This window comes from Pseudophryne corroboree, chromosome 9 (assembly GCF_028390025.1).
Source record: "Pseudophryne corroboree isolate aPseCor3 chromosome 9, aPseCor3.hap2, whole genome shotgun sequence".
Taxonomy (NCBI): domain Eukaryota; kingdom Metazoa; phylum Chordata; class Amphibia; order Anura; family Myobatrachidae; genus Pseudophryne; species Pseudophryne corroboree.
In genome coordinates, this window is record NC_086452.1 from 85619654 (window position 1) to 85691742 (window position 72089).

Sequence of the window (72089 nt, forward strand, 5' to 3'; positions counted from 1 at the left end):
GCTGCACTGCTTGTTGCGGTAGCCCGCTGGTGCAGTCGTGGGCAGCTGCTCCTCACAGACAGCTTTTTCGATTTGGCACTTCGTCAGTGAGACTTTCGGTGCGTAGCCCAAGACTAACTCCTACAGTGCAATACAAACAGGCTGTTTGGGGGGCGGAGCAGACGTCACACAACCGCCCTGGGAACGCCTGTACGTTTCCTGGCGCTAACTGAAAACGACCAGTTACCACCCACAAATGTCCTCTTCCTATCAAACACCTTGCAATCAAAATTTTCGCACCATCCTGTTCCTGTTTGCTGACGCACCTGCGCATTGCAGTGCATATGCATGCACAGTCATTCAACAATCGGCCGCTGTGCGAAGTCCGACATCAGCGATCAGGTCTAAATCGGCCCCCCAGAGAGAATCCAAGTGTGCAGGAGCGGATCGGCCATAGGGTTCGCAGGGAAGAGTCCCAGTGGGCTGGCGTGTCCGGGAGGCCTGTTTTGTTTGACATGGCCCTGCCTTCCACATGACAAACAGCCCACTGGCACTCATTATACTCACACACTGCATTGTTCCAATTCATTCTGTTATTCCATCTCTGTGTGTTGTCTACAGTGTAGCAACTCTACCATCCACAACAGCGTATATACTGCATCTGTATATCATTATTTAGCCACTTAGGCTTTGTGAATGTGGATGATCTAGGCCGGGATGTATTAAGATACATCGCCGCCCCTCACCGCGCATCACAGCGATGTTAATCGCAAATGCACTAACATATGCGATCAATATCGCAATGTGGTGACGCAGGCCCCCCGCGATACCTGTGAGGTGGTCTGCGGGGGGTCTCCGTCACCTCCCAGGGGTCTCCACAGTGCCCGCACGCTGGGAAGCAGCATCAGGCTGTCCCCGGCGCCTCCTCCACCCCCCACCCCCCCTGCACCCGGAAGGACCTCCGGCTTCGTTGCTAGGGGGAGGAGGAGATTACCTTCCGGGTCCAGGGCTGCCTTGAGGAAGGTATGCAGGGGGGGGGAGGGGGGGGCACCAGCGGCGGGTTGCGGCCGTCGGCGATAAGAAGCCCATAGGCTACTATAGGGTGTCGCCACCCAGAGATGGCGATACCATGGACGGCGAAAAACCGGCGGAGGGGTCTTGGCACATTTCGGGAGTTTTACTGCATTTTTCCTTTAGTACATCCCGCCCCTAGTGTTGGCTGACGTACAGTAGGATTGAGTGATTGGTGATAGGCATTCAGTGGGTGTTAAACGCAAAAAAAAATTTCTAAACAATTATATAGTCTGCCTAATCCTAATAGTGTTTGATATCATGTGCCCCTATTGTTTATTTATTTTCATCCCCCTTGTTGCTTGACGTTGCACACTCCAGCAAATCTCAGGGGCAGGGGGTTGCTGCTGCCATGGCTACCCAGTACGTAACGCTATGCTACACCTATGGTGCTGTATGGGTGAGGCCACTTTTACACATTTTTCCAGGGCCACTTTTCGTTCCCAATCCGCCCCTGATGGTTGGGTAGGGCCTGCTATTTTGGTAGTCTCTGGAGTCCGTCAGGGGTGCCTGATGAGTCCTCTTCTTTACGTATTTGCGATCAATCCTTTCATCAGGAGGACTGAGAACGGCATGTGGGAGGGGTGCAGTTGGGTTCAGAGATGCCATTAAGAGTAGTAGCCTTTGCTGATGATGTCACGCAGGAAAAATAAGGAATTACCCTAGGGTATACCTACTCAGGCGCTAGTTATGGTGGTTATGTCATCTGTAGCAGAGGTACATGAGGTGGACCAACAAATTTGGGGGGCTTCGGGCTCCGTGGTAAATCAGAACAAGTGTGAAGCTATCTGGGTGGGGGAAGGGGGTAAAGAATTTTGTCTCTCGGACAGCCTCCCCAGGGTCAGCTAACAAATAATTAGTCTAGGGATCCTATTCGACAATGGCAATTACGCCAGTGCAAACTGGGATAGAAAGCGGGAGGATGCAACCAGGAAGGAAAAAGAGCTGGGCAGGATGGAAATTCTCTCTAAAGGAAAGGGTTGACTTGTGTAAAACTTATTTGATCCCAATGTTTTTGTACGTTAGTTATGTGTGTTTTTTGCCTCAATCTTTGTGGTCAAAAATAGGTTCTTTGTTCTTTCTGCTATTGTGGGGCAACATATGGAATATGGCAGAGGGGGGAGGGGGGGCTAGATAGGGTGAATGCCGTAGTGTCTTTGTAATAACTTTTTTTTATAGATGAATATAGCAGTCTACTTTTAAAGACACCCCTCACCCCCCCACCCTCCTCTCAGTGGGCAAATGGTTTCAGGGAATTGGTGAACCCTTTCTTTGGAACATGGCTAGATGGAGGCTGAGTAAGAAGTCTCTAGGCTAGGAGAGGCTACCTCCCGATCTACGTGGTCCAGTGCCTGAGGGTGATAGGACGATGGTGCTTGAAGTGGTGATGGGGGGAGGATAAGAGATCTTGGAAATAAGGAGTTGGGGAAGAGGGTCTTGCAAAACCACCTCCATGTTCCATTGGCACTGAGGGATTGCCCGGGTGATGTGTGCTCGAAAGGAATTTGCCTGATTTTCCTGATCAATTCTCAGGGGATTCTGTTAAAACTTAGAGACATACTGTAGCCTGGCTCTCCTTTCAAGGGAAACTCTATGTTCGAGGGAACCTGAAGTTTAGACTTCCCAATGATTGTGATTGTTCACGTGGGGAGTGTCTGGGCAAAGAGGAGTCTGTGGACCACTTCTTTCTGCAGTGTCCCTTTAACATAGGCATTTACAAAACAGAATCAAGAGCTTTGGGTATCCCCTGCCTTTTTGGGCTGAGTTAACAGGAATGGGCCTACGGGACATTCAAACGATATGATGATTCTGAGTTGAGCACTATTTTTTAGTTAGCTTAGCAGTTAGATATCACGTATGGAATGTCAGGTTTCTCTTTGAGGTAAAGTCCTTTCCAGCAGAGAGGTGGTGATCTTGATTCTGTATGACGTGATACAAATGATGGATTTGTAGGAGGGGAAGTTAGATGCTGTCAGCTGGTCCAGATTGTGGCGCCAGTTGAAGCCCCTTTAGTGGGTGGCGGACAGGGCTTAAAGTGGTCTTTGAGAGGTGGTGGAACTCATTTGCCCCACCACCAAACCCCTCCCCCCCCTTCCCCACACACACACACACCTCCCATAAGGCGGAGCCAGGGAATTCAGCATCCCCCTGCAAACTATAAAATTGTGCATTACCTGTTATACTTTATAAATGGACAGTGGTCATACAATAGTACCCACAAATCTAATTACACCCACAGTATACCACAGTCTTATTCCCATTACACCGCATGTAGTGCCCTGATTCATATTACATCACATAGTAGTGCCTCTTATTCACGATACGACACACAGCAGTGCCCCTTATTCACATTTCGTCACTTAGTAGTACCCTTTATTCACGTCATGATACACAGTGGTGCTGTTTATAAATTATATGGAAATACTGTGCAAGGCCATCATGTAGGTGGAATTAGTTCCACCTACAGTTACAGGTGGCGGAACTCAGTTCCACCTTGTTTCCCCTCACTTTAACCTCTGGTGGCGGATGACTTCCCTTTCTCCAAACATTTGTGACTGTTTTTCTACTTTCTTTCTGTCACTTAGGTTTTTGATTGTTTAAAGTTTTTTTTCGAAAATTGGTTTGCATATGTCCTATGGGCTATAAGTATCCTCTGTTTATGTCTTGTTTATATTGATTAGTCCTGTATGAAAGAAGGAAGTATGGGGATGAAGGCGTTAGAGAATGAGGAAGAATGCGGGTTGAGCGATGGTGAAGGGGAAAGAATGGGAGAGTGAGTGAAAGTATGAGAGTTGGCTCGCAATTTGGATGTAGGATATAGGGACGGGAGGAGAACAATAGTAAAGTATTTTGGAGAATACTTTCATATCACATATAACATGTCAAAGTTGAGTTCTTATGTTTTCTTTTTTTTGTGATAAAAAAAAAAAAATATATATATATTTTTTAATGTTACAAAGAGTTTAAGAGAATGTAAATATCTATCTATTTTTTATTATTCCTTATGTTAATTATGTAAATATGTGTTATGCAAACATTTTTATGTAAAAAGGTGTCAATTTTCAATAAAAAAACATTGCCAGTTGCGTGATTCATGGGGTCACGCAAGCCGGCTGCTGCAGGACCTACAAATCTCCTTCCTCTGACGGATATCCTGGCCTCATATCTCCCCCACAACGGCGGTGACAGGAAATCTCCTTCCTCTGACTGATATCCTGGCCTCATATCTCCCCCACAATGGCGGTGACAGTAAATCTCCTTCCTCTGACGGATATCCTGGCCTCATATCTCCCCCACAACGACGGTGACAGTAAGTCTCCTTCCTCTGACTGATATCCTGGCCTCATATCTCCCCCACAACGGCGGTGACAGTAATTCTCCTTCCTCTGACGGATATCCTGACCTCATATCTCCCCCACAACGGCGGTGACAGTAAATCTCCTTCCTCTGACTGATATCCTGACCTCATATCTCCCCCACAACGGCGGTGACAGTAAATCTCCTTCCTCTGACGGATATCCTGGCCTCATATCTCCCCCACAATGGTGGTGACAGTAAATCTCCTTCCTCTGACTGATATCCTGGCCTCATATCTCCCCCACAACGGCGGTGACAGTAAATCTCCTTCCTCTGACGGATATCCTGACCTCATATCTCCCCCACAACGGCGGTGACAGTAAATCTCCTTCCTCTGACGGATATCCTGACCTCATATCTCCCCCACAACGGCGGTGACAGTAAATCTCCTTCCTCTGACTGATATCCTGACCTCATATCTCCCCCACAACGGCGGTGACAGTAAATCTCCTTCCTCTGACGGATATCCTGACCTCATATCTCCCCCACAACGGCGGTGACAGTAAATCTCCTTCCTCTGACAGATATCCTGACCTCATATCTCCCCCACAACGGCGGTGACAGTAAATCTCCTTCCTCTGACGGATATCCTGACCTCATATCTCCCCCACAACGGCGGTGACAGTAAATCTCCTTCCTCTGACGGATATCCTGACCTCATATCTCCCCCACAATGGTGGTGACAGTAAATCTCCTTCCTCTGACTGATATCCTGGCCTCATATCTCCCCCACAACGGCGGTGACAGTAAATCTCCTTCCTCTGACGGATATCCTGGCCTCATATCTCCCCCACAATGGCGGTGACAGTAAATCTCCTTCCTCTGACGGATATCCTGACCTCATATCTCCCCCACAACGGCGGTGACAGTAAATCTCCTTCCTCTGACTGATATCCTGACCTCATATCTCCCCCACAACGGCGGTGACAGTAAATCTCCTTCCTCTGACGGATATCCTGACCTCATATCTCCCCCACAACGGCGGTGACAGTAAATCTCCTTCCTCTGACTGATATCCTGACCTCATATCTCCCCCACAACGGCGGTGACAGTAAATCTCCTTCCTCTGACTGATATCCTGACCTCATATCTCCCCCACAACGGCGGTGACAGTAAATCTCCTTCCTCTGACGGATATCCTGACCTCATATCTCCCCCACAACGGCGGTGACAGTAAATCTCCTTCCTCTGACTGATATCCTGACCTCATATCTCCCCCACAAAGGCAGTGACAGTAATTCTCCTTCCTCTGACTGATATCCTGACCTCATATCTCCCCCACAACGGCGGTGACAGTAATTCTCCTTCCTCTGACTGATATCCTGACCTCATATCTCCCCCACAACGGCGGTGACATGCCTCCGTTTTGAGAAATGGAGGCCCTTCCCGCCCTTAAACAGTATCAGACTGTCAGTCACTGACAGTCTGATGCTGTCCTGCATCCGCCATCACAGGACCATTACACATGTGCAGCACGGGTCCGGCGCATGCCCAAAGTACAGAACATAGTTATTTTGTAGCATGTGCGGCACTAGCATTGGGACCTGATTCAGGCCTTATATCTGGTGGTATAACATTATAGGATAATGCTATGGTATGTCAATTGCTACAGAGAAATCTATAGAAATTAATACAAAATGCGATAATGTTACAATGGCTTTCGAGACACACCCAAGGGGTGGTGCTAGATACCCACTGGGGGTATTTTTTGCAAAAATATTATTAAATATGTCTTGAAAAAGGAATTATTTAACTGTTGAATTCATAAAATATTCTCAATTTCGGAGACATTTTTTTAACAAAATATTCACCACTTATGGGGTAAGTGCAGTGAAACAATCTACTGTTTCAAAGATGTGTTAACTCAACTCAAGCCAAGTGCAGAGTTATACGGGAAACAATCCAATGGCTGGAGTCCAGGAGCATAACAGTAATGGAAGTTATGGACTCAGTTACAGGGTGAAAGGTCAGCAGCACAGTTCTGCAGATCCAAGGGGTCATAACCGGGAGGGAAGCAATACAGGTTAGGCAGACATAAGAGCAAAGTCAGAGACAGGCCAGAGCCGCTACCTGAAATAGCAGGAACTACTTGATCAGGATCAGGTATGAACTATGAAATCAGTATTAGGAAGCAGGTCAGAAATGCTTTGAGAAGTAGGAATATTGGCATAGTAGGAATAAGTAGGAATATTGGCATACAGCTCAATAATCTGGCAAGATGTCAGTGGCCATAGTAAAAAGCCTTTGGACCTACATTTTGGGTGAGAGTCACAATGTGAGCACCTCATAACTCCTATTTATAAAGGAACAGTCCAGCCATTACTCCAGGCAAAATAGTGTGACTGAATGGACTGGGAGTGTAGACTGGTCAGATCAGTGGCTTGGTCTAATGTTTCCAGATTTTACAAGAGGAATACAGTATATGGGGGGTAATTCAGACCTGATCGTAGCAGCAAATTTGTTAGCAGTTGGGCAAAACAATGGGGGTAATTCCAAGTTGATCGCAGCAGGACATTTTTTAGCAGTTGGGCAAAACCATGTGCACTGCAGGGGGGCAGATATAACATTTGCAGAGAGAGTTAGATTTGAGTGGGTTATATTGTTTCTGTGCAGGGTAAATACTGGCTGCTTTATTTTTACACTGCAATTTAGATTTCAGTTAGAACACACCCCAACCAAATCTAACTCTCTCTGCACATGTTACATCTGCCCCACCAGCAGTGCACATGGAGCCTAATTCAGACCTGATCGTAGATGTGCTAAATTTAGCACATCTACGATCAGTCACACAGACATGTATGCCCAGCATGTCAGGCCCGACACCCCCGCACAAGTACAAAAGTATCGCACAGCAGCGATGCTTTTGTACTTGAAAAGTAGCTCCCCCCTAACGCAGCTCCTGTGCGCTTGCAGAAGCTACTCGTCGCTGTGAGGGTTGCAGCGGCTGCATGTGACGCCACGCAGCCGCCGCGGCACGCCCTCGCAATGGTCCGGGCATGCCTGCGCTACCCAGACCGCACCCCCTAAATGGCGTCCAAACCCCGCTGGCCCGCCCCCTCTTGCCCAGCGACCGCCTCTGCCTTTCAATCAGGCAGAGGCGATCGCAGGGCTGAGACAGCCACCGGCTGCGCAGTTCAGACCTGATCGGCTGCTGTGCGAAAACGCACAGCAGCAATCAGGTCTGAATAAGGCCCAAGGTTTTGCACAACTGCTAACAAATTTGCAGCTCCGATCAGATCTGAATTAGGCCCTTGGTGGCATGCTTATGGTGGTCATTCCGAGTTGATCGCTCGCTAGCAGTTTTTAGCAGCCGTGCAAACGTTATGCCGCCTCCGACTGGGAGTGTATTTTAGCTTAGTAGAAGTGCAACCGAAAGGATCGCAGAGCGGCTACAAAATAATTATGTGCAGTTTTAGAGTAGCTCCAGACCTACTCAGCGCTTGCGAAGACTTCAGACTGTTCAGTTCCTGTTTTGACGTCACTAACACGCCCTGCGTTCGCCCAGCCACGTCTGCGTTTTTCCTGGCACGCTTGTGTTTTTTCAAACACTCCCTGAAAACAGTCAGTTGACACCCAGAAACGCCCACTTCATGTCAATCACTCTGCGGCCAGCAGTGCGACTGAAAAGCTTCGCTAGACCTTGTGTGAAACTACATCGTTCGTTGTAATAGTACGTTGCACGTGCGCATTGCACCGCATACGCATGCGCAGAAATGCCATTTTTTTGCCTCATTGCTGCACAGCGAACGAATGCAGCAAGCGATTAACTCGGAATGACCACCCACGTGTATTTATTATCACAGTGGATCGAGAGATGCCAGCAGAAAACATCAAAGTACAGTAAGTCATAAAAGATCAAGCACAAAAAGGTTTCAGATCTACTGTATAAAATCGTAACGTATTCACTTGCAATTATGCTAATCAAGTAGACGTTGGCCACTTTGGCAGTGTCCTCGAGTCTTGAGTAATGCTGTGTGCATGCCTTTGATGCAGAATTGAGGGATTTTTGCAAGTATATATAATTTGGGGGCCTATAGCAGAAAATCACATAGAACACATGTGACCAATATACACACATATGCACCCTGTATCTTAGTGCCATACCTCTTACATAAACAGCAGGAGCATACACCTACTCAGTATCCCTATAACTTCATATTGATACTAAATGTATTTATTTAGTAACATGTACTTATATAGCGACAGCATATTCCATTGCCAGGTGGCATTGATCCTTGCTCTATATGGGGCAGAGCAGCTGGTTCTGCTACTTATCTGAGGGAACTTATTACTACACTATTTGCTTCAATTTTATTGTATGTAGCACTGACTCTATAATACCACTGGTGTATTTTTATTATGCTTATATGTGTGGCACAAAACCAGTGCCCCAGCTGAGCTGTCTGTCCCCTTCTATCCCATCTGATTTGAAAGAAAGAATAATACTTACTGCAACATTTTAATTATGCCAAAACATGGTTAAGGTTTATTCATGGGGGACTCTCTAAGGCCCATATCAAATTGGGCGCAAGGTTTTACCCGCAAAAACTTGTGCGGACCCCGCAACCTATCTTAGATTACCGTGGGTATGCACCCCCCTGTTACCCCCAGTATCCAGTTTAAAAAAACTGGTTGCAGATGGCTGCCGATGCTGTGTGTGAGGAGCAGGTGCAGTGTAGTGTGTGAGCGGAGAGCAGGCGCAGGGTTAGGGGTAGTACAGTGTAGTGTAATGTGTGAGCGGAGAGCAGGCGCAGGGTTAGGGGTAGTGCAGTGCAGTGTAGTGTGTGAGCAGAGAGCAGGCGCAGGGTTAGGGGTAGTGCAGTGCAGTGTAGTGTGTGAGCGGAGAGCAGGTGCAGGGTTAGGGGTAGTGCAGTGTAGTGTAATGTGTGAGCGGACAGCAGGCGCAGGGTTAGGGGTAGTACAGTGTAGTGTAATGTGTGAGCGGAGAGCAGGCGCAGGGTTAGGGGTAGTGCAGTGCAGTGTAGTGTGTGAGCGGAGAGCAGGTGCAGGGTTAAGGGTAGTGCAGTGTAGTGTAATGTGTGAGCGGAGAGCAGGCGCAGGGTTAGGGGTAGTGCAGTGTAATGTGTGAGCGGAGAGCAGGCGCAGGGTTAGGGGTAGTGCAGTGCAGTGTAATGTGTGAGCGGAGAGCAGGCGCAGGGTTAGGGGTAGTGCAGTGCAGTGTAGTGTGTGAGCGGAGAGCAGGCGCAGGGTTAGGGGTAGTGCAGTGCAGTGTAGTGTGTGAGCGGAGAGCAGGTGCAGGGTTAGGGGTAGTGCAGTGTAGTGTAATGTGTGAGCGGACAGCAGGCGCAGGGTTAGGGGTAGTACAGTGTAGTGTAATGTGTGAGCGGAGAGCAGACGCAGGGTTAGGGGTAGTGCAGTGTAGTGTGTGAGCGGAGAGCAGGTGCAGGGTTAAGGGTAGTGCAGTGTAGTGTAATGTGTGAGCGGAGAGCAGGCGCAGGGTTAGGGGTAGTGCAGTGTAATGTGTGAGCGGAGAGCAGGCGCAGGGTTAGGGGTAGTGCAGTGCAGTGCAGTGTGTGAGCGGAGAGCAGGTGCAGGGTTAGGGGTAGTGCAGTGTAGTGTAATGTGTGAGCGGATAGCAGGCGCAGGGTTAGGGGTAGCGCAGTGTAGTGTAATGTGTGAGCGGACAGCGGGTGCAGGGTTATGGGTAGTACAGTGTAGTGTAATGTGTGAGCGGATAGCAGGCGCAGGGTTAGGGGTAGCGCAGTGTAGTGTAATGTGTGAGCGGACAGCAGGCGCAGGGTTAGGGGTAGTGCAGTGCAGTGTAATGTGTGAGCGGAGAGCAGGCGCAGGGTTAGGGGTAGTACAGTGTAGTGTAATGTGTGAGCGGAGAGCAGGCGCAGGGTTAGGGGTAGTGCAGTGCAGTGTAGTGTGTGAGCGGAGAGCAGGTGCAGGGTTAGGGGTAGTGCAGTGTAGTGTAATGTGTGAGCGGACAGCAGGCGCAGGGTTAGGGGTAGTACAGTGTAGTGTAATGTGTGAGCGGAGAGCAGGCACAGGGTTAGGGGTAGTGCAGTGCAGTGTAGTGTGTGAGCGGAGAGCAGGTGCAGGGTTAAGGGTAGTGCAGTGTAGTGTAATGTGTGAGCGGAGAGCAGACGCAGGGTTAGGGGTAGTGCAGTGCAGTGTAATGTGTGAGCGGAGAGCAGGCGCAGGGTTAGGGGTAGTGCAGTGCAGTGTAATGTGTGAGCGGAGAGCAGGTGCAGGGTTAGGGGTAGTGCAGTGTAGTGTAATGTGTAAGCGGATAGCAGGCGCAGGGTTAGGGGTAGCGCAGTGTAGTGTAGTGTGTGAGCGGTTGCGGGGTTATGGGTAGTGCAGTGTAGTGTAGTGTGTGTGGGGAGTGAATTCAGGGTTAGCTGTAGTGTAGAATAGTGTAGTGTGTGCAGAGCCGTAACTAGACTTTTTGATGCCGTGCCAGAAAGATAATTAGAGCCCACATTAATGCACTTAACTTGAGAGCACATTATTATTAAGTTACAATACCTTTTATTAAATAACACATTCAATATACTGCCATACCCAGGATTCAAACCCATAACCTGTTGCATTCCAGCCAAACACCCTACACATTTAGCTATTTTGTAAAAAAAAAAAAAACTAATCAGCATTGCAATTGAGCAGACCCATAGACGTTTCACATGAGCCCCTAGAGCCGGTGAGCCCACAACGCACACACTCGCATCCATAGTGTATGCTTACCCCTCCAGTGTCCCTTGGCAGCGGCCCTGGGGTGTGACAGCAGTTCCAGACCGTTTTTCCTAAAAATATGTATCTTAGGAAAAGTGGGCCGTGCTCTGGTGCTGCAAGAAAAAAAATTGCCCGCCTCTTAAAAAGCCGGCAGCGTGATCAGCTATGTGTGTCTGATGGACACACATAGCTGATCACCTTTAAAAAAAAAAAGTTTTGTTTTTTTTACAAAATCTTACTTATCTGTCCAGGAGCCAGTGATCGGTACTCCAATGAGCGCTGCTGGGAACCGGGACCTCCTGCTGCTGTGCTGTGACCCCTGTACAGTGAAGTGATGCTGCAAACTGGGTGTCAAAACACAGCCTCAGGATCCAGCACCCGCCAGCCTCCTGGAAGCAGCGGTCTCCGGCCATGGAATGGTACAGTAAGTGTAATTAGTTACCGGTGGTGGTGGGGGATGCTCAGTGTGGCGCGCAGGGGGGGTGGGTAGTCATGACCGGGGAGGGGGGGGGGGAATCTGGTGCATTGGCGATGCAGCAAGACATTGGGGGTACTTTTTTTTTGCAAGGACAGAGAATTCTCACAAGCTCTGTTCCTACATTTGATAATTGATACATCCGTGCGATGTACTCAAATATTGCATTGCAAGTTTGGCCGATATTGTCACAGCACATCTGTATTAGAGGATACAGATGGTGATAAATAGGCCTCCTACAGTATGTCTTTACAGTCTCAGGGTTGGCAGGTTCATCGATCCTAATTTCAGTTCCATCGTCCTGGCTTTTTAAAGTAGATTTTCCAATGTGACATCAGCTCTGCTCTCACGTTGTTCAGTCTGACATACTTCAGTTGTTGGGCTCCCAATGTGATGCTGCTAAGCCTGCTAATAATATCAGTACAGGTTGAGTATCCCATATCCATATATTCCGAAATACGGAATATTCCGAAATACGGACTTTTTTGAGTGAGAGTGAGATAGTGAAACCTTTGTTTTTTGATGTCTCAATGTACACAAACTTTGTTTAATACACAAAGTTATTACAAATATTGTATTAAATGACCTTCAGGCTGTGTGCATAAGGTATATATGAAACATAAATGAATTGTGTGAATGTAGACACACTTTGTTTAATGCACAAAGTTATAAAAAATATTGGCTAAAATGACCTTCAGGCTGTGTGTATAAGGTGTATATGTATCATAAATGCATTCTGTGCTTAGATTTAGGTCCCATCACCATGATATCTCACTATGGTATGCAATTATTCCAAAATACGGAAAAATCCCATATCCAAAATACCTCTGGTCCCAAGCATTTTGGATAAGGGAGACTCAACCTGTATAAGTATGTTCTGATAGTATCATACTTTAGGAAAATGTGTGTCTCTCTTAATAAGTAATAATGCATCCCCAGTTTATATTGTTGCAAATTAATAGATATCACTTCGGCTGGGCTATGAAACATATTCCTTGCAGACTAGAGTTACTTAAAATTCTTAGAAACTAGTTCTTAAACTGGTTCCAAAATAATTAGGGTTACATTTGAAGAAGGCAAACAGGTCGAACATGTGTTGACCTTACATGGCTACATTGTGTGGAATTGCTACAGTGATTTAAGATGCAGTAATGACTGTTTGAACTACAAAAAATGCAGGTGGCATTTTATTATTTATTTTATTTGAATATCTTTTACCAGTGAGCTGTGAACATCAAACATGAACTTTAAGTTGCCATTTCAGAGTTGTATGCATGTCACTCGTGTTGCGTTTATGGAACTAATGGGGTTATTCAGGTTTATTAGCAAACCAAAAAGTTAGCAATTGGACAAAACCATGTAGCACTGCAGGTGGGGCAGATGTAACGTGCAGAGAAAGTTAGATTTGGGTGAGTTATTTTGTTTCTGTGCAGGGTAAATACTGGTTGCTTAATTTCTACACTGCAATTTAGATTTCAATTTGAACACACCCCACCCAAATCTAACTCTCCAGGGGGGTCATCCGAGTTAATCGCTCACTAGCAGTTTTTAGCAGCCGTGCAGACGCATAGTTACTGCCCATGGGGGAGTGTATTTTCGCTTTGCAGGAGTGCGAAGAGCCTGTGCAGCAGAGCGCCTGCAAACACATTTTGTGCAAAACAAGACCAGCCCTGTAGTTACTTATCCTGTGCGATGATTGCTGCGACGAGTGACACGGTAATGACGTCAGATACCCGCCCAGCAAACACCCGGCCACGCCTGCGTTTTTCCAAACACTCCCAGAAAACGGTCAGTTGACACCCACAAACGCCCTCTTCCTGTCAATCTCCTTGCGATCGGCTGTGTGACTGAAAGCATCGCTAGAACCTGTGCAAGACCACGATGCTCTCTGTACCCGTATGCCGCGCGTGCGCACTGCGGTGCATACACATGCACAGTTTTGCCATTTGCCCGAAAAACGGCAGTGAGCGATCAACTTGGAATGACCCCCTATGCACATTACATCTGCCCCACTTCCAGTGCAAGGTTTTGCCCAATTGTTAACTTTTTTGGTTTGCTAACAAACCTGAATAAAGCCCTAAATGTGGCTAATCGTCTATATTGTCACAGACGGCACTTGCCTCACTTACCATAGCTGCGGAAGCGCCATGGTGCTGCCTTCAGGTATGGCCACACAGGAGGATTCCAGACAGCTGCCTCCTGTCCCGATGGTCTTCCTGGTTCAAGCAGCAGGGTCCTCGGTGTACGGTGCTACCTGCAACCACCATTCGGCCCCAGTTGCCTATTTAAGGGAAGTCCACCCATCTTCCTGTGTTTGATTAGAGAAGCCTGCATGCTGTGTGGATGTGCCAGCTACTCTCTGCTTGTTACCGTTAAGCCTTGTACCATGATTAACCAGTCTTGCTGCCTCCCCAACTGATTAACGCTACATGTTAGGGATGTCCATCTACCATCAATGATTCAAAATCATAGATGGTTTATGGCCGATGTAACCCTAACACTCCCTGGTGGTGCCTAAAGCTAACCTTCCCTCCCCGCAGCTTCCTAACCCTAACCCTCCCTGTTGGTCAATCAGGTAGAGTAGTTCGCAGCCAATGCAACGCAAATGCCTGATAGGCAAGTTGCGGTAGCGATGCGACCTGCATAAGGCCTATTGTACTTTAGTCATTTACCCCTTAGTATTAAGAAGGTCTGAGAGCCTTTATTACCTGCTAAAATGCACCCCCCTTCATAGACATTCAAAAATGTGCCCCCCCCCCCCCCATAGACATTAAACAAACCTATTTTGCATGCTCCCGGTGAGGGGGTGTGCCTCGTTAAAATGAGTGTGTCCTCACTAAAATAAGCGTGGCCTCATAGCAAAGACTACCTTACACCCAAGTTTTAGTCCCTGCAACAACAGACCTCGGCCACCACAGGAAAAAAACATTCCACCACATTAAACCCCACACAGTAATGACCCTTGCACCATATTATGCCATACACCACAATGCCCGTGATACATTATGCCCTACAGTAAAGCTTATATTTACTTTTAAATTGCCTGCTCGTTGCCAGGGGTTTCATGCACTGGGTGTCATGCTTGTTGCCAGGGGTTTCATGCACTGGGTGTCATCCTCGTTGCCAGGGGTTTCATGCTCTGGAATCCATGTTTGTTGCCAAAGGTAATGCTCATTGCCAAGGGTAATGATCGTTGCCATGGGGGTGTATATTTGTGCCTGCCAGCACTGATATTCCTCTCCCCCTCCTCCCTTTAGTACTCCACTCATGGGGCGAAGTTTTGCAGAATGACGTATTTGCGTCCTGATGTCACAATGCAACCGCGTCATTCTTTTAAACTTCCCACCGAGTGGAGTACTAGGGCAGAGGAAGGAGCAGAATGGAGCCACAAAGTGCCGAAGCGGGCGTCCCGTGCGATCACATGGCTCGTCCGCCGCTAGAAGCAGCACTGATTTTAATTAATGAGTGTATTGCTATCTTTATTACTTAGGGCACTTAATGGGCTTGAAGCTTTGTCTTGGACGGAGCGTGACTATAACAGACAGTGTCATAATGTCAGAAATGTAACTGAGACAAGTAGCAGGTCACATACTGAGAGTTAGATGGTGAAAGGAGCAGGGTCCTCTAAAAGCGCTCCTTTGGTGAGGCACTTGTTAAACCAACTGTAGGGTCACACCTACTATACGACTGTTTTTGAAAAAAAGTTTCAAAGGTGTTTTAGAGATGATACCTATTTCTTCGTAAAGTTACCTGTGCTTCAGTTTTTTTTAAACTTTCCCAACACTTATAGATGATTAATGAGACCAAGAGAATGCAGTGATCAGTAGCTGAAGTTTTTAGTTCTTAGTGGACTATGCTGGAAAATAAAGTTCTGTGGTTTTCCTTAAATCAGCAGTAACTAGGAAACTATTTAAGATGGCAAATATATGACGTTACTCTTTTTCATAAGGGAGCAGACAAAGCTTTAGTCAAAACAAACATTGCCTCCAATAGATCTTTAAAGGCTTATTATGTGTTTACACATTCATAAGAATTGGCCTATGTTTAGTTATTATTCTTGGGCAAAGTTCTCCCCTCCAGGCTTCGTTTTGTAAGGGAACAGATCGGACATGTAGATTTCAGGTCTATAAGGTAGTGCGCCTTCGTATAAAATAAACATAACAGTGAATTTACAAGTTACGAAAGTAAACATCCTACTGATAAGGATTTATTAATTTCAAACTATGTCCTTGCTAACACCGCACAGGAAAAGCAAATGAGTGTAACAAGAATGTTCATGAGAATGAAACACAAATGTTAGCAAGTTTTAACCTTGTCTTAGAACATTTTGCAGACTGACTGTATGTGCTATGCTAAGAAAAGGCCAGAGATAGGGCGTTGTTCTATCAAAGGGTCACCGGCAAAAAGATATATTGCACCTCATGGGGAAGAATATTTAACAAGCACTGCCGAGGTGCAAGTACCGCCGCTATCCTTCTCCTGCTACCGCCATCTCAACATGGTGATAGAAGCAATTCAATACAGTAGTTCTATTACACATGCGTGAACTGTCTATCCAGATCACGCATACACATAACTACTGTGTATGGCTCTGCAAAGCTCTATGTCACAATCCTGCAAAACTAAAAGCAAATGTAGTCTGCGGAACTTTTAGTGAATTCAGGAACAGTTCCGTTACATACATTGCTGTTTATATAGACTCCCGTTCAGAAATATTTAACCATCATGGATATGACTGCTCCACACCCTCTTCCTGTCTGCAGCCAATCCCCTGCAACCTGAGGGTATATAAGGTTGTAAAAAAGCATTTCCAATGTCTGATAATTGTGCTTGTTCTGTAGTCCAGCTGTTCCTAGTGCTGCTGTTTTTCCAGAGGTACAAGAATTTTTTAAATCGGCCCTGGGGAACTGGAGATATCCGACTTCAAAGCAGAGGTCCCCATCTGAGCCTGTTAATTGCTCTTCCCAGTCAGGTATCTCAGATTCTGTCTGACTTAGAGTTTTTCTAAGAGTATACTACAAAAGGCGGGACTCTCCCCTTTCGGTGGACACTGACAGCTTGTCTCTGATATGCCCAGAATCAGTCTTCCAGCAGCTGGTCCCTGCTCCATCTCCACACGCCTGGTATGCAGTTTTTTATTTTCGTCGGTGGGTTTGCTCTGGCTCCTGAATTCTGGTCTCCAAATCCCCAATACTTCCTGAAAGGTGAGATTTCAGCTGAGCTAAGAAATCTATTTCCAGGAACTGGAGATATCTGAAGTCAAGAAAGCTGCCATCCCACCGGAAAATTATGAATATTAAGCCCACTCCACTATCCACCCCTACCCTGCATATTAAACACCCCTACTACCCTGGAAGTCATGTACCGGGGCCCCTTCATACAGCCCAATGTAGTTTAGTGTTCTCCTTTCTGTCCCATCTGTTCAGTAATTAGCAGAAATTACTGCTCCAGGTTCTATATGCTAAGCGGAAGATAGAATACCCCTACAGCCCACAGGACATTAAAGCTGCCTCTTATAGCACCCCCCCTTCACCCCTACCACTGAAGGATGGGTAGGGGCCCTAGTGCATTGCTTTGCCCAGGGGCTTACACTGCTGTTAAAACGGCACTGCCCTGGGTCAGCCCACGATTCTTACCTGTGTACGGAACATTGTATCAGTTATCCTTCTAGGGAATATGGCGATACTGTATGTGGTCTATGATAAGCATTGGTAAGAAAACCAGCCTTATCACTGGATGCAGCGCTGCAAGTATGGCGGTACGGCGCGGTACGGTGTACCGGTAAGAAATTCGCAGCTGGTACGCCGTTCCACCGGGCCATCCACCATACTGCATCCCGCTGGCTTCTGTGTGAGGGGAGGACAGCGTAGCACAGCGCCTCTCCTGCCCCTCAATTCTCTGTGATGCCCGGTCTCACCGTCTCACTCTCCAGCAGCGGCGGCGGGGTCAATCTCAATAAGTCACTGGTTTGCTAGCCAATCAGAGCTCATAGACCGGCAGCTGCGACTCTTAATTGGCTGCCGGTCCACAAGCTCTGATTGGCTAACGAACCGGCGCCTCATTTGAGATACCCGCCGCCGGAGATCTCACCGGACTTCTGGAGCATTGAGGGGCAGGAGAGGCGCTGCGCTATCCTCCCCTCACATAGCAGCAATAGAGGCAGCAGCAAACAGGGGGGGGCAGGCCCAGTGGGGCAATGTACTGTTTATCTGGCACAGTGGGGCAATGTACTGTATGTGTGGCACAGTGGGGCAAAGTATATCTGGCACAGTGGGGCATTGTATATCTGGCACAGTGGGGCAATGTATATCTGGCACAATGGGGCAATGTATATCCGGCTCTGTGAGGCAATGTATATCTGGCACAGTGGGGAATTGTATATCTGACACAGTGGGGCAATGTATATCTGGCTCAGAATCGACTTTATTGGCCATGTATACTCACATATACTAGGAATTGTTTGCGGTTTACAATGCTTCGCCAAATAACGTAAAAGGAAAATGCATAACAAAACACACATACACACATAACATCAATTAGTATAAAACACAGTTCATTGCACCAGACTTGTTAGGCATAATTTAGTAAGTGGACAGCTAGTGGAAAGAAGCTTTTTTTTGGTTCTGGTCGACTTGGCGAGAATGGACCTATAACGCCTGCCTGATGGAAGTGTTTCAAACAGGACGTGGCTTGTCTGCCACAATTTTCCCTGAACGCTTCTTGACTCTGGACAGGTAGAGGTCCTGAACAGAGGGGAGAACGGATCCGACAATCTTTTCTGCGGTCCTCACCACCCTCTGTAGCCTCCATCTGTCACACTCATTGGCAGCTCCATACCAGAATGTGATTGAAGAGCATAAAACAGACTCCACAATGGCTGTATAGAAGATAATCAGCAGTTTCTGTGAAATATTGAATTCCCTGAGTGGCCTTCTGTAAGCAGCCTCATCTCCGTCTTTGATTAATCCAATGATGGTAGTATCATCTGCAAATTTTATGATTTTTACCGATTGCTCAGCCGAAATACAGTCATTGGTGTATAAAGAGAAAAGCACGGGAGAGAGAACACATCCTTGGGGGCCCCTGCGCTGATCGAACACATACTGGATGAAAACTTCCCTGCTTTTACCACCTGTGTCCTTGCTGTCAAAAATTTTGCAATCCAGGAGCATGTTGATACAGGAACCCCTAAGGTGAGAAGTTTGGACTGCAGGACACTGGGGATGATTGTATTAAATGCTGAGCTAAAGTCAACAAATAAAACCCTCGCATAGGTGCTTGGTCGATCCAAGTGCTGTAAGATATAATGCAACCCCAGATTGACTGCATCCTCAACACTCCTGTTTGCACGGTATGCGAACTGCAAAGGATCCAAGTGAGTGTTAGTCGCTGTCACTGACCTGGTTTGGGAGTGTTGTGGACTCGGGGCTTCTTCCGATGACCGGGAAGAGGAACCGCCACTGGGTCGTAGTAGAGATGGCCGGATGTAGGTTTTCCTCATGCAGGACTAAGACGGCAGGCGGGAGGCCCAGAGGAATTCTTGAAGGTCTCCTGTAAGACAAGACTAGTAGAAATACTGAAGGCTGGGGTACTGAGATATTGGAGACACTGTGGTATTGGAGGCACTGAGGTGCTGGGAGTACAGGGAGTGCAGGGAGGCCCTTGGGGGCACGGAGGTGCTTGGAGGCACGGAGGTGCTTGGGGCACGGAGGTGTTTGGAGACACCGAGGTGTTTGGAGGGATGAGGTGCTTGGAGGCACGAGGTGCTTGGAGACACGGAGGTAACTGGAGGCACGGAGGTGCTTGGAGGCACGGAGGTGTTTGGAGACACCGAGGTGTTTGGAGGGATGAGGTGCTTGGAGGCACGAGGTGCTTGGAGACACGGAGGTAACTGGAGGCACGGAGGTGCTTGGAGGCACAGAGGTGCTTGGAGGCACAGAGGTGCTTGGAGGCACGGAGGTGTTTGGAGACACCGAGGTGTTTGGAGGGATGAGGTGCTTGGAGGCACGAGGTGCTTGGAGACACAGAGGCGCTTGGAGGCACGAGGTGCTTGTAGGCACAGAGATAATTGGAGGCACGGGGATAATTGGAGGCACGGAGGTAACTGGAGGCACGGAGGTGCTTGGAGGCACAGAGGTGCTTGGAGGCACAGAGGTGCTTGGAGGCACGAGGTGCTTGTAGGCACGGAGATAATTGGAGGCACGGAGATAATTGGAGGCACGGAGGTAACTGGAGGCACGGGATGCTTGGAGGCACAGGATACTTGCAGGGACGAGGGAGCTCTGGAATCACAGCTTCCGCAGGAGAAACGAAGATACTCAGGCACCGGATCTCTGCCTGGTATCCGATTTTAAATTCCCCGCCCTAGCCTGATTGGCGGAGCAGGCAGGTGACGTCAGACCTGCTCCGCCTCCTTGCCCTCGCTTGTGATGGCGGCGTCCTTGCTTCCGGGAAGCCGCCGGAGAGCAGTGCCGACCCGCCGCTGAAGCCGGAGACCGTCAGGGAAAGAGAGGCGCCGGGCAGACCAGGCCACCCGCAGGGACAAGCGCGGTCGCCGCTGCCCGAGGTTCGTGACAGTACCCCCTCCTCCAGGAGTGGCCCCTGGACACTTCCCGGGCTTAGTCGGATGTCTGGAGTGGAAGATCCGAATCAGACGAGGAGCCGTTACTTCAGTAGCCCCAATCCAACTTCTCTCCTCAGGACCATAACCCTTCCAGTCCACCAAGTACTGTAATTTTTTATGAAGATAACGAGAGTCAAGAATAGCTTTGATTTCAAACTCCGCTCCAGCTTCTGCCACTACGGACGTTGGCCTAGGGAGTGCTGAGTGGAACCGATTCAGAATGAGGGGACGGAGTAGAGAAACATGAAAGGCGTTAGGTATTCGAAGATGGGCAGGCAAACCCAGTTTACAGACCACAGGATTTAAGACTTGTAGCACAGGGTAAGGACCGATGAACCTTGGAGCGAATTTCATGGTGGGTACCTTCAACCGGAGATTCCGTGTGGACAGCCATACCCTGTCCCCAACTTTATATTGAGGTGCGGCTTGCCGTTTCTTATCTGCGAAGAACTTGTACCGAACAGAAACCTGCTTAAGATTAGCATGAACCTTTCTCCAAATTTGTCCAAAGTGTCGTAGAGTGGACACTACAGCAGGAACCTCTATTATCGGAAGGCTTGGAAATTCCGGAACACGGGGATGGAACCCGTAGTTGACGAAAAATGGTGATTCCCCAGTGGAAGAATGAAACAAATGGTTATGGGCAAACTCCGCCCAAGGCAACAACTCCACCCAGTTGTCCTGTGAAGGAGAGAGATACAAACGAAGAAAAGTCTCTAGATCTTGATTGACTCGTTCCGTTTGCCCATTAGTTTGGGGATGATAAGCAGACGAAAACTTAAGTTTAATGTGTAGAGTTGAACAAAGGGCTTTCCAAAACCTGGCGGTGAACTGTACTCCACGGTCAGAAACAATCTCTTGTGGCAACCCATGCAAACGAAAATGTTCTCGGATAAACAATAGAGCCAGTTTCGGTGCTGTCGGGAGACCAGTCAAGGGCACAAAGTGTGCCATCTTCGAAAAACGGTCAACGATAACCCAAACGGTGTTGCAACCCTTGGAACAGGGCAAGTCAGTGATGAAGTCCATGGAAATGTGAGTCCAGGGTCTCACAGGGATAGGCAGAGGACGAAGTAACCCTGCAGGAGGCAGACGAGGAGATTTATGTTGTGTACATTGGGGACACGAATTAACGCAATCTTGTACATCCTTCCTCATGGTGTTCCACCAGTAAGACCTTTGCAGAAACTTGTACATCTTCTGAGCGCCGGGATGACCGGAAAACTTGGAGTTATGGGCCCACAGTAGTATTCCTGGGCGGAATCTAGCTGGCACGGACATTCTTCCAGGAGGAGGAGCTGGAGTAGTTAAAGCAGCAGAGACAGAAACTGGATTCAGAATTAAACCCCGCTCCGGAGGTTCATCCTCGTCTGTGGGAACTTGTGAACGAGAAAGCGCATCTGCTTTAATATTGAGAGTCCCGGCCCGGTACTTGATAATGAACGAGAATCGGGAAAAGAAAAGTGCCCATCTCGCCTGGCGAGGATTCAAGCATTGTGCGGATTTGATGTACAGCAAGTTCTTGTGATCCGTGTAGATGGTAAACACATGTTTAGCCCCTTCTAGAAGATATCTCCATTCTTCCAAGGCAGATTTGATTGCCAAGAGTTCCTGGTCTCCAATAGTGTAATTTCGTTCGGCTGGAGAGAATTTACGAGAATGGAAGCCACACGGATGTAATTTTTTATCAGAGGAATACTGGGAGAGAACAGCCCCAACCCCGACTGAAGATGCATCAACTTCTAAGAAGAAGGGTTCCTCGAAATTTGGTTGTTGGAGAACTGGAGCCGTCATGAAAGCTAACTTTAAGCGAGAAAAAGCTACAATGGCTTCCGGAGGCCACAAACTAGGATTAGAACCCTTCCTCGTCAGGGCAGTAATGGGCGCAACAATGGTGGAGAAACCCTTAATGAATTTCCTGTAGTAGTTCGCAAAGCCCAGGAACCTTTGTATTGCTTTCAGGGAAAGAGGCTGAGTCCAGTCACGAATGGCCGACAACTTTTCCGGATCCATGCGAAGCTCCGTCCCCGAGATGACATAACCGAGGAACGGAATAGATGTTACTTCAAAGGTACATTTGGAAAGCTTGGCGTAGAGATGATTCTCTCGTAAACGGTGTAGCACCTCTTTGACTTGAGTCCTGTGTTCGACAAGATTCTTGGAAAAAATCAGTATGTCGTCCAGGTATACCACAACGCTCTGATACAGCATATCACGAAAGATTTCGTTGACGAACCCCTGGAAAACCGCGGGAGCATTACTAAGACCAAACGGCATCACCAAGTATTCGTAATGCCCATCTCGGGTATTAAAGGCAGTCTTCCATTCATCCCCCTCTCGGATGCGTATAAGATTGTAAGCTCCTCTCAAGTCGAGTTTTGAAAAAATGCGGGCACCACGAACCCTATCAAATAACTCTGTGATTAGTGGCAAGGGGTATTTATTCTTAATAGTAATGTCGTTTAGGCCGCGGTAGTCGATGCATGGTCTCAACCCCCCGTCCTTTTTCTTCACGAAAAAGAAGCCTGCACCGGCAGGGGAGGAAGAGGGGCGAATGAATCCCTTGAGCATATTGGACTTAATATACTCCGACATGGCTTGAGTCTCGGGAAGAGACAGAGGATATGTGCGACCACGAGGTGGCGTCTTCCCTGGGACAAGGTCAATAGGGCAGTCCCAAGGCCTGTGAGGTGGTAACAGGTCAGCAGCTTGTTCCGAAAATACGTCCTTGTACCCTTGATATGCCTCCGGAATGTGCTCTTCATCCGTTTTGGAGGTAACACGGAGCGGACAAACAGGAGTAAGACAATTAATGTGACAAAAGGGACTCCAGGACAGAATTTGTGACGACTTCCAGTCGATGTGGGGATTATGACTTTTCAGCCAAGGCATTCCAAGAACCAGATCATGAGGCATTTCTGGGATTACCAAGAGTTCCAAATCTTCCTGATGTAGAGCCCCGACCTGCAGCTTAACTGGCCCCGTGCGCCACATTATAAGACCTTTGGAAATTCTAGTCCCGTTGATAGCCGTCAGTGAAATTGGCCGCTCGATAGGCCGTAACTTTAAACCCAAACTTTGGGCACAGAAAGAAGAAACGAAGTTCCCTGCAGCTCCGGAATCCAATAGGGCTTCACAAGACCTGGAGACTGAATTGGAGACTAGAGTTACTGGAAGCAAGCAGTCCGAAGTTGGAGAAGCTTTTGTCGTAACTCCCAGCTTGACTCCTCCGGAACAAGCTAGGCCTGCCCGTTTCCCGGACGGGCTTTACAAGATTTAAGAAAATGATCTGCGGCTCCACAGTAAAGGCAGAGTTTACCCTCACGACGACGCTGTCGTTCTTCCGGAGACAGTCGGGAGCGGTTAATTTGCATGGGCTCATCTGAGCTGGGTGAGGCCACCGGCCTAGGAGTAGGATTCCGGAACCTGGAACGATCCGAACGGCTACGTTCTCTTCCACGCTCCTGCATCCGAAGATCCACCTTGACGCAAAGGGAAATCAAATCTTCTAATGGATCCGGCAGATCTCTAGTAACCAGCTCATCTTTCAGCCGGTCGGAAAGACCGTTCCAGAAGGCAGCTCTCAGGGCGTCATTATTCCAGCGTAGTTCGGAAGCAATGGTCTGGAAATGAACCACGTACTGGCCCACGGAACGGGCGCCCTGCCGAACACGGAGCAAATCGGAAGAAGCAGTGGTCATTCTGCCGGGCTCGTCGAAAATCCTTCGAAAGGACGAGATGAAGTTGGTGTAGTTGGAAACCATGGGATCAGATCGTTCCCATAATGGAGACACCCAATCCAAAGCAGAACCTTCCAACAGAGAAATAATATATGCTACCTTGGACCGGTCTGTAGGAAAGTTGTGTGCAAGTAGCTCGAAATGTACCTCGCATTGGTTCAAGAAACCACGACAATTTTTGGGATTCCCATTATAGCGGGACGGAGTAGGCAACTGAAGGCGTGGAGTGACACCGGCCGATGGTTGAACATTGCTGGCAACGGCAACTGGTGCGACTACTGGAACAGGTGCCGGAATTACTGAGGCCAGAGACGCCTGAATCTGATCCAGACGCCCGGACAACTGCTGGAGGTACTGCATCACCTGGCCTTGCGCTGCTTCCTGACTTTGCACTCGAGAAGCCAGGTTCTGAATGGCACTCGAGTCCGTGTTCCGATTCCCCGAGTCCATGGGGCCTGAGTATACTGTCACTGACCTGGTTTGGGAGTGTTGTGGACTCGGGGCTTCTTCCGATGACCGGGAAGAGGAACCGCCACTGGGTCGTAGTAGAGATGGCCGGATGTAGGTTTTCCTCATGCAGGACTAAGACGGCAGGCGGGAGGCCCAGAGGAATTCTTGAAGGTCTCCTGTAAGACAAGACTAGTAGAAATACTGAAGGCTGGGGTACTGAGATATTGGAGACACTGTGGTATTGGAGGCACTGAGGTGCTGGGAGTACAGGGAGTGCAGGGAGGCCCTTGGGGGCACGGAGGTGCTTGGAGGCACGGAGGTGCTTGGGGCACGGAGGTGTTTGGAGACACCGAGGTGTTTGGAGGGATGAGGTGCTTGGAGGCACGAGGTGCTTGGAGACACGGAGGTAACTGGAGGCACGGAGGTGCTTGGAGGCACGGAGGTGCTTGGAGGCACGGAGGTGCTTGGAGACACGGAGGTGTTTGGAGACACCGAGGTGTTTGGAGGGATGAGGTGCTTGGAGGCACGAGGTGCTTGGAGACACGGAGGTAACTGGAGGCACGGAGGTGCTTGGAGGCACAGAGGTGCTTGGAGGCACGGAGGTGTTTGGAGACACCGAGGTGTTTGGAGGGATGAGGTGCTTGGAGGCACGAGGTGCTTGGAGACACAGAGGTGCTTGGAGGCACGAGGTGCTTGTAGGCACGGAGATAATTGGAGGCACGGGGATAATTGGAGGCACGGAGGTAACTGGAGGCACGGAGGTGCTTGGAGGCACAGAGGTGCTTGGAGGCACAGAGGTGCTTGGAGGCACGAGGTGCTTGTAGGCACGGAGATAATTGGAGGCACGGAGATAATTGGAGGCACGGAGATAATTGGAGGCACGGAGGTAACTGGAGGCACGGGATGCTTGGAGGCACAGGATGCTTGCAGGGACGAGGGAGCTCTGGAATCACAGCTTCCGCAGGAGAAACGAAGATACTCAGGCACCGGATCTCTGCCTGGTATCCGATTTTAAATTCCCCGCCCTAGCCTGATTGGCGGAGCAGGCAGGTGACGTCAGACCTGCTCCGCCTCCTTGCCCTCGCTTGTGATGGCGGCGTCCTTGCTTCCGGGAAGCCGCCGGAGAGCAGTGCCGACCCGCCGCTGAAGCCGGAGACCGTCAGGGAAAGAGAGGCGCCGGGCAGACCAGGCCACCCGCAGGGACAAGCGCGGTCGCCGCTGCCCGAGGTTCGTGACAGTCGCCTCTTTCATGTGGTTCAGCACCAGCCGCTCAAACACTTTCATGGCCACCGATGTTAATGCATTTGGCCTGTAATCGTTCAGATCTTTTATGGTTGAGTTCTTGGGAACCGGAACAATTAATGAGCGTTTAAAGCAGGAGGGAACCTTACATATCTCCAGTGAGGAATTAAAGATCATGGTAAAAATAGGAGCAACCTGAACAGCACAGATCTTCAGGGCAGATGGTGACACACCGTCCGGACCTGTCGCTTTCCTATGTTTGACCCTTTTAAACATGTCTTCCACCTCTCCTGGACCCACCCTCAATGCCTGGAAGGGGGTATCTTTACCCAAGTCAGGGGTAAGACTAAAACTGGGGGTTTCCCTTTCAAATCTGCAATAAAAGCTGTTCAGCTCATCTGCCAGTTCCTGACGCATGACAGTGGGGTTAGGAGGTTTCTTATAACAGGTCATAACTTGCATGCTTCTCCAAACTGACGCAGGATCGTTAGCTGAAAGATTGTTTGTCAGCCTGTTGGAGAACTGCTTTTTTGCCAGCCTAATTTGACGAGTCAGGGAGTTTCTGTACAGTTTATACCGGTCCCTATCCCCACTGCTATAGGCCTGCTCCTTGGCCCGGCGGAGCTTCCTCAGCTGAGCACTGAACCACGGCTTGTTGATGTTAAAAGTGCGAGATGTTTTAATTGGCACACACAAGTCCTCGCAAAAACTGATGTAAAATGTCACTACATCAGCCAGTTCGTCTAAATCAGAAGCAGAAGTTTCAAAAACCCTCCAATCCATGCAGTCAATACAGGCCTAAAGCTTCAACTTAGCATTGCTTGTCCACAGGATTTGCCCATCTCAACTTCTGAATGTAAATTGGAAGAAGGTGGACTAGGCAGTGGTCAGAAAGGCCTAATGCTGCGTGAGGGATAGCCCGGTAGGCAGCCTTGATGGTAGTATAACAGTGATCCAGAATATGCCCTTCCTTTGTTGGGCATTTAACTTGCTGCTTAAACTTCAGTAGCTCCTGGCTCAAAGTTGCGCTGTTGAAATCACCCAGCACAATAAGCGGTGAATCCGGATATTTAAGTTCCACGTCTATAATCCTGGCGGTCAGTTGTTGTAAAGCTTCATTCACACTTGATTGAGGTGGAATATACACCCCCACCAAGACTATTGAGGCAAATTCCCTGGGGCAGTAAAACGGTTTGCAATTGATAATGAGCATCTCCAATTGCGGGCTACATGATTTACTTAGGACCGTGACATTGGTGCACCACCCTTTATTTATGTAGATGCAAATACCTCCGCCTTTAGTTTTTCCGGAGAGATCCTTGTCATGATCAGCCCTGTAAAGGCTAAAACCCAGCAGGGACACTGAGGAGTCGGCAAGTAGGTCATCCAGCCATGACTCAGTGAAGCAAAGGATAGACAATTAAGCAATGCCTGACCTTGCGTCACTTATGAGCATGGACAGCTCATCCATCTTGTCCGCAAGATATCGAGCATTGGAGAGTAAAACTGCTGGGTGCGCCAACCAATGGCCTCTTCGTCTCCACTTTACCAGGACACCAGCACGGCAGCCACTCCTGTGCCTCTTATAGGCACCGCTGATCGTTCCTCCACCTCCGGGGTCGCAGCAGGTACACCACCAGGCCGGAGATCATCAGCCTCTCTCGCACAGGTGTCGCTCATAGGGCTACCACATGATCTCTGGGGTGTCAGCCACGCACTCCCTGCTGGTAAACCTCCTCGCCAAAGGCAGCTATTCAGTCGCAACGGGGGAGCCTCCATGCGTCCGGCTGATCTATCCCCTCACAGGGCTGCACGGGCAGCAGGAGCCACTGATCTGGCCAGGAGTCTGGCTGATCTATCCCGCTTATCACTGCACTGGGCAGCACGGGCAGCAGGAGGCACTGATCCGGCCAGTAGTCCGGCTGATTCATCCCCCCTACCCCCACACAGGGCAGCGCCGGAAACAGGAGAGCCGGCCAGGAACCCGCCAGTCACTCCTCCTCCTCCGGAGGCCGAAGCCGTGGAGCCGCCAAGTCGGGGGATCACCGCGTCCTACCTGTGCCGCTTGATTTCCGAGGGGTCAGCCACCTGCTCCCCGCTGACAAGCCTCCTCGCCGAAGTTAGCCGCTTAGTCGCAGCGGGGGTGCTGCCATGCCTCCGGCTGTTCCATCTCCCTTGTCCTTGCATAGGGCAGCTGAAGCCACTGATCCAGCCAGGAGTCCCAGTGTGCTCGGCCAGGAGGTGAGATCCGAGCAACTTATAAGTTTCTCTCTACTTTGCCTTGTTACTGCACATACAGGGGGCACACATAACATAAAAAAGAAAATTGTTTGGCTAAGCAGCACAGTGGGGCAATGTATATCTGGCACAGTGGGGCAATGTATATCTGGCACAGTGGGGCAATGTACTGTATATCTGGCACAGTGGGGCAATGTGTATCTGGCACTGTGGGGCAATGTATATCTGGCACAGTGGGGCAACGTATATCTGGCACAGTGGGGCAATGTACTGTATATCTGGCACAGTGGGGCAATGTATATCTGGCACTGTGGGGCAATGTGTATCTGGCTCAGTGGGGGCATTTGTGTATCTGGCACAGTGGGGGCATTTGTGTATCTGTACAGTAGGGGCATTTGTGTATCTGGCACAGTGGGGGCATTTGTGTATCTGGCACAGTGGGGGCATTTGTGTATCTGGCACTGTGGGGGCATTTATGTATCTGGCACTGTGGGGGCATTTGTGTATCTGGCACTATGGGGGCAATGTATATCTGGCACTGTTGGGTAATGTATATCTGGCACTGTGGGGCAACGTGTATCTGGCACTATTGGGGTCATATGTGTATCTGGCCCACCATATGTATATCACGCCCCCATTTTCAGCGGCCATGCCCCATGTGACCACGCCCATTTTTTGGCACGCACAACTTCAGCACGCACACACAGTTCCTATAAGACATTTTTTCTACTTGCACCACTGACTGGATGTTAACTAATAGGTCCATAAATCTGTTATTAACACAGGGTCTATTTGCTATTACTCATTATATTATAATACGGGTACGGAATGCATTGATACTATATTATTAGCAATTTACTATGCATAAAGTTGCAATTTACTCTGTTCTGTACATGTTTGTCTGAGTATTGGACGCTCGCTTCTAATTTCAAGGGTGTTCTATTTTGTTTTTTGTTTTCAAACATGATGGGAAGCCTCTTCATAAATCTGGCCTGAGGACTTTTTTGGGTACTCATTTAATTTGAAAGTGCACGTGCAATTCTGTAGAGGAAGGAGCTTGGTAATATACTGTATCTATAAGTCTTTGTAGCAGATTGACTTGCTGAGGGAAAATTTGAAAAACGTTGAGGGGTTTGTGTCTACTCTGTAATTACACAACTTTTGAACAGGGTCTTCGGCATTGGGTCTTCTGTAGCAGCGGTGAGGTTGCCGACTTTCTGGCTGCTCCCTCCAGGAGAGGGCAGCCAGCTCGGCACAGCAGGGGGCGGGGAGGGAGGGCGTGACGTTCCATGGGGGTGTGGTGGGGAGTGTCTATGTAGCCGAGGCTGCACAGGGGGCGTGGAGCTTGTAGCCACTTCCCCGCTATGCAGTGCAGATATTACAGGCACTGTACAGTGGGGGGTGGGGCTACGATGATGCAATTCAGCAGGAATTGTGTCATCGAGTCCCCTTGGACTGCCCACGTGCTCTGCAAGTAGGCGGCCGAGGGGGGTTGCGGGGATGCGGGAGACTTGCCCACCTATCCGGGGGGCTGGGAGGGGCGCCCAATTTTCAGGAGCCTCCCGGCCTTTCCGAGAGGGTAGGCAAGTATGGGTGAGAATGTGAGGTGTGTGAGTGTTTGCAAGTGTGTGTGATCTCCCCATAGTTGCCTACCCTCCCTCATTCTGCAGGAGACTCCCTGAAATAGCAGCAATCTCCCTGCCTCCCTGAATAGTCCAGCACTCTCCCTCATTGTACCTTACCCCCATTATGTAGCTGTTACATTCTTGGGGGGAACAATAAATCAGAGATATAGCCATTCAAATGGGATGATCAGTGCCATTTCCCTGTATTGGTTATAAGGCACAATGATCCCTATGGCTACATGCATTTTAAATAAGGTTTTTCATGGCCACTTGCAGTATATGTGCATACAGTATACTAACTTTGGGGCTCATTTACGTTTGGATGTAAGCAATTTTCATGACACGCCTCTCAGATGTAGCAGTACGCGTCCGCACTGATAGGTGTTACTTTCACAATCTCCATGAAATGTTTTTTTCAAAAGTAGGCAAGTATGGATCTCCCTATGTGTGACATCACCTCCCAGGAGCCAGACACTGGGAAAACTACATCTCCCAGCAGCCCTTGCACCTGCTCAGCAGCCCTGGAGCTTCTCTGCAACCCCCTCCTCAGTCAGAAGATGGAGGGGAGACCACTGGCAGCTGCATGCACCACCAGACACCCCCGGTGGGATTTTCAGTGCTGAAAACCTTGCAACCATTTTTTAAAAATTGGATACTGTAGGTATTGGGAATGCGTAATCCAAAAATGGGCGCGAGGTGACCAAGGTTGTATACCTCTCTAAACCTCATTACAAATACCCCTTTTCCACTAGCTCCTTAAAACACAGGTAAATGCGCGGTGGCGCGCATTTACCCGTGTTTTTCCCTAGTGGAAACGGGTCCCCCGGCAAATTCCCGGATCAAGTGATCCGGGAATCCTACCCGGGTAGCTAGCCGGGTTGAACACGTGTTCAGCCCGGCTACCTGTCTAGTGTGAACGGGAGCCGTGTCGAGGCGACACGGCTCCCGTTCACAGTGTATGGGAGGGCGGCGCTGGGAGATCATGTTTTTTTTTTTTTCTGTATATTTATTTCATTAATTTGGAAAAATTCCGTTTTTTTTTTTATGATAAAGACAAACAAACAGCGCTACTAAACCCTGAACTCATCAAAAAATAAACAGTGAAAAGCGGAAACCCTAAATATAATGCATTATTTTATTCCAGGCCTGGCTAGACTGCACTGCTGTTACATAAACACTATAGACAAATAACTTTTTATGTTGCTGAAGAACTCTTAGCGAATACTTCTTCCTTAGTATAAACTGGCATATTTTCTACGTTTTCTTTTACTTTGTGGTTGCTGGTTTCTTATTTTACTGATGAGTAAATATGCTGTGGTACCTTTCTGAGCCTAAAATGTACTGTTTTCATTCCTTAAGTTGATGTGGAATGAAGGACTTTGTGCCCAAAGCATCACTGTCTGCATTACTGGCAATGATGAAAGTCCATGACTTTTATACCATGCCAGAAAACTGTTATACGTCCAGCACTCTGTCCAACACTTCTAATAACAGACATTTTCACTGCAAGAAAATAATTCAGTCCGCGGAGATATAATTTTATATAGAACTAGATGTAGATCAATATATCTATCTATCTATCTATCGATCTATATATATATATATATTAGAGATGAGCGGGTTCGGTTTCTCGGAAACCGAACCCCCCCGAACTTCAGCCTTTTTACACGGGTCCGAGGCAGACTCGGATCTTCCCGCCTTGCTCGGCTAACCCGAGCGCGCCCGAACGTCATCATCCCGCTGTCGGATTCTCGCGAGGCTCGTATTCTATCGCGAGACTCGGATTCTATATAAGGAGCCGCGCGTCGCCGCCATTTTCACACGTGCATTGAGATTGATAGGGAGAGGACGTGGCTGGCGTCCTCTCCGTTTAGAGTAGACTAGAGAGTAGAGAGTAGAGACACTTGATTTACTAATTTTGAGGAGCATATTAGGACGGAGTACTACTTGCTGATAGTGTGACCAGTGACCACCAGTTTAATTAATCCGTTCTCTGCCTGAAAAAAAACGATACACAGTGTGACACAGTCACATACCATATCTGTGCTCAGCCTCAGTGTGCCCTCAGTGTGCTGCATCATCTATGTAATACTGTATATCTGACTGTGCTGAGTGCTCACTGCTCACACAGCTTAATTGTGGGGGAGACTGGGGAGCAGTTATAGCAGGAGTACATATTTTAACAGTGCACACTTTTGCTGCCAGAGTGCCACTGCCAGTGCCAGTGTGACTGACCAGTGACCACTACTACTTGCTGATAGTGTGACCAGTGACCACCAGTTTAATTAATCCGTTCTCTGCCTGAAAAAAAAACGATACACAGTGTGACACAGTCACATACCATATCTGTGCTCAGCCTCAGTGTGCCCTCAGTGTGCTGCATCATCTATGTAATACTGTATATCTGACTGTGCTGAGTGCTCACTGCTCACACAGCTTAATTGTGGGGGAGACTGGGGAGCAGTTATAGCAGGAGTACATATTTTAACAGTGCACACTTTTGCTGCCAGAGTGCCACTGCCAGTGCCAGTGTGACTGACCAATGACCACTGACCACCAGTATATTGTGATTGTCTTCCTGAAAAAGTTAAACACTCGTCGTGTGGTGTTTTTATTCTATAAACGCATTCTGCTGACAGTGTCCAGCAGGTCCGTCATTATATAATATATACCTGTCCGGCTGCAGTAGTGATATATATATATTTTATATCATTATCATCCAGTCTATATTAGCAGCAGACGCAGTACGGTAGTCCACGGCTGTAGCTACCTCTGTGTCGGCAGTCGCTAGTCCATCCATAATTGTATACCAACTACCTGTGGCGGTTTTTTTTTTCTATCTTCTTGATACTACTAGTAGCTTACTTTAGGAGTCTGCAGTGCTGAGCTGACAGTGTCCAGCAGGTCCGTCATTATATAATATATACCTGTCCGGCTGCAGTAGTGATATATATATATATTTTTTATATCATTATCATCCAGTCTGTATTAGCAGCAGACGCAGTACGGTAGTCCACGGCTGTAGCTACCTCTGTGTCGGCAGTCGCTCGTCCATCCATAATTGTATACCACCTACCCGTGGTGTTATTTTTTCTTTCTATCTTCTTGATACTAGTAGCTTACTTTAGGAGTCTGCAGTGCTGAGCTGACAGTGTCCAGCAGGTCCGTCATTATATAATATATACCTGTCCGGCTGCAGTAGTGATATATATATATATATATTTTATATCATTATCATCCAGTCTATATTAGCAGCAGACGCAGTACGGTAGTCCACGGCTGTAGCTACCTCTGTGTCGGCAGTCGCTCGTCCATCCATAATTGTATACCACCTACCCGTGGTGTTTTTTTTCTTCTTCTATCTTCTTGATACTAGTAGCTTACTTTAGGAGTCTGCAGTGCTGAGCTGACAGTGTCCAGCAGGTCCGTCATTATATAATATATACCTGTCCGGCTGCAGTAGTGATATATATATATATTTTTTATATCATTATCATCCAGTCTATATTAGCAGCAGACGCAGTACGGTAGTCCACGGCTGTAGATACCTCTGTGTCGGCAGTCGCTAGTCCATCCATAATTGTATACCACCTACCTGTGGTGTTTTTTTTTTTCTATCTTCTTGATACTACTAGTAGCTTACTTTAGGAGTCTGCAGTGCTGAGCTGACAGTGTCCAGCAGGTCCGTCATTATATAATATATACCTGTCCGGCTGCAGTAGTGATATATATATATATTTTTTATATCATTATCATCCAGTCTATATTAGCAGCAGACGCAGTACGGTAGTCCACGGCTGTAGCTACCTCTGTGTCGGCAGTCGCTAGTCCATCCATAATTGTATACCACCTACCTGTGGTGTTTTTTTTTTTCTATCTTCTTGATACTACTAGTAGCTTACTTTAGGAGTCTGCAGTGCTGAGCTGACAGTGTCCAGCAGGTCCGTCATTATATAATATATACCTGTCCGGCTGCAGTAGTGATATATATATATATATTTTATATCATTATCATCCAGTCTATATTAGCAGCAGACGCAGTACGGTAGTCCACGGCTGTAGCTACCTCTGTGTCGGCAGTCGCTCGTCAATCCATAAGTATACTAGTATCCATCCATCTCCATTGTTTACCTGAGGTGCCTTTTAGTTGTGCCTATTAAAATATGGAGAACAAAAATGTTGAGGTTCCAAAAATAGGGAAAGATCAAGATCGACTTCCACCTCGTGCTGAAGCTGCTGCCACTAGTCATGGCCGAGACGATGAAATGCCAGCAACGTCGTCTGCCAAGGCCGATGCCCAATGTCATAGTACAGAGCATGTAAAATCCAAAACACCAAATATCAGTAAAAAAAGGACTCAAAAATCTAAAATAAAATTGTCGGAGGAGAAGCGTAAACTTGCCAATATGCCATTTACCACACGGAGTGGCAAGGAACGGCTGAGGCCCTGGCCTATGTTCATGGCTAGTGGTTCAGCTTCACATGAGGATGGAAGCACTCAGCCTCTCGCTAGAAAAATGAAAAGACTCAAGCTGGCAAAAGCACCGCAAAGAACTGTGCGTTCTTCGAAATCACAAATCCACAAGGAGAGTCCAATTGTGTCGTTTGCGATGCCTGACCTTCCCAACACTGGACGTGAAGAGCATGCGCCTTCCACCATTTGCACGCCCCCTGCAAGTGCTGGAAGGAGCACCCGCAGTCCAGTTCCTGATAGTCAGATTGAAGATGTCAGTGTTGAAGTACACCAGGATGAGGAGGATATGGGTGTTGCTGGCGCTGGGGAGGAAATTGACCAGGAGGATTCTGATGGTGAGGTGGTTTGTTTAAGTCAGGCACCCGGGGAGACACCTGTTGTCCGTGGGTGGAATAGGGCCATTGACATGCCTGGTGAAAATACCCAAAAAATCAGCTCTTCGGTGTGGAAGTATTTCAACAGAAATGCGGACAACATTTGTCAAGCCGTGTGTTGCCTTTGTCAAGCTGTAATAAGTAGGGGTAAGGACGTTAACCACCTCGGAACATCCTCCCTTATACGTCACCTGCAGCGCATTCATCATAAGTCAGTGACAAGTTCAAAAACTTTGGGCGACAGCGGAAGCAGTCCACTGACCAGTAAATCCCTTCCTCTTGTAACCAAGCTCACGCAAACCACCCCACCAACTCCCTCAGTGTCAATTTCCTCCTTCCACAGGAATGCCAATAGTCCTGCAGGCCATGTCACTGGCAATTATGACGAGTCCTCTCCTGCCTGGGATTCCTCCGATGCATCCTTGCGTGTAACGCCTACTGCTGCTGGCGCTGCTGTTGTTGCTGCTGGGAGTCGATGGTCATCCCAGAGGGGAAGTCGTACTCGTAAGACCACTTTTACTACTTCCACCAAGCAATTGACTGTCCAACAGTCCTTTGCGAGGAAGATGAAATATCACAGCAGTCATCCTGCTGCAAGGCGGATAACTGAGGCCTTGGCATCCTGGGCGGTGAGAAACGTGGTTCCGGTATCCATCATTACTGCAGAGGCAACTAGAGACTTGTTGGAGGTACTGTGTCCCCGGTACCAAATACCATCTAGGTTCCATTTCTCTAGGCAGGCGATACCGAAAATGTACACAGACCTCAGAAAAAGACTCACCAGTGTCCTAAAAAATGCAGTTGTACCCAATGTCCACTTAACCACGGACATGTGGACAAGTGGAGCAGGGAAGGCTCAGGACTATATGACTGTGACAGCCCACTGGGTAGATGTATGGACTCCCGCCGCAAGAACAGCAGCGGCGGCACCAGTAGCAGCATCTCGCAAACGCCAACTCTTTCCTAGGCAGGCTACGCTTTGTATCACCGCTTTCCAGAATACGCACACAGCTAAAAACCTCTTACGGCAACTGAGGAAGATCATCGCAGAATGGCTTACCCCAATTGGACTCTCCTGTGGATTTGTGGCATCGGACAACGCCAGCAATATTGTGTGTGCATTAAATATGGGCAAATTCCAGCACGTCCCATGTTTTGCACATACCTTGAATTTGGTGGTGCAGAATTATTTAAAAAACGAGAGGGGCGTGCAAGAGATGCTGTCGGTGGCCAGAAGAATTGCGGGACACTTTCGGCGTACAGGCACCACGTACAGAAGACTGGAGCACCACCAAAAACGCCTGAACCTGCCCTGCCATCATCTGAAGCAAGAAGTGGTAACGAGGTGGAATTCAACCCTCTATATGCTTCAGAGGTTGGAGGAGCAGCAAAAGGCCATTCAAGCCTATACAACTGAGCACGATATAGGAGGTGGAATGCACCTGTCTCAAGCGCAGTGGAGAATGATTTCAACGTTGTGCAAGGTTCTGCAACCTTTTGAACTTGCCACACGTGAAGTCAGTTCAGACACTGCCAGCCTGAGTCAGGTCATTCCCCTCATCAGGCTTTTGTAGAAGAAGCTGGAGACATTGAAGGAGGAGCTAACACAGAGCGATTCCGCTAGGCATGTGGGACTTGTGGATAGAGCCCTTAATTCGCTTAACAAGGATTCACGGGTGGTCAATCTGTTGAAATCAGAGCACTACATTTTGGCCACCGTGCTCGATCCTAGATTTAAAACCTACCTTGGATCTCTCTTTCCGGCAGACACAAGTCTGCTGGGGTTCAAAGAACTGCTGGTGACAAAATTGTCAAGTCAAGCGGAACGCGACCTGTCAACATCTCCTCCTTCACATTCTCCCGCAACTGGGGGTGCGAGGAAAAGGCTCAGAATTCCGAGCCCACCCGCTGGCGGTGATGCAGGGCAGTCTGGAGCGACTGCTGATGCTGACATCTGGTCCGGACTGAAGGACCTGCCAACGATTACGGACATGTCGTCTACTGTCACTGCATATGATTCTCTCCCCATTGAAAGAATGGTGGAGGATTATATGAGTGACCGCATCCAAGTAGGCACGTCAGACAGTCCGTACTTATACTGGCAGGAAAAAGAGGCAATTTGGAGGCCCTTGCACAAACTGGCTTTATTCTACCTAAGTTGCCCTCCCACAAGTGTGTACTCCGAAAGAGTGTTTAGTGCCGCCGCTCACCTTGTCAGCAATCGGCGTACGAGGTTACATCCAGAAAATGTGGAGAAGATGATGTTCATTAAAATGAATTATAATCAATTCCTCCGTGGAGACATTGACCAGCAGCAATTGCCTCCACAAAGTACACAGGGAGCTGAGATGGTGGATTCCAGTGGGGACAAATTGATAATCTTTGAGGAGGGGGATGTACACCGTGATATATCGGAGGATGATGATGAGGTGGACATCTTGCCTCTGTAGAGCCAGTTTGTGCAAGGAGAGATTAATTGCTTCTTTTTTGGTGGGGGTCCAAACCAACCCGTCATTTCAGTCACAGTCGTGTGGCAGACCCTGTCACTGAAATGATGGGTTGGTTAAAGTGTGCATGTCCTGTTTATACAACATAAGGGTGGGTGGGAGGGCCCAAGGACAATTCCATCTTGCACCTCTTTTTTCTTTCATTTTTCTTTGCGTCATGTGCTGTTTGGGGGGTGTTTTTTGGAAGGGCCATCCTGCGTGACACTGCAGTGCCACTCCTAGATGGGCCAGGTGTTTGTGTCGGCCACTAGGGTCGCTTAGCTTACTCACACAGCTACCTCATTGCGCCTCTTTTTTTCTTTGCGTCATGTGCTGTTTGGGGAGTGTTTTTTGGAAGGGCCATCCTGCGTGACACTGCAGTGCCACTCCTAGATGGGCCAGGTGTTTGTGTCGGCCACTAGGGTCGCTTAGCTTACTCACACAGCTACCTCATTGCGCCTCTTTTTTTCTTTGCGTCATGTGCTGTTTGGGGAGTGTTTTTTGGAAGGGCCATCCTGCGTGACACTGCAGTGCCACTCCTAGATGGGCCAGGTGTTTGTGTCGGCCACTAGGGTCGCTTAGCTTACTCACACAGCTACCTCATTGCGCCTCTTTTTTTCTTTGCGTCATGTGCTGTTTGGGGAGTGTTTTTTGGAAGGGCCATCCTGCGTGACACTGCAGTGCCACTCCTAGATGGGCCAGGTGTTTGTGTCGGCCACTTGGGTCGCTTAGCTTAGCCATCCAGCGACCTCGGTGCAAATTTTAGGACTAAAAATAATATTGTGAGGTGTGAGGTGTTCAGAATAGACTGAAAATGAGTGGAAATTATGGTTATTGAGGTTAATAATACTTTGGGATCAAAATGACCCCCAAATTCTATGATTTAAGCTGTTTTTTAGGGTTTTTTGAAAAAAACACCCGAATCCAAAACACACCCGAATCCGACAAAAAAAATTCGGTGAGGTTTTGCCAAAACGCGTTCGAACCCAAAACACGGCCGCGGAACCGAACCCAAAACCAAAACACAAAACCCGAAAAATTTCCGGTGCTCATGTTAGGGTCTCCTGCCCTGTGCTGCCACGTCGTCATGGCAACCGGGAGACAAGTGCTAGCGGAGTAACCTGAGCGCAGCTGATACTCCGGTTCGGGTCTTTTGCTGTGCAGTGGTTATAGGCTCTGTGCATGGCAGGGGATCCGGTGCTGGTTTTTGTGCTCACAGTCTGTGAGGTCTGAGTGGGGCGTGGACAGCACCTGCTTTATAAGGCCTCTTTTCAGGGTAAGCAGATGCTGCTGAATCTTTGTTGGTTAGTCAGTTTCTGAAAGTTAGCCAGTACTGTGTAGCTTTGTATTTGTTTGTTGCTTACTGCAAATAGGCCTGGGGATTTGGTATTACACTCTGCCAATCCAGACCTAGCAGTAAGACTGGAGTCAGTCGTTCAGCTTGCTGGGGTTCTGTTACTACTCTGTGAACTTAGCAAGTTTGCGGCTGTATTCTAAGACTTGCCTGTCTAATCCTGTCTCACTGTGCTAGGTGTCAGGGGTCAGTTTAGTGGCAGTAAACCGAACCTGTGCACTGCAAGTGAGAAATAGGATTGTGGAGAATCTCCTTGTGTCTATCATTCCATCTCTGACCAAGGAGTTTACTGCCACACCCGTTGGTAACCCTTTAGGGTTTTGCTGTTGCCCTTAGCAACAGCATTTCGGGTTTTCTATGTATTAAAAACACAACATCTTGCTTTTCACATCTGAGCAGTTCTAATACAAGGGAGATACCCTGTTCCTTAGCCTCTGGGCTTCTCTGTTCACGTTGTGTGTATTTTGTTACCCTTCCACCTTCTGTGTACGTTATGTCATATTCCCTAGTCTGTCTGTGAGTCCATGTGTTTTGCATAACAGTCCTGACACCAGTACTTTCCTGCAGGCACTGGTGTGCATAACATATTCAGCAGCCCAATACTCCTGTTGAAATTTTGTGGGAATATGGAGCATACCCCTCAAAATACGTTGCAACAGGTGGTTGATCAGGTGCAGGTCCTGACTCAAAAATGTAATGATTTGTCCATTAAAATGCACACCTCCCAGGCTGCTGGCGGAGCTCCCGCAGCAGCAGCACCTGCAGGGGTTAAGGAGCCGAAAGTAAATCTCCCGGATCGTTTTTCTGGAGATCGCTCGCAGTTCTTTTGTTTCAAGGAGAGCTGCAAGCTATACTTCCGGCTTAGGCCTCAGTCTTCTGGGTCGGAGATTCAGCGGGTGGGCATAGTGATTTCCTTGCTACAAGGAGACCCACAGGTCTGGGCATATGGGTTGCAGCCTGACTGTCCGTCGCTTAAAAGTGTTGATGCTTTTTTTACGGCACTGGGCATGTTGTATGATGACCCTGACAAGACGGCCTCAGCCGAGGCTCAGATTTCGATCCTTAAGCAAGGGCGAAGGCCAGTTGAGGTTTACTGTACGGAGTTTCGGAGGTTGGCCCATGATACCCAGTGGAATGACCCAGCCCTGAGGCACCAGTACCGAAGAGGTCTTTCTAACCAGATAAAGGACCAACTGGTACAACATCCCTTGCCTGATAGCTTGGATCAGCTCATGCAGTTATCCATCCGGGTGGATAGACGGCTGAGAGAGCGTAGGCTTGAAAGGGAGACTGAGATTTCCTTCCTTCCCAAGGGAACCTCAGACTCTGAGGAATTTTCCGAGGAGTCTATGCAGATTGGGGCTACCCGCCTCTCCTCGCGTGAGAAGATGCGGAGGAGACAGCAGGGGTTGTGTTTGTACTGTGGGAATAAAGGTCATGTGGTAGTATCATGCCCAGAAAAGCCGGAAAACTTCAGGGCCTGAGGGTGATGGGAAATATCCTGTCAGGCCAGAAGTCAGAATTTCCCAAGAAGACTTTTATCATTCCGGTGACCTTGAAGATCCTCGGTCAAACTGTCAAGACTGAGGCCTTTGTGGACAGTGGGGCCGACGGGGTTTTTATGGACCGCCAATTCGCCCTGAAACACTCTGTTCCCTTAGTACCCTTGGCATCGGAAATTGAGATTTGTGGGTTAAACGGGGAACCATTATCCCAAGGTAAAATTACCTCTTGCACTAGCCAGATTTCTTTGTTTATTGGAGCCACACACTCTGAAAAATTGTCCTTTTATGTGACTGTCTGTACTTTTGCCCCATTGGTGTTGGGGTTACCCTGGTTAAGGGCCCACAATCCTCAATTTGACTGGGTCTCTGGGGAGATTCTTAGTTGGAGTACTGATTGTTTCAGGAGTTGCTTGAGCCTTCCAGTCAGGTTCTCGCAGCTAAGTTTGCCAGGATTGCCAGGGTGTTATGCAGATTTTGCGGACGTGTTCTCCAAAAAAGTTGCAGAGGTACTACCTCCCCATCGCTCCTATGACTGTGCCATTGATTTGTTGCCAAATGCTAAGCTTCCCAAGAGCAGGTTGTACTCCCTGTCACGTCCTGAGACTCAGGCTATGGCAGAGTACATTCAGGAGAACTTGGCTAAGGGATTTATCAGACCTTCACAGTCTCCAGTTGGGTCGGGGTTCTTCTTCGTGGGTAAAAAGGACGGTTCGTTGCGACCCTGCATCGACTTCAGGGAATTGAACCGTATCACGATTAAAAACTCATACCCACTGCCTCTCATTTCGGTCTTGTTTGACCAGCTTCGTACTGCCACCATTTTTTCTAAGATTGACCTACGCGGTGCGTACAATCTAATCCGAATAAGAGAGGGGGATGAATGGAAGACTGCCTTTAATACCCACTCGGGGCATTATGAATATTTGGTGATGCCTTTTGGGCTCTGTAATGCCCCGGCAGTCTTCCAGGATTTCATGAATGATGTGCTCAGGGAATATTTGGATAGATTCTTAGTTGTATACTTAGATGACATCCTAATCTTCTCCCATTCCCTGGAGGAACATCGGAAGCATGTACGCTTAGTCCTCCAGAAACTCAGAGACCACCGGCTTGGGGCGAAGCTGGAGAAGTGCGAATTTGAAGTTCAGCAAATCGCATTTCTAGGATATATTATCTCCCCAGAAGGTTTCCAAATGGAGGGTTCCAAGGTACAGGCAGTCCTGGATTGGGTGCAGCCCACTAGTTTGAAGGCGCTTCAGCGTTTCCTGGGCTTTGCGAATTTTTATAGACGATTTATCGCTGGATTTTCGTCTATAGTGGCGCCCTTGGTGGCACTCACTAAGAAAGGGGCGGATGTTGCTCACTGGTCTTGTGAGGCTAAAGCGGCTTTTGCCCGTCTCAAAAGGGCATTTGTTTCGGCCAAGGTGCTGCGACACCCAGATCCAGAGCGTCCTTTTGTGGTGGAGGTGGATGCCTCTGAGATGGGTATTGGGGCAGTGCTTTCTCAGATGGGAGTGTCAGATAATCGCCTTCATCCCTGTGCTTACTTTTCCCGTAAATTTTCGCCTGCCGAGATGAATTATGACGTGGGTAACCGGGAATTGTTGGCTATTAAGGATGCACTCGAGGAGTGGAGACACTGGCTTGAGGGGGCTAAGTTTGTGGTCTCAATTCTCACTGACCATAAGAATCTGGCATATTTAGAGTCAGCGAAGCGTCTCAATGCCAGGCAGGCACGATGGGCTTTGTTTTTTGCTCGCTTTAATTTTTGATTAACATATCGCCCTGGGTCAAAAAACATCAAGGCTGATGCGCTCTCGCAGAGTTTTGCTCCAATCCAGGAGACCACCGAGGAGCCGTTGCCCATTGTTTCCCCATCATGTATTAAAGTGGGCATTACCCAGGACCTCTTATCATTAGTCCTTAGAGCACAGGAGCAGGCTCCTCCAGACCTTCCGGTAGGTCTTTTGTTTGTGCCTCCTAGGTTAAGACAGCGAGTGTTCCTGGAATTCCATGCCAAGAAGTCTGCAGGTCACCCGGGTATTGCCAGAACTCGGGAGTTGCTATCTAGGGCGGTGTGGTGGCCCTCGGTGGCTAAGGATGTGGATCAGTGGGTTCGGGCATGTGACATCTGTGCCCGAAATAAGACTCCTAGAGGGGTTCCTGTTGGCCCACTACATCCACTCTCTATCCCATCTAAGCCATGGACCCACATTTCAATGGATTTTGTGGTGGACTTGCCCAAATCCTCGGGGATGACAGCCATCTGGGTTGTCGTTGACAGGTTTTCGAAGATGGCGCACTTCGTTCCACTGGTTGGGCTGCCATCGGCCAGACGCCTGTCTGAATTATTTATGCTGCATGTTGTGCGTCTCCACGGGTTGCCACTTGATGTGGTCTCTGACCGCGGATCCCAGTTTGTGGCCAAATTCTGGAGGGCATTTTGTTCCGATCTCCAGATTTCTGTCAGCTTGTCGTCGGGCTACCATCCGCAGTCTAATGGGCAGACTGAAAGGGTGAACCAGTCCTTGGAGCAGTTCCTCAGGTGTTATGTCTCCAAGTGTCAGACTGACTGGGTTGCTCATCTGTCCATGGCGGAGTTTGCCTATAACAACGCGGCTCACTCTGCTACAGGGATCTCTCCCTTCCTTTGTGTGTATGGGCATCATCCTAAGGCCAATTCTTTTGACCCCCTGGACTCCACGCCTGGTGGTTCCTCTGTGGTTTCGGTCCTTAGAGGTATTTGGCGGAAAGTGAAGAAAGCCCTTGTGTCTGTGTCATTAGTGACCAAAAGGGTTTTTGATAAGCGGAAAAGACCCTGCAGCTTCAAATTAGGAGACTTCGTCTGGTTGTCTACCAAGAATTTGAAGTTGAGACAGCCATCTCATAAGTTAGGCCCCCGGTTCATCGGCCCTTATAAGATCACCAGGGTTATCAATCCGGTGGCATTTCAGTTAGATCTGCCCCGTTCTTTGGGTATCAATAAAACATTTCATTGTTCCCTTTTAAAACGGGCGATTAGTAATCCTTCTTCCAGTGGAAGACCTTCCCCTCTTCTGATACGTGGCCAGAGGGAGTTTGTTATTGAAAGGATTCTTGACTCCAAGGTGGTTCGGGGTCGGCTGTCATTTTTGGTGCACTGGAAGGGGTATGGCCCGGAGGAGCGGTCGTGGGTGCGCAGTTGTGATCTTCATGCCCCCAGACTGATACGCTCTTTCTTCTCGCAGTTCCCCGATAAACCCGGTGGTAGGGGTTCTTTGACCCCTCGTCAGAGGGGTGTACTGTTAGGGTCTCCTGCCCTGTGCTGCCACGTCGTCATGGCAACCGGGAGACAAGTGCTAGCGGAGTAACCTGAGCGCAGCTGATACTCCGGTTCGGGTCTTTTGCTGTGCAGTGGTTATAGGCTCTGTGCATGGCAGGGGATCCGGTGCTGGTTTTTGTGCTCACAGTCTGTGAGGTCTGAGTGGGGCGTGGACAGCACCTGCTTTATAAGGCCTCTTTTCAGGGTAAGCAGATGCTGCTGAATCTTTGTTGGTTAGTCAGTTTCTGAAAGTTAGCCAGTACTGTGTAGCTTTGTATTTGTTTGTTGCTTACTGCAAATAGGCCTGGGGATTTGGTATTACACTCTGCCAATCCAGACCTAGCAGTAAGACTGGAGTCAGTCGTTCAGCTTGCTGGGGTTCTGTTACTACTCTGTGAACTTAGCAAGTTTGCGGCTGTATTCTAAGACTTGCCTGTCTAATCCTGTCTCACTGTGCTAGGTGTCAGGGGTCAGTTTAGTGGCAGTAAACCGAACCTGTGCACTGCAAGTGAGAAATAGGATTGTGGAGAATCTCCTTGTGTCTATCATTCCATCTCTGACCAAGGAGTTTACTGCCACACCCGTTGGTAACCCTTTAGGGTTTTGCTGTTGCCCTTAGCAACAGCATTTCGGGTTTTCTATGTATTAAAAACACAACATCTTGCTTTTCACATCTGAGCAGTTCTAATACAAGGGAGATACCCTGTTCCTTAGCCTCTGGGCTTCTCTGTTCACGTTGTGTGTATTTTGTTACCCTTCCACCTTCTGTGTACGTTATGTCATATTCCCTAGTCTGTCTGTGAGTCCATGTGTTTTGCATAACAGTCCTGACACCAGTACTTTCCTGCAGGCACTGGTGTGCATAACAGCTCATCACTAATATATATATATATATTAGAATGAAAATAAAACAAATAGTGAAAGCGCCAGTGTACTTGTGTATAAATAGTCCAGCAAAGCCAACAGATGATCTGTAGGGAGTCTGCACTTATAACCACGTATATCAGGGCCGCTGCTCCCCTACTCCAACTCCAGAAACCCAGGATTCATGGGTGTAATTTCTAACAAAAAAGACAAAAAAAGAGGGGGCGCTCCATAGTGCATAAAAGTTTTAATTCAAACAGACAGATAAAAGACTGTAAACTCCAGAGAGATATGACTCGTACCAGAGAATGAAACACTGTGGGCTGGTTACCACACGACATATAATGTTACCATCCAGGCAATACTCGTCTCGCATTTTAACGACTCTCCAGAGCAGACCACATGAAGCTGCCAGCCGGAAAAGATGTTTTAGCTTCACACGGACCCGCCGTGTGTGTGAGCTACTGCACTTGGATCGCGTAGACACAGTATAGGATTGCCGGAGGTGCAGATAGAGAGCGCGCTGTCAGATCACACCCTGACCGGTTTCGTCTGAAAGACTTCGTCAGAGGGCGTGACCTGACACGCACCAGAGCAGCTTTTTAAAGTGTGTCTCTACCAACAATAGCAATCACACTAGCACACCCGTTACTAATGACTTCTAATTACTGTGTGCAATAAACATTAGCCCACCACAGCAACAATATAATGACTCACAAACATGTATTAAATCCTCAAAGAAGAATAAATGAGTATCGTAACATAGTTACTTTAACAGCAGAGGTAGTAAATCTTTGTAACAGAAATAGGTATAAAATAGAATAAATCATACCTAACAGCAAATAAATACAGACATTAAAAATACATACAATGTCACAATTAGATCACAGCCAATTTCATTGTGGCAGGGGTTGGGTCCTTGACCTCTAGGTTATCAGAATATGTGGACACATTTATTAAGAAATATGTGCCAAACTTATGTACATATGTTAAAGATTCTACACATATATTACAGATTCAAAATGACATTAAGTGGTGTGAGAATTATAATTGTGGTGCCATTGATGTGCAATCTTTATATACCGCAATCCCACATCAAAAAGGTATTGAGTCATTAAACTGTGGGACGAGTATTGCCTGGATGGTAACATTATATGTCGTGTGGTAACCAGCCCACAGTGTTTTATTCTCTGGTACGAGTCATATCTCTCTGGAGTTTACAGTCTTTTATCTGTCTGTTTGAATTAAAACTTTTATGCACTATGGAGCGCCCCCTCTTCTTTTATCTTTTTTGTATTATATATATATATATATATATATATATACATACAAGCAAGGGGTCCACACTCACGTTTGAGTATATATAATGCTGGGGTGACATCCAATGAGGGAAAAATCCAGCTCCAATACAGTTCCAAATAAGGGGAGCACTCACCAGTCTTCAAGCAGCCACAAGTTTTATTGAAGCCATCAAATAGCAAACAGATTAGATCTGATCTAATCTGTTTGCTATTTGATGGCTTCAATAAAACTTGTGGCTGCTTGAAGACTGGTGAGTGCTCCCCTTATTTGGAACTATATATATATATATATATATGTGTGTGTAGGCAATGCATCGATCCGCTGTACTGTACCTTGATTTGGGTTGCATGTGGTGTGTGACCACATTGTTTACATCTAAATCACAGAGGCTCTGATTTATATATATATATATATATATATATATATGTACATGAACTTAGTTACAGGTGAGGACTTACCTGAAAGTTTAGCACAGTAGTCAGTGACGGCAACATAAATCTTTGGGCCCCGTACAGTGATATCACTGGGCTCCCCGCTCAGATTATATATATATATATATATATGTTTGTGTGTGTGTGATAGCGCAATGGAATTTGCGCTATATAAGAAACTGTTAAAATATTCATTTATACAAATATAGAAATATGTACAGTATATCTCTCCTTCCTCCCCCACACACTCCACAGTCTGTGTCTCCCTCTCTCCTTCCTTCCATTCCCAGCTCCCCCAGCCTATCCCAAAGCCTTGTATCCCCACACCAATCCACTCTTGCCCCGGAGAGCGACTTGTGTGCTGCAACCCCCAGATCCAAACACCGCACAGCAGACCCTACCAGAAGAGGCAAGTGCAGGGCACGGAAACCCTGGCCAGCGGAGCTGCTGCCATGTCCCGTAACTACCTGCAACAGAGCAGAACCCGGAAGAGCGGGTGCACACTTGTGCCGCACAGTCACTGTGTGTGAGAGGCTACTGTCACTCTGAGGCTGTGGCCACACCGTCTACAGCTCGCTTCCCTATTTGGACAAGATGGCTCACATCCCTGCCAGGTACTTATCAGCATATACTTGGGGCCCCTCTGATCCTTGGTTCCCGGTACAGTTGTCCCCTTTGTACCCCCCTGGCGCCGGCCCTTACTGTAGTAAGGGTAATGTATGCCATGTTTGGGAACTTTTTTGTTATTAATTAGACAATGTAGACAATTACCATTATTTATTTGTAAAGCCAAGCCCCTCTGCAGTGCTTAGCAGAGCCAGGGGAGTAAGTTTATCCAAACTGCCCGGAGGCAAGTTGGCGTTTAATGCCCCCAGCCCCTTAAAAACAAAACAAAAAGAGAAAACAAATATGAAGCTGGATGTAATTTGCTGGAGGTGCGGGATGCTGGTCGAACGCTGAAATTTTTTTTTTAAGGGGCAATCATTTCCAAGGCATGGTATTGCCTTGTAAATGATTGCCCCTTTAAAAAAATATCCAAGTTTGGCCGGCATCCAGCACCTCTGGAATAGACAGACGCCATTACATCCCACTGTTAGTGTGTATATGTGTGTTAGTGTGTGTGCGTGTATAAACACACATGACTTACATAATTATATAGGTAGCACTCTCCACTGGTCTACAGAGACTGTCAGCTGGTCTATGGCTGGTGGGTCAGGGTCAGACTCACGAGATTCAGCCTCCTGCAGCATGCACAATCAGCGTTCACCGGTGGGTCCCATCTCACAGTCCAGCAGCAGTAGCGGGTGTACCATCACTTGCTGCAGTGTAAGCTGAGTGGTACTATGCAGTGTCCATCCTGTTCCCTATTGGGGGTCGAGCTTTTAGTCATGCGGTTCCGACTCTATGGAACTCACTTCCCCGCACAGTGCGAGATGCCGCAACTATAGAATCCTTCAAAAGTAGACTCAAGACTTTCCTGTTCACTCAGCAGTCCCATAATTGTCCCTTTAGTATCTCCATGCTTCTGTATTTTATGAAAATCTGTTCTGTACTTAATTATTTTCAGTACTATATTATGCTATGTATCTGTTAAGCGCCTTGAGTCCTATTGGAGAAAGAGCGCTATATAAATAAAATTATTATTATTATTATTGCAGGTGTTATCAGGGCTCTTTGGACAGATCAGATTAAGCCCCCCCATTTATCAAACCTTGGAGAGTGATAAATAGCACGATGATAAAGTATAACCCAATCAGCTCCTAACTCCCATGTTACAGGCTGTGTTTGAAAAATGACAGTTAGAAGCTGATTGGCTGGTACTTTATCACCATGCAATTTATCACATTTCAAGGCTTGATAAATTTGGGCCTAACTTTGCAGCAGCGGGTGCGCTGCAGAGCTCCGTTGGAAGAACAGCGATCACACTTGGATTCTGCTGTGAACCACACAACTGCTACTGTACATAGTAACATAGTAACATAGTATCTATGGTTGAAAAAAGACAATTGTCCATCGGGTTCAACCTATTTGTGGTCTCCTATGCATGATTATTTTGTATAAAATTTTGACTGAAGTTGCTGACTGCCGTTCCGATTAACCCCTCTTTTTTATAATAACCATAGTGCGTGACTATGCCCCGTAACGCTGGATATCCTTATCCATTAGGAATTTATCTAACCCATTCTTAAAGGTGTTGACTGAGTTGGCCATTACAACTCCCTCAGGCAGGGAATTCCAAACACGTATCATCCTTACCGTAAAAAAGCCTTTACGCCGTATTGTGTGGAATCTCCTCTCCTCTAACCTGAGCGAGTGTCCACGAGTTCTCTGTGTTGATCTAACCAAAAACATGTCCTGCTTAAGATCTGTATATTGTCCCCTTATATATTTGTAAATGTTGATCATGTCCCCTCTTAATCTCCTCTTTCCCAGTGTAAACATGTCTAATCTTGCAAGCCTTTCCTTGTATTCCAGCGTCTCCATACCCTTAATTAGTTTGGTCGCCCGCCTTTGAACCTTTTCTAGCTCCAGGATATCCTTTTTGTAGTAAGGTGCCCAGAATTGTACACAGTATTCAAGGTGTGGCCTCACAAGTGATTTATATAACGGGAGTATAATACTCTCGTCCCTAGCATCAATTCCCCGTTTTATGCATGCTAATATCTTATTAGCCTTCTTTGCTGCAGTCCTACTTTGGGTACTACTGCTTAGTGTGCTATCTATGAGGACACCTAAGTCCTTTTCCAGTACAGAATCCCCTAATTTTACCCCATTTAGTAGGTAGGTGTTATTTTTGTTCTTGTTACCACAGTGCATTACCTTACACTTGGCTGTATTGAAGCGCATTCTCCATTTCGCTGCCCAAGCTTCTAATTTAACTAAGTCATTCTGAAGCGACTCAGTATCCCCCTCCGCATTTATAACTTTACACAATTTGGTATCATCTGCAAAAATTGACACCATGCTCTCTAGACCTTCTGTTAGGTCGTTAATGAAAATATTGAAAAATAGCGGTCCTAATACTGAGCCTTGCGGCACACCACTTATCACTTCAGTCCAAGTTGAAAAAGATCCATTAACCACAACGCGCTGCTGCCTATTATCTAACCAGTTTTTGACCCAAGTGCATATTGTGCTTCCTAGCCCTGATTCTTGTAGCTTGTAGATAAGTCTCATGTGTGGTACAGTATCGAATGCTTTGGCAAAATCTAAGAAGATTACATCCACCTCTTTACCCTGATCTAGGTTTGTGCTTACTGTTTCATAAAAGCCAAGTAAGTTGGTTTGACAGGATCTGTCCTTCATAAACCCATGTTGATTCCTTTTAATGACCTTATTGACTTCAAGGAACTACTGAATACTATCTCTTAGAATACCTTCCAATACTTTCCCCACTATAGATGTAAGACTAACTGGTCTATAATTACCTGGTTCAGCTTTACTTCCCTTTTTGAATATAGGCACTACTTCCGCTATACGCCAGTCTTTGGGAACCATACCTGATATTACTGAATCCTTAAAGATCAAAAATAGCGGTTTTGCAAGTTCAGAATGAAGCTCCATTAGAACCCTTGGTTGAATACCATCGGGACCTGGTGACTTATTAATCTTTAAATGTTTTAATCGGTCACAGACTACTTCCTCGCTTAAAAAAGTACCTATCAGTGGGATATTCTCATTATTGAGATTATATGTTAGTCCCTGAATTGGGTCCTCTCTAGTAAATACTGTTGAAAAAAACTCATTTAGTGTGTCCGCTCTGTCATTATCATTTTTGCTTAAGACTCCCAACTTGTCTTTTAAAGGACCTATACTCTCCTTCTTTAATCTCTTGCTATTAATGTATTTAAAGAATTTTTGGGGATTCGCTTTGCTTTCCTTTGCTACTAGTTTTTCAGTTTCTACTTTAGCCGCTCTTATTTCCTTTTTGCATATTTTGTTACATTCCTTATAGTGCTGAAATGACTCTGCTTCCCCGTCAGATTTGTATTTTTTAAATGCTCGCCTTTTCTTGCCCATAAGTTCCTTAATCTTTTTGTTAAGCCACATCGGTTTATGATTTTTATTCCTTTTTTTGCTGCTCGTAGGAATAAATTTGAGTGTATTTTTAGCTAGCAGGAATTTTAGTACCACCCATTTCTCCATAGTATTTTTTCCTAAAAACAAACCTTCCCATTCAATATCCCTGAAAAATAGCCTCATCTTATCAAAATTTGCTTTGCTAAAGTTTAGAGTCCTAGTTGAGCCAGTATAGGGCTGTTTATGGAAACTGATATTGAATGTGACCATATTGTGTTCGCTGTTTCCTATGGGTTCCCCTACTATAATACCTGATACCAAATCCCCATTGTTTGTTAATACCAGGTCTAAGATTACATTGTACCTAGTTGGTTCCTCAATTAGTTGAACTAAGTAGTTATCATTAAGTGTGTTTAAAAACATATTGCCCCTAGCAGTATCACATGAATCGTTTTTCCAGTTTATCTCTGGATAGTTAAAATCTCCCATCACTACTATGTCTCCTACTCCTGCTGCTCTTTCAATTTACTTTAGTAACAATTCCTCATCAGATGCGTTGATACCAGGCGGCCTATAGCATACACCCAATACTAACTTTTTTATTCCTTTTTCCCTGCATGCAATTTCTACCCATAATGTCTCAACAGTGTCTACAGTCCCCTCCTGAATATCTTCCCGTATATCAGGTTTTAAAAACGGCTTTACGTAAAGACACACCCCTCCACCCTTTTTATTTAGTCTGTCTCTCCTAAACGGTGTATAGCCCTCTAGATTGACTGTCCAATCATGACATTCATCCCAACAAGTTTCAGTAATGCCTATAATATCATACTGTTTGCTTGCTGCAAGTATTTCTAGTTCACCCTTTTTACCAGTAATGCTTCTGGTGTTTACATACATACAACTAAGATAAGTATTTTCCCTTGCGTTAGGGACATCTTTCACCTTATGTAGCAATGATGACCTGTAATCGTCATTGGTTAGTGCTTTGGTAAAATCTCTTTTAGTACCCATGTTAGTAACCTTACCGCCTGCTCTTACCCTCCCCCCAACTTCTCCCCCATTTCGTTTACTACCGCCATCCCCACTATTCTCACTGCATGACCCGTAGTTTCTAGGTAAACCCTCCCCCCAGGCTCCTAGTTTCAAATCTCCTCCAACCTTCTAACCATCCTTCCCCCCAGCACCGCTGCCCCCTCAGTCAGGTGCAATCCGTCACGACAAAAGAGATGGCGCCTGACTGAGAAGTCCGCCCAGTGTTCCAGGAACACAAACCCCTCTTCCTGCACCAATCCCTGAGCCACACATTTACCTCCCTAATCTCCCTCTGCCTCCCTGGACTAGCGCGTGGCACGGGTAATAATTCCGAGAATATTACCTTAGATGTCCTTGCCTTCAGTTTCTTTCCTAAGTCCCAATAGTCTTTCTTAAGGACATCCCACCTTCCGCTAACTTTGTCATTGGTGCCAACGTGCACAAAGACCGCCGGGTCTTTCCCAGCCCCTCCCAACACTCTATCTACCCGGTCCGCGATGTGCCGTACCCGAGCACCCGGGAGACAAAAGAATGTACGGCGATCACGGTCCCGGTAGCAGATTGCCCTATCTGCCTTCCTGATGATAGAATCCCCTACCACCACCATCTGACTAGGTACCTCACTATCTTTTATCCCAACCGCGCCAGAGGGACCGCTCCTCTGGATGCTAGACGGAGCAGTCTCCTCCGGCACCGTCATTTCTTCACTATCATCCTCCGATTCCTCGTCCAGTCGGGCAAATTTATTCGGGTTTGATAGTTCGGAGATTTCGAGCCTCCCCCTCTTTTTCTTCCCTCTAACTGTGACCCAGCTGGCTGCCTGATCATCATCCTCTTCTACCAGTGACCCCTCCCGCAACTCCTCCACCGTTCTGTCTAAACTTCGCTCGAGATTGTGAATCTCCCTCAGTCGCGTAACGGTTTGCTCTAGATCAGTTACCTGGGCTTCCAGGGAAACCGTTTGCACACACCTCGTGCAGATGTAATCACACTGGGCCGGTAGCTCCAGGTGTGCATACATCTTGCACGACATGCACTGAGTGAGGTCCCCAATCACAGCCCCTCCCATATTGTTTGTAAGGTCTAACTCCCTGTTACTCTCAAAGAAAAAGAAGCAAAAATAAAAAGTAGAAGACAAACAGTCTCACTTATACAATAATTAAGATGGCTTATACTTATCTATCTTTGTTCGGTTCTTGGTCCTTCACTTTTATGCAGCCGTAGTACTCTCTCCTGCAGCACCTATACTCCACTTAGCAGTTGCAGTTGTTCCAGCTCACTGCACCTCCTTTTCACTCGGTTTCCAGCTCCTGCTAAAAAAAATGCAGGTGCCCCTTCAGGGAATGGAGCCTGGAGGCAGGTGTCTCCATTGCCTCTGGGAGTTACGCCCCTGGGCAGAGTTACAAACCATGTAACATACAAGTACATTTTAAATAAGTAGAGATGACATTGACAAAGGAGTAAAGAGGGGCTTTGTTCCCGAGGGTAGTACTGAGAAAACAGGTGCACCATGAGAAGAAAGGCTCTGGAAATGGAGCTGGTAGACCATTCAGAAGGTGAGGTATCAGGTGGAGGTTTTGAAACAAAGAAAAGAGGGAAAGATGATGAGCTTCAATTTGGTAATACTGAGCTTTGGATAGTGTGGTGACAACCAGGCGGAGATGGCAGAGAGAAAATTACAGCCTAAAGGTTGTAGTGGTGGCCAATGGACCATATGAGTTACTGAGAGGAGGGGTGGTGACAAAGAGGCAACAGAGGTTGATAAACTGGGTGTATATTAGGGATTTAAAATAGGTTTGGTTGTTAAGACATAATGAAGGTGAAGGCAGAATAAATTTGTAATGACTAAAGTTTGCATTGGATCACAATATTCTTCATTAGTGCACCTGGCTGGTCCTTTTTAAAGTGCCATGGTCGAGCTTTACATTGAAAGAGATGGTCTTTGGTATCTGTAGCAGCTTCATCTTGGGCTGCTGGGAGTGTAGTATTGTAGAATGATACAGCAGCATTGGGGCACAACAGAGTAGAAGTAGAAGAAAATCCACTTAGATTTCATTGCATGCACAGATTGGGGTACAGGTGAGACTGCAGGAGGCAAGGTGATATAGAAGGAAAGGAGGTTGTGGTCAGAGAATAGAAAGAGAGAGTTGGATAAACGGAAAATAAAATAGAAACTGTAGAAAATTAAGCCTAGGGGACGTTTATAGTGATGACTGGGACATCACGTCCTCTGTTAGAGCATGAGGAGTTTAGAGCTGGCATTGCCAGTAATGTTGTCTATGTGGCTAGGAGAACGGAAAGCCAGGCAGGGAAGCTGTCAAAGAGTAAATAGGCCTCGGGCTGATAGATGACAGCTAAACAGTATTTCTCTTACGTCCTAGAGGATGCAGGGGACTCCGTAAGGACCATGGGGTATAGACGGGCTCCGCAGGAGACATGGGCACTCTAAAGACTTTAGATGGGTGTGCACTGGCTTCTCCCTCTATGCCCCTCCACCAGACCTCAGTTAGATCCTGTGCCCAGAGGAGACTGGGTGCACTGCAGGGGAGCTCTACTGAGTTTCTCCGATAAAGACTTTTGTTAGGTTTTTTATTTTCAGGGAGCACTGCTGGCAACAGGCTCCCTGCATCGTGGGACTGAGGGGAGAGAAGCAGACCTACTTAAATGATAGGCTCTGCTTCTTAGGCCACTGGACACCATTAGCTCCAGAGGGTTGGAACGCAGGTCTCATCCTCGCTGTTCATCCCGGAGCCGCGCTGCCATCCTCACAGAGCCGGAAGATAGAAGCCGGGTGAGTATGAGAAGAAAGAAGACTTCACAGGCGGCAGAAGACTTCAGATCTTCACTGAGGTACCGCGCAGCGGTAATGCTGCGCGCCATTGCTCCCACATTTACACACACTGACGGCACTGTATGGGTGCAGGGCGCAGGGGGGCACCCTGGGCAGCAATAATAAACCTCAAGGGACACTGGCTGACATATATATACTGCGGAGGCAGTATATTAAATAAACCCCCGCCAGTATAAAGAATTTGAGCGGGACCGAAGCCCGCCATTGAGGGGGCGGAGCTTGATCCTCCAGTACTAACCAGCGACATTTTCTCCACAGCACGCTGCAGAGAAGCTGCTCCCCGGACTCTCCCCTGCTGAACACAAGTACAGAGGGCAAAAAGGAGGGGGGGGGCACATTTATTTGGCGCAGCGAGTGTATTATATAAAGCGCTGTACAGACTGGGATTTTGTTCCAGTGTCCAGTGGCGCTGGGTGTGTGCTGGCATACTCTCTCTCTCCAAAGGGCCTTATTGGGGGACTGTCTCCATATATATATATATCCCAGTGTGTGTGGGGGTGTTGGTACGTGTGTGTCGGCATGTCTGAAGCGGAAGGCTCGTCTAAGGAGGAGGTAGAGCAGATGATTGTGGTGTCTCCGTCGGCACAGTTGACACCTGATTGGATGGATATGTGGAATGTTTTAAATGCAAATGTGTCTTTATTACATAAAAGATTGGACAAAGCAGAGTCCAGAGAAAAAGCAGGGAGTCAATCCATGGCTTTGACTGTGTCACAAGGCCCTTCAGGGTCTCATAAACGTCCCCTGTCCCAGGTAGCAGACACTGATACCAACATGGATTCTGACTCCAGTGTCGACTACGATGATGCGAGGTTACACCCAAGGGTGGCCAAAAGTATTCATTATATGATTATTGCAATAAAAGATGTTTTGCATATCACAGAGTACCCCTCGGTGCCTGACACGAGGGTATGCATGTTTAAGGAGAAGAAACCTGAGGTAACCTTTCCCCCATCTCATGAGCTAAACGCTTTATTTGAAAAAGCTTGGGAAACTCCAGACAAGAAACTGCAGATTCCCAAGAGAATTCTTATGGCGTATCCTTTCCCCGCACAGGGCAGGTTACGGTGGGAATCCTCGCCCAGGGAGGACAAGGCTTTGACGCGCTTGTCCAAAAAGGTGGCGCTACCATCTCCAGACACGGCAGCCCTCAAGGATCCTGCTGATCGCAGACAGGAGACTACCTTAAAATCAATTTATATACATACGGGGGCCTTGCTCAGACCGGTAGTAGCGTCGGCATGGCTATGTAGCGCAATAGCAGCATGGGCAGATATCTTGTCATCTGACATTGACACCCTAGATAAGGATAGCATTTTATTGACCTTAGGTCATATAAAAGACGCAGCGTTATATATGAGAGACGCTGCGAGAGACGTTGGGCTGTTGGGTTCAAGAGCCAATGCCATGGCAATTTCTGCTAGGCGAGCCCTGTGGACCCGCCAATGGACGGGTGATGCCGATTCAAAGAGACATATGGAAACTTTGCCTTACAAGGGTGAGGTTTTATTTGGGGAGGGCCTCGCGGACCTGGTGTCCACAGCTACCGCGGGTAAATCTTCTTTTTTGCCTTATGTTCCCCCACAGCAAAAGAAAACACCTCAATATCAGATGAAGTCCTTTCGGTCGCATAAGTCCAGAAGGGGCCGGGGCTCTTCCTTCCTCGCCAGAGGTAAGGGTAGAGGGAAAAGAATGTCTGCTACGGCTAGTTCCCAGGAACAGAAGTCCTCCACGGCTTCTACAAAATCCACCGCATGACGCTGGGGCTCCAATGCGGGAGTCCGCGCCGGTGGGGGCACATCTTCGACTCTTCAGCCAGATCTGGGTTCTGTCAGATGTGGATCTTTGGGCGATAGAAATTGTATCCCAAGGCTACAAACTGGAATTCGAAGAAGTGCCTCCTCGCCGATTTTTCAAGTCGGCTTTGCCAGCCTCTCCCCCAGAGAGGGAAATAGTTTTAGCTGCGATACAAAAGCTGTGTCAACAGCAAGTGATTATCAAGATTCCCCTAGTGCAACAGGGGAAGGGGTACTATTCAACTCTATTTGTGGTCCCGAAACCGGATGGCTCGGTCAGACCCATTCTGAATCTAAAATCCCTAAACCTGTATCTAAAAAAGTTCAAACTCAAGATGGAATCTCTCCGGGTAGTGATCTCCAGCCTGGAAGGGGGGGATTTTATGGTGTCACTAGACATAAAGGATGCATACCTCCATGTCCCCATTTATCCTCCTCATCAGGCGTACCTGAGATTCGCTGTACAGGACTGTCATTACCAGTTTCAGACGTTGCCGTTTGGGCTGTCCACAGTCCCGAGGATTTTCACCAAGGTAATGGCGGAAATGATGGTGCTCCTACGCAGGCAAGGAGTCACAATTATCCCATACTTGGACGATCTCCTGATAAAAGCGAGATCGAGAGATCAGTTGCTGAAAAGCGTGTCGCTCTCCCTGAGAGTGCTGCAGCAACACGGCTGGATCCTAAATCTGCCAAAATCGCAGTTGATTACAACGACTCGGCTATCATTTTTAGGCATGATTCTGGACATGGAAAAGAAGAGGGTTTTTCTCCCAACGGGAAAAGCCCAGGAACTCCAGAGCATGGTCAGAGACCTGTTATAGCCAAAAAGAGTGTCAGTTCATCAATGCACTCGAGTACTGGGAAAAATGGTGGCGGCCTACGAGGCCATACCCTTCGGCAGGTTCCATGCGAGGACATTTCAGTGGGACCTTCTGGACAAATGGTCGGGGTCCCATCTACAAATACATTAGAAAATAAGCCTGTCCCCCAGGGCCAGGGTGTCTCTCCCGTGGTGGCTGCAAAGTGCTCACCTTCTAGAGGGTCGCAGGTTCGGCGTTCAAGACTGGGTTCTGGTGACCATGGACGCGAGCCTCCGAGGATGGGGAGCAGTCACACAAGGAAGAAATTTTCAGGGACTGTGGTCGAGCCAGGAGGCTTGTCTACACATCAACGTGCTGGAATTAAGGGCCATATACAACGGCCTACGACAAGCGGAGACGCTTCTTCGCGACCTACCTGTTCTGATTCAATCGGACAACATCACAGCAGTGGCTCATGTAAACCGCCAAGGCGGGACAAGGAGCAGAGTGGCAATGGCGGTAGCCACTAGGATTTTTCGCTGGGCGGATTATCACGTAAGCAGGCTGTCAGCAGTCTTCATTCCGGGAGTGGACAACTGGGAAGCAGACTTCCTCAGCAGACACAACCTCCATCCAGGAGAGTGGGGTCTTCAACAAGAAGTTTTTGCAGAGATAACAAGTCGTTGGGTGCTTCCTCAAATAGACATGATGGCGTCACGCCTCAACAAGAAACTTCGGAGGTATTGTTTCAGGTCAAGAGACCCTCAGGCGGTAGCGGTAGACGCCCTGGTGACACCATGGATGTTTCCGTCGGTCTATGTCTTCCCTCTTCTTCCACTCATCTCAAAAATACTGAGAATCATAAGACGAATAAAAGTCCAGACAATACTCATTGTTCCGGATTGGCCTCGGAGGGCCTGGTATTCAGATCTTCAGGAAATGCTCACAGAATATCCGTGGCCTTTTCCTGCCAGGGAGGATCGGTTGCAGCAGGGGCCCTGCGTGTTCCTAGACTTACCACGGTTACGTTTGATGGCATGGCGGTTGAACGCCAAATCCTAGCTAGGAAAGGTATTCCGGGGGAGGTCATCCCTACTCTTATAAAAGCTAGGAAGGAGGTGACCGCGAAACATTATCACCGTATCTGAAAGAAATATGTATCTTGTTGTGAAGCCAAGAATGCTCCTACGGAAGATTTTCACCTGGGCCGTTTTCTCCACTTTCTGCAGACAGGAGTGGATATGGGCCTAAAGTTAGGCTCTATTAAGGTACAGATTTCGGCCCTGTCAATATTCTTTCAGAAGGAATTGGCTTCTCTCCCAGAAGTCCAGACTTTTGTAAAGGGAGTGCTGCACATCCAGCCTCCTTTTGTGCCCCCAGTGGCACCATGGGACCTTAACGTGGTGTTACAGTTCCTTAAGTCACACTGGTTTTGAACCTCTTCAAACAGTTGAGTTGAAATTTCTCACTTGGAAAGTGGTCATGTTGTTAGCCTTGGCATCTGCGAGGCGGGTGTCTGAATTGGCGGCTTTGTCACAAAAGCCCCTATCTGATTTTCCATGTGGATAGAGCAGAGTTGAGGACTCAATTTCTGCCTAAGGTGGTTTCATCGTTTCATATGAACCAACCTATTGTGGTGCCTGTGGCTACGGGGGACTTGGAGGATTCCAAGTCTCTTGATGTAGTCAGAGCCTTAAAGGTTTATGTAGCCAGGGCGGATCGGGTTAGGAAAACAGAGGCACTGTTTGTCCTGTATGCAACCAACAAGGTTGGCACCCCTGCTTCTAAGCAGACTATTGCCCGCTGGATCTGTAACACGATTCAGCAGGCTCATTCTACGGCTGGATTGCCGGTACCAAATTCGGTAAAGGCCCATTCCACTAGGAAGGTGGGCTCTTCTTGGGCGGCTGCCCGAGGTGTCTCGGCATTGCAACTTTGGCGAGCGGCTACTTGGTCGGGTTCAACCACTTTTGCTAAATTCTACAAGTTTGATACCTTGGCTGAGGAGGACCTCATGTTTGCTCAATCGTTGCTGCAGAGTCATCCGCACTCTCCCGCCCGGTCTGGAGCTTTGGTATAATCCCCATGGTCCTTACGGAGTCCCCAGCATCCTTTAGGACGTAAGAGAAAATAAGATTTTAAACCTACTGGTAAATCTTTTTCTCCTAGTCCGTAGAGGATGCTGGGCGCCCATCCCAGTGCGGACTAAATTCTGCAAGACTTGTATATAGTTATTGCTTACATAAGGGTTATGTTACAGTTTTGATCAGTCTCTGGCTGATGCTGTTTTGTTTCATACTGTTAACTGGTTCGTATGTTCCAAGTTGTACTGTGTGGATGGTGTGGGCTGGTATGTATCTTGCCCTTAGATTAACAAAAATCCTTTCCTCATACTGTCCGTCTCCTCTGGGCACAGTTCTTTAACTGAGGTCTGGAGGAGGGGCATAGAGGGAGGAGCCAGTGCACACCCATCTGAAGTCTTTAGAGTGCCCATGTCTCCTGCGGAGCCCGTCTATACCCCATGGTCCTTACGGAGTCCCCAGCATCCTCTACGGACTAGGAGAAAAAGATTTACCGGTAGGTTTAAAATCTTATTTTTACAGTGAAGACCAAGAGTATTGACTGCAATAGAGGAGTAGAAGGCAGAGGTACCAGGAGGGCTAATACGGAAGGTGTAGCCACAAGACAATAGGAATCTCACTCTTTCACCTTATTGGTCACCCAGTCGAGGTACTGTATGTTATTGAAAAAGAGAGATCTCCACAGGAGAGAACTGCCAGGGCAGCATTGTCAGCGACCGGGAGCCATGAAGGAATGAGAGGATAATAGGTTGTGAGGAAGGATGGACATGAACTGATAGCAGGTATTGTGCAGAGTCTGGGGTTGGGGCAGTTGTCACCAGCATCCAGGTGAAAAAGGTGGGTGAGAAAGAGACCCAAAGTAGGAAATAAGTGGGTAAAAGGGTGGTTGCAGTAAGTGGTTGCTTGTAATACATCATTAATGTACAGGCAGGGGAAGTTATGAAGGTGAGATGAGATGTGAGGGAAGGATGAGGTAAATAAGAAGGGGGCTGGAAATTGTGCGCATGGAAGGGGTGCAGGTACTAACTGATTTAGTTATTCCTTCCACTCTAATAACATGAATCTTCACTCGCACCACGGGTCTACTACGGTATGCCGGCGCTCGGGATCTCGGCAGCGGGACGATCGCAAAAGAGCCCCTGCGGGCTCGCTGCGCTGCAGGCACGGTGGCACGCTACGCATGCCATGCTATTTATTCTCTCTCCAGGGGTGTCGTGGACACCCCAAGAGGGAAAATAGTTGTCGGTATGCCGGCTGTCGGGATTCCAGCGCTGGTATGCTGAGCACCAGGATCCCAACAGGCGGTATAAAGAGATGCCATCTTGCAGCGTTTTCTGAATCTGGAAGCAAGCATGCTGCTGACCTAATGCTCTTGCATTTGAGATATTGGACATAGTTATATTCAGAGTTGCTGTATTTACAGTACCATACAGGCACTAATATTGTATTAAATGGGCAGAAATAACATTTGCCCTGCTCTCTCCTGTGAGTCTTGTCTTGAAGTCATCACAAATGTACAGTATCTTAGTGACTTTTATGCGAACCTCCACTTTATGCTCTTAATAATAAATCTGACACTAGCTTTACTGAGGACTAACTATACCGCTTTAACTAGAGAGCTAACACTAGTCCAAATTCTATTTTTTATACCTACACCAAGCTTTAAGCAGAGACATCAGGTTAGCCCAAGCCCTGACTCCAAGACTACACCTACTCCAAGCGTGGTGTGGGCGTGCTAGGCTTCAGGGAGGGCGGGTTAGGCTGCAGGTGCGAGAGTTAGGCTGCAGGGAGGGAGAGCTAGTATTCTGCACTACCGGGAAAAGGTAGGGTTAGACTGCAGGGGAGGGTGGGTTAGTTTTAGGTTGTCGGAACTGGGGTGGTTAGGGTTAGGCACCACCGGTTAGGGTTAGGATGTGGGGTGGTGGGGGGTGGTGGAGGTTAAGGTCAGGCTGCAGGTAATAAGAGTTAGTGTTAGGGAGGTTAAGGATTAGGGGTACCATACTTACCTAGCAGGTTTGGGGGGGATCCTGAGCATCAGGATGCTGCTTTCAGTATTCTGACTGCCGGCATCCCTGGCGACGGGATCCCAATATCATCCCATTTGAATGTTTGTTTGTTCATTGTATTTATTCTTTTGATTTTTGGTTATTTTTCCAACCACCCAATTTTCTAAGTATATACTGTATAATGGTGCAGGAATGCTGGAGAGAGGAGTATATACTGTATAATGGTGCAGGAATGCTGGAGAGGAGCATATACTGTATAATGGTGCAGGAATGCTGGAGAGAGGAGTATATACTGTATAATGGTGCAGGAATGCTGGAGAGAGGAGCATATACTGTATAATGGTGCAGGAATGCTGTAGAGAGGAGTATATACTGTATAATGGTGCAGGAATGCTGGAGAGAGGAGCATATACTGTATAATGGTGCAGGAATGCTGGAGAGAGGAGCATATACTGTATAATGGTGCAGGAATGCTGGAGAGAGGAGCATATATTGTGTAATGGTGCAGGAATGCTGGAGAGAGGAGCATATACTGTGTAATGGTACAGGAATGCTGGAGAGAGGAGCATATACTGTATAATGGTGCAGGAATGCTGGAGAGAGGAGCATATATTGTATAATGGTGAAGGAATGCTGGACGGAGGAGTATATACTGTATAATGGTGCAGGAATGCTGGAGAGAGGAGCATATACTGTATAATGGTGCAGGAATGCTGGAGAGTGGAGTATATACTGTATAATGGTGCAGGAATGCTGGAGAGAGGAGCATATACTGTATAATGGTGCAGGAATGCTGGAGAGAGGAGCATATACTGTATAATGGTGCAGGAATGCTGGAGAGAGGAGCATATACTGTATAATGGTGCAGGAATGCTGGAGAGAGGAGTATATATTGTGTAATGGTGCAGGAATGCTGGAGAGAGGAGCATATACTGTATAATGGTGCAGGAATGCTGGAGGGAGGAGTATATATTGTATAATGGTGCAGGAATGCTGGAGAGAGGAGCATATACTGTATAATGGTGCAGGAATGCTGGAGAGAGGAGCATATATTGTATAATGGTGCAGGAATGCTGGAGAGTGGAGTATATACTGTATAATGGTGCAGGAATGCTGGAGAGTGGAGTATATACTGTATAATGGTGCAGGAATGCTGGAGAGAGGAGCATATACTGTATAATGGTGCAGGAATGCTGGAGAGAGGAGCATATACTGTATAATGGTGCAGGAAAGCTGGAGAGAGGAGCATATATTGTATAATGGTGCAGGAATGCTGGAGAGAGGAGCATATATTGTATAATGGTGCAGGAATGCTGGAGAGAGGAGCATATACTGTATAATGGTGCAGGAATACTGGAGAGAGGAGTATATACTGTATAATGGTGCAGGAATGCTGAAGAGAGGAGCATATACTGTATAATGGTGCAGGAATGCTGGAGAGGAGCATATACTGTATAATGGTGCAGGAATGCTGGAGAGAGGAGCATATATTGTATAATGGTGCAGGAATGCTGGAGAGAGGAGTATATACTGTATAATGGTGCAGGAATGCTGGAGAGAGGAGCATATACTGTATAATGGTGCAGGAATGCTGTAGAGAGGAGCATATACTGTATAATGGTGCAGGAATGCTGGAGAGTGGAGTATATACTGTATAATGGTGCAGGAATGCTGGACAGAGGAGCATATACTGTATAATGGTGCAGGAATGCTGGAGAGAGGAGCATATACTGTATAATGGTGCAGGAATGCTGGAGAGAGGAGTATATACTGTATAATGGTGCAGGAATGCTGGAGAGAGGAGCATATACTGTATAATGGTGCAGGAATGCTGGAGAGAGGAGCATATACTGTATAATGGTGCAGGAATGCTGGAGAGAGGAGCATATGCTGTATAATGGTGCAGGAATGCTGGAGAGAGGAGTATATACTGTATAATGGTGCAGGAATGCTGGAGAGAGGAGTATATACTGTATAATGGTGCAGGAATGCTGGAGAGAGGAGCATATACCGTATAATGGTGCAGGAATGCTGGAGAGAGGAGCATATACTGTATAATGGTGCAGGAATGCTGGAGAGAGGAGCATATACTGTATATTGGTGCAGGAATGCTGGAGAGAGGAGCATATACTGTATATTGGTGCAGGAATGCTGGAGAGAGGAGCATATACTGTGTAATGGTGCAGGAATGCTGGAGAGAGGAGCATATATTGTATAATGGTGCAGGAATGCTGGAGAGAGGAGCATATACTGTATAATGGTGCAGGAATGCTGGAGAGAGGAGTATATACTGTATAATGGTGCAGGAATGCTGGAGAGGAGCATATACTGTATAATGGTGCAGGAATGCTGGAGAGAGGAGCATATACTGTATAATGGTGCAGGAATGCTGGAGAGAGGAGCATATACTGTATAATGGTGCAGGAATGCTGGAGATAGGAGCATATACTGTATAATGGTGCAGGAATGCTGGAGAGAGGAGCATATACTGTGTAATGGTGCAGGAATGCTGGAGAGAGGAGCATATACTGTGTAATGGTGCAGGAATGCTGGAGAGAGGAGTATATACTGTATAATGGTGCAGGAATGCTAGAGAGAGGAGCATATACTGTATAATGGTGCAGGAATGCTAGAGAGAGGAGCATATACTGTATAATGGTGCAGGAATGCTGGAGAGAGGAGTATATACTGTATAATGGAGCAGGAATGCTGGAGAGAGGAGAATATACTGTATAATGGTGCAGGAATGCTGGAGAGAGGAGCATATACTGTATAATGGTGCAGGAATGCTGGAGAGAGGAGTATATACTGTATAATGGTGCAGGAATGCTGGAGAGAGGAGCATATACTGTATAATGGTGCAGGAATGCTGGAGAGGAGCATATACTGTATAATGGTGCAGGAATGCTGGAGAGAGGAGCATATATTGTATAATGGTGCAGGAATGCTGGAGAGAGGAGCATATATTGTATAATGGTGCAGGAATGCTGTAGAGAGGAGCATATACTGTATAATGGTGCAGGAATGCTGGAGAGAGGAGCATATACTGTATAATGGTGCAGGAATGCTGGAGAGAGGAGCATATACTGTATAATGGTGCAGGAATACTGGAGAGAGGAGTATATACTGTATAATGGTGCAGGAATGCTGGAGAGAGGAGCATATACTGTATAATGGTGCAGGAATGCTGGAGAGGAGCATATATTGTATAATGGTGCAGCAATGCTGGAGAGAGGAGCATATATTGTATAATGGTGCAGGAATGCTGGAGAGAGGAGTATATACTGTATAATGGTGCAGGAATGCTGGAGAGAGGAGCATATACTGTATAATGGTGCAGGAATGCTGTAGAGAGGAGCATATACTGTATAATGGTGCAGGAATGCTGGAGAGTGGAGTATATACTGTATAATGGTGCAGGAATGCTGGAGAGAGGAGCATATACTGTATAATGGTGCAGGAATGCTGGAGAGAGGAGCATATACTGTATAATGGTGCAGGAATGCTGGAGAGAGGAGTATATACTGTATAATGGTGCAGGAATGCTGGAGAGAGGAGCATATACTGTATAATGGTGCAGGAATGCTGGAGAGAGGAGCATATACTGTATAATGGTGCAGGAATGCTGGAGAGAGGAGCATATGCTGTATAATGGTGCAGGAATGCTGGAGAGAGGAGTATATACTGTATAATGGTGCAGGAATGCTGGAGAGAGGAGTATATACTGTATAATGGTGCAGGAATGCTGGAGAGAGGAGCATATACCGTATAATGGTGCAGGAATGCTGGAGAGAGGAGCATATACTGTATAATGGTGCAGGAATGCTGGAGAGAGGAGCATATACTGTATATTGGTGCAGGAATGCTGGAGAGAGGAGCATATACTGTATATTGGTGCAGGAATGCTGGAGAGAGGAGCATATACTGTGTAATGGTGCAGGAATGCTGGAGAGAGGAGCATATATTGTATAATGGTGCAGGAATGCTGGAGAGAGGAGCATATACTGTATAATGGTGCAGGAATGCTGGAGAGAGGAGTATATACTGTATAATGGTGCAGGAATGCTGGAGAGGAGCATATACTGTATAATGGTGCAGGAATGCTGGAGAGAGGAGCATATATTGTATAATGGTGCAGGAATGCTGGAGAGAGGAGCATATACTGTATAATGGTGCAGGAATGCTGGAGAGAGGAGTATATACTGTATAATGATGCAGTAATGCTGGAGAGAGGAGCATATACTGTATAATGGTGCAGGAATGCTGGAGAGAGGAGCATATACTGTATAATGGTGCAGGAATGCTGGAGAGAGGAGCATATACTGTATAATGGTGCAGGAATGCTGGAGAGAGGAGCATATACTGTATAATGGTGCAGGAATGCTGGAGATAGGAGCATATACTGTATAATGGTGCAGGAATGCTGGAGAGAGGAGCATATACTGTGTAATGGTGCAGGAATGCTGGAGAGAGGAGCATATACTGTGTAATGGTGCAGGAATGCTGGAGAGAGGAGTATATACTGTATAATGGTGCAGGAATGCTAGAGAGAGGAGCATATACTGTATAATGGTGCAGGAATGCTAGAGAGAGGAGCATATACTGTATAATGGTGCAGGAATGCTGGAGAGAGGAGTATATACTGTATAATGGAGCAGGAATGCTGGAGAGAGGAGAATATACTGTATAATGGTGCAGGAATGCTGGAGAGAGGAGCATATACTGTATAATGGTGCAGGAATGCTGGAGAGAGGAGTATATACTGTATAATGGTGCAGGAATGCTGGAGAGAGGAGCATATACTGTATAATGGTGCAGGAATGCTGGAGAGGAGCATATACTGTATAATGGTGCAGGAATGCTGGAGAGAGGAGCATATATTGTATAATGGTGCAGGAATGCTGGAGAGAGGAGCATATATTGTATAATGGTGCAGGAATGCTGGAGAGAGGAGCATATACTGTATAATGGTGCAGGAATGCTGGAGAGAGGAGCATATACTGTATAATGGTGCAGGAATGCTGGAGAGGAGCATATACTGTATAATGGTGCAGGAATGCTGGAGAGAGGAGCATATATTGTATAATGGTGCAGGAATGCTGGAGAGAGGAGTATATACTGTATAATGGTGCAGGAATGCTGGAGAGAGGAGCATATACTGTATAATGGTGCAGGAATGCTGTAGAGAGGAGCATATACTGTATAATGGTGCAGGAATGCTGGAGAGAGGAGCATATACTGTATAATGGTGCAGGAGTGCTGGAGAGAGGAGCATATACTGTATAATGGTGCAGGAATGCTGGAGAGAGGAGCATATACTGTATAATGGTGCAGGAATGCTGGAGAGAGGAGCATATACTGTATAATGGTGCAGGAATGCTGGAGAGAGGAGTATATACTGTATAATGGTGCAGGAATGCTGGAGAGAGGAGTATATACTGTATAATGGTGCAGGAATGCTAGAGAGAGGAGCATATACTGTATAATGGTGCAGGAATGCTGGAGAGAGGAGCATATACGGTATAATGGTGCAGGAATGCTGGAGAGAGGAGCATATACTGTATAATGGTGCAGGAATGCTGGAGAGAGGAGCATATACTGTGTAATGGTGCAGGAATGCTGGAGAGAGGAGCATATACTGTGTAATGGTGCAGGAATGCTGGAGAGAGGAGCATATACTGTGTAATGGTGCAGGAATGCTGGAGAGAGGAGTATATACTGTATAATGGTGCAGGAATGCTAGAGAGAGGAGCATATACTGTATAATGGTGCAGGAATGCTAGAGAGAGGAGCATATACTGTATAATGGTGCAGGAATGCTGGAGAGAGGAGTATATACTGTATAATGGAGCAGGAATGCTGGAGAGAGGAGAATATACTGTATAATGGTGCAGGAATGCTGGAGAGAGGAGCATATACTGTATAATGGTGCAGGAATGCTGGAGAGAGGAGTATATACTGTATAATGGTGCAGGAATGCTGGAGAGAGGAGCATATACTGTATAATGGTGCAGGAATGCTGGAGAGGAGCATATACTGTATAATGGTGCAGGAATGCTGGAGAGAGGAGCATATATTGTATAATGGTGCAGGAATGCTGAAGAGAGGAGCATATACTGTATAATGGTGCAGGAATGCTGGAGAGAGGAGTATATACTGTATAATGGTGCAGGAATGCTGGAGAGAGGAGCATATACTGTATAATGGTGCAGGAATGCTGGAGAGGAGCATATACTGTATAATGGTGCAGGAATGCTGGAGAGAGGAGCATATATTGTATAATGGTGCAGGAATGCTGGAGAGAGGAGTATATACTGTATAATGGTGCAGGAATGCTGGAGAGAGGAGCATATACTGTATAATGGTGCAGGAATGCTGTAGAGAGGAGCATATACTGTATAATGGTGCAGGAATGCTGGAGAGAGGAGTATATACTGTATAATGGTGCAGGAATGCTGGAGAGAGGAGCATATACTGTATAATGGTGCAGGAATGCTGGAGAGAGGAGCATATACTGTACAATGGTGCAGGAATGCTGGAGAGAGGAGCATATACTGTATAATGGTGCAGGAATGCTGGAGAGAGGAGCATATACTGTATAATGGTGCAGGAATGCTGGAGAGAGGAGTATATACTGTATAATGATGCAGGAATGCTGGAGAGAGGAGCATATACTGTATAATGGTGCAGGAATGCTGGAGAGAGGAGCATATACTGTATAATGGTGCAGGAATGCTGGAGAGAGGAGCATATACTGTATAATGGTGCAGGAATGCTGGAGAGAGGAGCATATACTGTATAATGGTGCAGGAATGCTGGAGAGAGGAGCATATACTGTATAATGGTGCAGGAATGCTGGAGAGAGGAGCATATACTGTGTAATGGTGCAGGAATGCTGGAGAGAGGAGCATATACTGTATAATGGTGCAGGAATGCTGGAGAGAGGAGCATATACTGTATAATGGTGCAGGAATGCTGGAGAGAGGAGCATATACTGTGTAATGGTGCAGGAATGCTGGAGAGAGGAGTATATACTGTATAATGGTGCAGGAATGCTGGAGAGAGGAGCATATACTGTGTAATGGTGCAGGAATGCTGGAGAGAGGAGCATATACTGTATAATGGTGCAGGAATGCTGGAGAGAGGAGCATATACTGTATAATGGTGCAGGAATGCTGGAGAGAGGAGCATATACTGTGTAATGGTGCAGGAATGCTGGAGAGAGGAGTATATACTGTATAATGGTGCAGGAATGCTGGAGAGAGGAGCATATATTGTATAATGGTGCAGGAATGCTGGAGAGAGGAGCATATACTGTATAATGGTGCAGGAATGCTGGAGAGAGGAGCATATACTGTATAATGGTGCAGGAATGCTGGAGAGAGGAGCATATACTGTATAATGGTGCAGGAATGCTGGAGAGAGGAGCATATACTGTATAATGGTGCAGGAATGCTGGAGAGAGGAGCATATACTGTATAATGGTGCAGGAATGCTGGAGAGAGGAGCAGTATTTTATCGGGTGCAGAAATACTCCCTTAGGGCATATCCACTCATGAGGCCCGGGCATGTCCAGCATGAGTACTAAGTTAACACACCTCTGTAAATATAATGCGGATACTTCATGAAGACAGTACGTATCGCAGTTCTGTACAGTTTGGAAGGATGCAGTGTGCCACTGCTGCAATGTGTAACCATTATAACACACCAGCCCAGATTTATCAAGCCCTGGAGAGTGATAAATCGCATGGAGATAATGTGCCAACCAATCAGGTCCTGACTATCATTTTTCAAACACAGACTGTAACATGGGAGTTAAGAGCTGATTGCCTGTTTCTTTATCACCCTGCAATTTATCACTCTGCAGGTCTTGATAAATCGTGGCCTAAGACAGCACAGTCTGTTGCTGACTGTTCCATGGCCACTGAGAGACAGGATCTGCTTCATTGCAGCCTAACCAACAACAGGCGCGGTGGTCCTGAAATTTTTGTTTTTTATTAAGCATTATTGTTGTGTTTTGGGAAAGTGCAACTAGACAGCACATGTAGCCTGGCAACAGCAAAAATCTTTTTTCGGAATTTTGGTTTCTCCAGGCTTTACTCAAACCACAGGTACTCATTCCACAAGCTTAGCGGCCAGTATTCCGTAACCACTACCCCAATGACATGTGGATACATATCACATTATCAAAAGCAGAGGGGGACTTCATGAAAGCTGAATTGTTGTTCTTGAAGAAAGTCCTGGACTTGACGAAGTGCAGAGGAGAGAGGAGTGAGGTATTGATGACAGCTGCAGTGAGGGGAGCTGGCATGGTGAATCTCACATTTAAAATCAAGTTTGAACAGGGAGGGTAACATAAACACAATCCCTATTCCCCAGACCGCCTTCAGAATAAATCAACATGAAGATACGCAGCAAAGTCCAGAATAGGCTGAAAATTGTCCTGTGTTAACCAAGAAACCTCATCAGGACTTTATCATGGAGAAAGTTTCTGGTTTTTGTGATCGCATGCTGTTGATTTTTTTTAATTTGCAGTTTTTGGAACTCTAAAAGGGGCACTGGAGGTCATTTCCAAATCGTTGTACAGCCAAGGCCCAGTACGCCTTCGTTTGCACAGCTGTGCCTAGATTTCTGTCAGAGCACCTTAGTATGCAGGGCAAGATGGCGGCAGTTACGGAAGACAGTCGCAGTATGCAACGTAAAGCAAAAAGGATTCATACTGAAAAAAAGAGATTATTGTTCCTATGTGAGAGTGCCAGGAAATCATTTTCTGATTGTGATACATGCAGATGTGGAGATGTGCCCCGTGTCCCAGGGCACATCGGACCGGCAGGGTGCAGGGGATCTGCATCCCCTGCAGTTCCTGGCTGTGGGCAGCGCTGGGGCAGCTTGTCTGTCCCCAGCGCCTGTCAGTGTGTGGCAGCGGCGGGTTTCTGGTGCAGGGATCGGACGTTTCTCTGCACCAGACTGTCAGTGGCGTCGGGCAGCACCGCGGCAGCGGCGCTTTAAACTAGGCGCCATTCTGGCCGCCAATGAAAAGCGCCGCCCGCGGCTTTTCAAATCCGGCGCCGTCCGCGAGCCAATCGCGGCTCGCGGGGCGCCGGCCAATCAGAGGCGGGCGGGCGAGCCAATCGGCGCTCGCTGCGTCATAGGCCCCGCCCTCGGCGTCTGACGTCAGACGCCGGGCGGGAGCTGAAGGCCGAGCGCGCGCGGAAGAGCACGGAAGAAGACGGGCGGCAGAAGAAAGAAGACGCCACCAGGAGAAGAAGACGGAAGGCCGCGCCGAGGAGCGGTGAAGAGGTCCTGAGGCCGCGGAAGAAGCCAGAAGACGCCAGGCTCCTTGAAGAAGATGTCCAGCGGCGGCTGGACGCGGAGAAGAGACGGCGGCGCCGCTGGCCAGGACGGGTCAGCGGCAGAAGAGGGTGCTGGAGACCCCCGAATCAGGTGAGGCCTCAGTGAGGCTACTCTCACCCCCTCCCCTTTTCCTCCCTAGACCATCAGGGACGGGCATTAGGCCCGGGGGCACAGTTCAGGCACTAGGCCTGTGGCGCAGATAGGAATTTGGGGGTCACCATTAGATTTGGTGGTTTGGGCGTTAGGCCCAAGCCACCTAAACTGACAAGTTAGGCGGGCGCTAGGCCCGTGGGTGTTGTCAGGCTTCTGGCCTGTGGGCAATTAGGGGCGCTAGGCCCAGTGAATAAGTGCCCCCCCCCAAGGTGAATAAAGGTGGCACTGGGCACTAGGCCCGGGCCACCCTGAGGTGTTTAGGTGGGCAGGCTGTGTGGCGCCCCAGCGGCAGGTAGGAATTAAAGGGACAGCACCGTGGGATCTTGTAATCCGATATTGTGATGTATGTTGTTACTGTGCAGGGCAAAGTGTCTGTTTGTTTTAAGTTTGTGCATAGTTGTGTTGCACCACCCACACGAGCTAGTTTGAGGGCTCTGTTTATGTAGCTAGTGTAGCGGACGCACACTAGGGTAGTTCTTGGCCCTGCACGGCTGTTTTCTCTTTACCTCCTTACAGGGACCTGTAAGTGGAGAAGATCGGAGTGCAAGACTTGTAACGGTGAGTAGCATCTGTGTACGTTTGTCCCTTTGTCTGTCCCCAAGCGCCGGAATAGGGGTTTGCTCACGGACGTGAGAACCCCTTCATCACACTACGCGCGAGAGTGCGAGTGTGTGAATTCTGGGTGGCTGAGGCTTTGTGCCTTTGATGACCTTTCACCCAACTGGTGAAGGTCGCCGTCACCCTTGGGGTATCCCCTTTCCCGGTGGAAGAAGGGTTGATACCCCCCCTTAAGGTAGACTATTTTCTCCTCAGCTCGCTCGTCCGTCAGCTCCGAGAGGGAATCGCCGTGTCCGGATCCGACTGAAGATTGCCAGGTCAGTTGAAGGTTCCTGTACCTGAAGGTGAGAGAGAGCGGCGCCTGGTGAGTAGCGAAACTATACCTGCACGGCAGCAGGCACTACACCGCACCGCCGCCCCTCTTACACAGACACAGCCATGTTGCACCCCTTCTCCAAAAAGCCTCCTTACATGAGTCCACTGGTAGACAATGTTTTGAAGCATTATTATTGTTAATACCGGTATTGTTAATACCGACATTTCCACATTGTTGCAACCTCAACTCGTCCTCCCTTTCAGCTATATGAATGGACCAATACAACTGAAGAGGTGGAACCCAGTTATATGATGGGGTGTTCTCCCATAGGCAGAGTTCTGTCCACACAAGTGCAGGCCAGCAAAAATGCAACTTCTTGGTGGCTTATCCTTTTAACAAGGTATAATGTATGTAATTTCCAAGTAAATGCTGGTGAGGATGACTTGTAGCAAACCAGGCTGACATGCAGATGCAGACATATATTGAGTTGTGTATTTATCTAAATATACTGTAGGTGAGTTGTATGCCACAGGCTTCTCTCGGACAAAAGCAAGCAAAACAGGATAAATTGGATAGCTATTCCAAATATAAACATGACCATATGATGGTCTCATCTAGCATTGTGATCTGTGCTGAAGGTGACGAGAGTGCACATGTTTATTGGTCACTGTAGGAAGTCCAGACCCAGGGCCGCAACTAGGTGTGTAGGGGGTGCTGTTGGCTGCATTTGTCAATTATCAGTTAGCTAATCACTTTCACTTGCAACTTCTCCCTCTTTTGAAGACTAGCATCTCCTGACCGCCTTGTCTCCTACCCCCACCCCTTTTGTCGCTAATACCTATACAGCATTTATGGACTTGACTTGATAGCTCTTTGTTGCTCTATCACTCTGTCCTTTATTACATTTTGGGATGCTAATGTGCCCGGGATTCAAACCCGTCGACTATAACGTCGCAGTCGGAACACTCTGTTCATTGAGCTATCTGCATAGAAAGCTAGAGAATTCCAAGCTGGAGAGTTTTAACTATATTAAGCAAACCTTGTACTTTGTGAAGGGTTGATCAGCGTTGCGGCTGGGCAGATCTATGTAGTGTGTGTTGCAAGGGATTGGATGTGTGGCTGCACACTGCATGGATCTGCTCTATTATGATGTTGGTTATTTTTTATTGGGTACAGGCAGATTTACATAGTTAGAAATCTCATAGTTTTTATGCAGGATCAAGGGGCTTGGTGGGAGGGGTGGTTGGCTGGGATGTAGCAGTTTGTGGGTTTGAGTCCTGGGTGTGACAGTCAGGATCGGTTCTAGCAAAGCCGAAACTAGACTTGTCAGCACCCGGGGCAAGGAAGCTTTTTGGCGCCCCCCCCCCACCCCCGCATTACACAAAAAATTATCATGTTATCAAATATTTAGAAAGGGGATACCATTGAACAAAATTGCGCCTCATGTGCCCCAAATGTCCTAAGCATCTGTCACATAGCCCCTGTGTGTCCCCACACATTGCACCACATTACTGCACTACATGATT